The sequence below is a fragment of the Podarcis erhardii genome, assembly GCF_964252035.2.
Source record: "Podarcis erhardii genome assembly, chromosome: 3".
Classification (NCBI taxonomy): domain Eukaryota; kingdom Metazoa; phylum Chordata; class Lepidosauria; order Squamata; family Lacertidae; genus Podarcis; species Podarcis erhardii.
Window position 1 is genome coordinate 98,917,714 of NC_138507.1, and position 71,877 is coordinate 98,989,590.

General features: G+C 43.9%; 2 protein-coding genes and 1 long non-coding RNA gene across 3 annotated transcripts; 2 read left to right on the forward strand and 1 right to left on the reverse strand.

Moving 5' to 3' along the window:
* The first annotated feature begins 1,842 nt into the window (after positions 1 to 1,842).
* Positions 1,843 to 15,775, forward strand: NEK2 (NIMA related kinase 2). Its single transcript, XM_081854869.1, has 9 exons — positions 1,843 to 2,069; positions 3,866 to 4,083; positions 6,191 to 6,431; positions 7,464 to 7,546; positions 7,717 to 7,843; positions 8,136 to 8,358; positions 9,195 to 9,249; positions 9,326 to 9,396; positions 14,746 to 15,775. Exons 1-9 carry the CDS (start codon positions 1,974 to 1,976, stop codon positions 14,973 to 14,975), a joined length of 1,344 nt encoding a protein of 447 aa, XP_081710995.1. The 5' UTR covers positions 1,843 to 1,973; the 3' UTR covers positions 14,976 to 15,775.
* A 31,084-nt stretch (positions 15,776 to 46,859) lies between these two features.
* Positions 46,860 to 51,101, reverse strand: LOC309338147. Its single transcript, XR_014154760.1, has 2 exons — positions 48,829 to 51,101; positions 46,860 to 47,051 (listed from the first exon to the last, which is right to left on the reverse strand). It is a non-coding gene; the product is annotated as an uncharacterized lncRNA (long non-coding RNA).
* Positions 51,102 to 54,029: 2,928 nt separating this feature from the next.
* Positions 54,030 to 64,494, forward strand: SLC30A1 (solute carrier family 30 member 1). The gene is made up of 2 exons (XM_081855222.1): positions 54,030 to 54,910; positions 58,945 to 64,494. Exons 1-2 carry the CDS (start codon positions 54,307 to 54,309, stop codon positions 59,841 to 59,843), a joined length of 1,503 nt encoding a protein of 500 aa, XP_081711348.1. The 5' UTR covers positions 54,030 to 54,306; the 3' UTR covers positions 59,844 to 64,494.
* The last annotated feature ends 7,383 nt before the right edge of the window (positions 64,495 to 71,877 follow it).

Consider the following 71,877-nt stretch of genomic DNA (forward strand, 5'->3'; position numbering starts at 1 on the left):
CACTATGCATTCATCTTTTGTGCTTTTAGCTTTTCCATAGAATGTCACAGATCATCTGTGCCTTTTATATTTCATGTCATTCTGACCTCACTTTCCACTCTGTGTAGGTGAGATATTCGCACATGTGTAAGGGCACACAGTACATCTAACAAAATGAGTTCACAAAAATTCATGCCACAATAAATCTGTAAATCCTGCAAGTGCCAATTTTGCTGTTTTCCCTCAATATCAGAAGTGATGGCCAAGTGCCATCTAATGGAAATGTTGTAGCACAGCATCCAATATTAAACCAGAAAAGGTTTCATTAACATTATTTTTCAAGAGATCAGTTTTTCAGATTTTCACCTCAATTCACAATTAATTAAGTCCCAAAGTGATTGCATTTACCGTATTTACTCACATCTAATGCTCACTTTTTCTGGCCAAATTATGTTGTGAAAATTAAGGTGTGCATTAGATTCGATGGCCAGCAATATTTTTTGTTTTGTTTCAAAGTTCTGAAAGCTGAGATGCACATTAGATTTGATGGCACATTAGACTCAAGTAAATACAGTAAATCTGTTTGACTGAAGTCAGTATGACCGAACCACCTTACAGACTACTCCCAAATATTCCTCAATAAAACATTCTTGTGCCCCCTTTGCAGGATATATACCACAAGTTACTTTTGGGATATCAACTTGCAATGATTGAAAACCTACCATAGTATATTAGCAGCAATCCAAGGTTAAGTGGCTAAAATCCCATCCTCTGATAATTGCAATGATACCAAAAAGTGCAGAGTCTTCAGAGATGTAACCACTTAGAAGCAAACTGCCAAATTCTTGGTTTGTTTCCCAGTGCACTGTCTCTCTTCTTTCTGCAATTCTAAGCTTTGCATCTAAGCCAGGTCTGCTTAAATGCAAAACTTTAGTTGCTAATTTCTTATGAATTCCGTAAGAAATTAGGAGCTGAAATTGGGAATTAAAAGCCATTTTCAGTCTCATGAACGGTGTTGTGTCTGATTGTGGACAAATTGCAAAGCCGTGACACATAGCTCAGTTGGTGGAGCATGAGACTCTCTCCCAGCCTTCATTCTCCTATCTGGAAAATGGGAATATCTCTTTTGGCTAATGCAAGGAAGATCATAAACAATTTAAAAATGGAAAGGAAGTGTGATGGGAAGGAACAATAAACGACAGATCATTATAATTATTTAAGAGTTTATATTCACCCCAAAGGCAAATGTGGATGGTGGAGGGAGAGAAAGCAAGGGGTGGCAGAATATACAAAGATACAGTGATTCATAAACTCCCACTGTCCACTTTACCCTGACTCAGTTCTTATGTTCTGCTATATGCACTTGATTTTGCCTTTCCATGAGAGGCTAAGAGTGTCATTTAAAAATAAAAGGGTTTCTCCTTCCCTGGGTCTTTAGGGTCCTGCTCAGAGTAGCTCCACTGAAATTAGCAGACATTCTCATTCATTTCAGTGGGTCTACTCGGAGTATGATAAATATATAGTTATATTCCATCCTGTCCCGGGTAGCGACTAGGTCACCCGAAGAGCCGAATGCCTGCGATATGGAACCAGAAGTACTGTAATGACTTATGTGCAACTCTTGGGTTTGTGCGGTTTGGTAAAAATACATTCTCGTCGCCTGCCTGATGACGTCTTTTGACTGGCAGGGCACGATCAAAGCTCCGCCGCGTGTCCAAGCGGCGTACCCAAAAGACCTCAGCCCCAAGTTTTCTCGCGCCGCCCTCGAGCGCCAGCGGCAGATGCGGTTGCCTAGCGACCGGGCAGAGGAGCAGCCGTTGGGAGGCACGTGACCTCGGCAGCCCCGCGAGCCAATTGGAAAGAGGGCGGGCGGGCGTGGGCGGCGGCAGACCAATCGGCGGCAGGCGCGGCGTCTTTTAAACGTCTTTTGCGCTGGGGGACGGCTGCGTGTTCCGCTGTGTTTGGGTCGTTTGGCCGCCGCGGAGCGCGGAGCGATGCCGAGCCGCCCGGAGGACTACGAGGTGCTTCTCACTATCGGCGCCGGTTCCTACGGCAGGTGCCAGAAGGTGCGGCGGAGGTCGGACGGCAAGGTGACTAGAGGCTGCCAGCGGGGGGGGGGGGCGCCCCGGAGGATTGTGGGAAACCCGGAGGATTGTGGGAGCCCTTCTGAAGCCATGCGGAAGGGCAGGGCCCAGGCCAGGGGTGGGAACGCTGTGCTTCCCCAGATGTTGTTGTGTTACAATTCCCATGATTCTCTCTGAGCATGAGAAGAGCCCTACTGGATAAGGCCATATTAGTGTTATTATCAGTGCTTTTTCCTTAAAAAAATGTTTAGGGGTACTCTCATTTTGACTCCAGAAAATCACCATTTTATAGTTCAAATCGGGAAAAATAGATGCAGTAAATGGACAAAAGTACAAAGATTCACAAAATGTTTAGGGGTATGTGTAGCCCTGCGTCCCGTCCCCCCCAGAAAAAAACACTGATGATGATGATGACGAATTTATTTAGTTATATGTCATCAGATAGGTCTCTACTTACACCCAGAATTTCAGTGTCAAGGCCAGCTGCTGTAAATTAAAGCAGGGGTATCGTTTTCCAAGAATGGTCCAGCAGCTCTCTTATGCAAACATAGCAGTAGGAGCAGCAAATACAGTGCAGGAAGAAGTTTTATCTGCTCTGCAGTTCCTCCAACTACTCCTTTTTCTGCTGGGGGTTTCATCCAGCGTCCTTCTCTCATAGTGGCCAGTGGGATGCCTCAGGGAAGCCAGCAATCAAGCCCACTCCTGCTATTGTTCCCCAGTGACTGGTATTCAGAGATATGCTGTCTCTGGCCCTGAAGGTGGCATGCAGCCATTGTGATGAACTGATAGCCTTATCAATGGTCATGCAGCCTGGAGCTGAAGGCAGCTGGAGTCTAAGAAAAGCTGAAGGCCACAAATTCACTATCCCTGTCTTAAAACATATGCATAGGGATACCACCAAAGCAAGCTTGATGCAAAACAAAGCTTGGAATCAGAAACAGACTTCAGTGTTACAGCTCAGCCCTGGTGCAAAAAAAAATTCTCTGAGCTTCAGCCCCCCCTTTCCTGTTTTTACTACTGCACCACAACACAGGCCTTCTATGCAGGCTGTGTTCCTGGTATTTTTTTTCTTTCATGCCTCCCACCCCTAAAAGCCAAATGTGTGGCCCCAGTCTTTGTATTTGTGGGTGAGGTGAAGAGGGACAAGATCCTGCTTTCTAGGGGTGCTCCCTGAAGTAGAGGTGGCTCTATAGCTCACTACTTTATTTTCCTTGATTGTTAGTTGCTATTGTGGGGTTTCTGGATGTTTCCTTCTGCTGGAAGCAATGTGGTCTCTGATTTCTAATACTCTTGTGCAGGAACTGGACTAAGGTCTTAGTTGCTGCATCTCTGCTTCAGAAACAGTCTTTTTCTACCTGGACTTCTGGGCATGGGACCTGAGACACCATATACATATGCTAGCAAAAGTGGTTCTAGCACATGAAAGGATTCCCCAACCTCATTAGAACATTGTACTGTGTTGTGCTCTTAATTCTGCAGTTGTGCATTAGGTTGGCTAGATGTTTAGAAGGAAGTTGCAGCTTTTGTTTATTAGTATGTTTGGCATGGGAAGATTTACCATGAGCAAAATCTCAAATTACAAAGCCACCACAAGTGATCCTTGCACTAATAAAATGAGGTGTGACTCTCTTGCTGTGGAAGCAGTGGAGAGATGAGGTCAGGTTTGCTGCTGTTGGGTGCGGGGGTGAGATTTATATTGGTTTAAAGTAAGATGCTAGTCCACTGAGCTTTTAAAATCATTGTATTGTTGATAAGTTTTTTGTATGTTTATTGTCTAGAGATGGCTTGCTCCTTTTTTTCAGGTCTTGGTCTGGAAAGAACTTGACTATGGATCTATGACAGAATCTGAAAAACAAATGCTTGTTTCTGAAGTGAACTTGCTTCGTGAACTAAAACATCCAAATATTGTCCGGTATTATGACCGTATAATTGACAGGACAAATACAACACTTTATATTGTGATGGAATACTGTGAAGGTGGAGACCTGGCAACTCTGATTGCAAAATGTACAAAAGAAAGGTATGTAAAACTTCTGGATTATCATGACATTATTTTGTGCTGTAGGTTATTAAATTAGTTATGAGAGGTCACAGGTATTTTAAGCCAGCAACCAGAAATTTTGAGTTTTAATTTTGGAGCCAACTGTCATTGAGGGTGCAAGATTATTGCTGAGCAGAGATGCCAATTTTTACCACACTGATGAAATTTTATTTTCCACTTGGCAAGATGTTAACCCATACAGGCAACCAAGTAGTTTGCTTTAAAAAGGTAAAGGGACCCCTGACCGTTAGGTCCAGTCGTGGACAACTCTGGGGTTGCGGCGCACATCTCACTTTACTGGCCGAGGGAGCTGGCGTACAGCTTCTGGGTCATGTGGCCAGCATGACTAAGCCACTTCTGGCAAACCAAAGCAGCGCATGGAAACACTGTTTACCTTCCCGCTGGAGCGGTACCTATTTATCTATTTGCAATTTGACATGCTTTCAAACTGCTAGGTTGGCAGGAGCAGGGACTGAGCAACGGGAGCTCACCCCGTTGCGGGGATTCAAACTAAGATTATTCACTACACAAACTGCCTGCTTGTGGGAAAATGACAGTTTGCTTGGACATGCACACACACTTTCCTAAGTAATTACATACTTAGTAAATGTTGTCTTTATTCCCTGTAATCCTCTGGAGGAATATTCCTGTGGATTCTTTTATTTATTTTTTATTACTTCAGTTTGTTTTTTCCCCTTTAGAATAGGAAATCTACAAGAGAGTATCAAGGAAATGAGGACAATGTCCTGTGCATTTTAAAACATTAAATTGGCTGTTCTAGATAAATGACCTGGCAACTAAAGAAATATACAGTGAGAGAGGCCTTAGTCGTGGATATCACCCTTGTCAGTAGTGAACACTACAATACTGGTGTGATAATCGTACACAACATGATATACTAAATTTGAAATGCATCAAAATCTTTGACTTAATACTTAAAAAATACAATTTACAGTTTGCTCATAAGGAACCCATGTCCCTCTGTAAAATAGCCTAAAAGTTGGAATGTCTTACACTTGGCTTTATAAAATTAAATAAATAAAATGTCTAATGTCTTGAGCTGGAATCCTTCTGTTTTGGCGCTGCATTTTCCTGTGTTTAAAAAAAACTGGTGAAAAGTTTAGTCTGCTAGCAAGTAATGAAATGATTGTGGGGGCTTTCAAGTAGTTGCCCAGAGATAGAATATCCTTTATACTTAAACTCTTTGAGATAGCTACAGTTTGGCATTGGGAAAATAAAAACAAAACCTGCAGTTTTAACCGATCCATGCTTGGATGAGTAATATTAGAAAAAGCTGTCTCCCAAATTCTTTGTCAGAGGGCCTGGAGCAGCAGCCATGCCTCTCTTGGATGCAGGTTTGTAGAAGATAAACAGCAACTTTAGATTCTGATCTACTCTAAAATGCTGTGCAAGTGAGACAAGAGTCTGCCTCTTGGACTTGGGGAAAGAGGCGGGGATTTTTCTCACTTGTGTGGAAGTTTGAATAAGATAATGACTAGCAGGAGAGATTCCTTGTCTGGCATGCATGCAGATTTAGATAAGACTGTCTCTCTGTGTACTGGAGGTCTTCAGAGGTTCAGCAATGTGGCAATGAGAAACAAGAGTGTCTCCTGTTCTTTTCTTCACTGTTAGCATAATTGCCTCAGAAAGGACAAGGGAGCAGGGAGATAATACCAAGGACAAATGGGATTTAGATAATAAGACAAGGCAATTATTTGTGGGATTCTTTCAGGGAATTATAGTTAGCTTTCAGTTACTTTCATGTATGCTTGTGACCAAAACACATATATCCAAAACAAAACATATATCCAAACACATATATCCAAAACAAAGAAATGAATGGCAACCATTCACTTCTACAGTATGGGAAAATTGTTGTACTTGGGGAACACCTGTTGAATGGGGGTGCAGTTTAGGCCCCTGGGGACTCAAGCTACTTAGCTTCACCCCTATTCTATCTGCATAGTCCCAGGTTTTGAGTTTCTTTACTAAAGTAATGGAATATTTGAAAATGGGCTGAGAGAGAAAGAGAATGGATTTTGGCTTAAAGGTACTCAAAATAACCAGTTGTTTCCTCTTTCAAAAGACATTATGTGGAAGAAAACTTTGTCCTTCGCGTCCTCACCCAGCTGACCTTGGCTTTGAAGGAGTGTCACAGGCGGAGTGATGGAGGCCACACTGTGCTTCATCGGGACCTAAAGCCAGCAAATATCTTCCTTGATGGCAAGAAGAATGTGAAGCTTGGTGACTTTGGCCTGGCCAGGATACTGCACCATGATACCAGTTTTGCAAAAACATTTGTTGGCACACCATATTATATGTCTCCAGTAAGTGTCCCAAGATGAAAGCAACTGCTTTAGATTTTGAGCATTGTTACTTTGTGATTGCCAGATCTAACTTACCTTTCAGCAGCAGTTCTTTAAATTAATTGGTATCTAATATAGCATGTTTTGTTTTGCTTACTAAATACAAGTCAAAGTTTACCATGCTGTATGCTGTATAAAATATCTCCAAAATATCTTTCAGATAGCAGAAATAATAACTGAAATATTTAATAGAGAAGAATTAAATAAATTACACTGGTTTAAATGTTGTGTTTAGCTTGACACAATTGTTTTACAATATTTATATACAGCTTGATCATAAAAAACTGTGTAGTTTACAAATAATAGAACAACACTGGAATTGTCCATAAGAAAAGATAAAAGCAGGTAATTTAAAAAAATGCAAAACCTACTTAAAATCAACAGGGGGCTTAAAACATGTCAACTCATAAAGTCATGGAAATTTAATTGCACGTGCTTCCTTAGCAGATTTTGGAGCCTTCAATCTTTTCTTAATATTTAAATGTTAACATACTAATATATGCTTCCTAAGAGGAGTCTTAAGTGAATTGCAGCTTAGAAACTGCTCAGTTTAATTGGTTTCGTATCATTCATTGTTATTAATTTTATGAAAGAATGCATTTCTAGTAAAGGGGGGAAATAATGGTAATTTCACTAAGAAAAGCAAACCCCTCTTAACACCAACTGCTGGAGGCAGGTTTGAATTCCAATATGACTTTCCTCATATTATATGAGGATATAATGTTATATTGTTCAATGTTATATTGACACAGTCAAGTCAAAAGGTGGACAAGTTGACAGTCCTAAAATACAGTAAGCAGCAAGTAAGAGTTAGCACTAAAAGTGTTATTACCATCATGGAATGCTACTTACTATGTGTTTTTTAATGCTTAACACCTAAGTAATACTCCAGAATGCATACTGGTAACCAATTTTGTGGCCACATTTCATCTAATTTGCAAACTAATTATTAATATATTCTGTGCTAATATATTCTGTTTCCCCCCCTGTTAGGAACAAATAAATCGCATGTCCTACAATGAGAAATCTGACATCTGGTCTTTAGGATGTCTTCTCTACGAGTTGTGTGCGTTGTCGTAAGTATAGTACCAGCCAAAAGTTTCTAGGCAGGCATTTGGCAGCATTTAAACTCATTTCACAGTATAGCCATGCTCTTGAGAAGAAGCAACTAAATCAAAACATGGGCACCAAAACATTATAGAAAGAACAAAAAAATAAGAAGAGCTTGTTTGTTCACTCTTTCTAGGCCTCCATTCACAGCCTTTAACCAAAAAGAGTTGGCAGAAAAGATAAGGGAAGGGAAGTTCAGACGGATCCCATACCGTTATTCAGATCAGCTGAATGAACTCATCACAAAGATGCTGCACCTAAAGGTAAGGGTGATTTCTCAAGGGTACAACAGGTGGTGTCCAACGAGCTGCTGGTGGAAGCTTCTGCCCTTCTTCTTGGCCTATTGCCTATCATATCCCCAAAGAAGGAAGTGTTTATGACCCTTCCATATTAGTTTTTGATGCAGCAGAGGTGGCTGCAGTCAAACCCAATCCAGACAAGTACTGTATACATAATTTGATCCCCAGATGTGCTGCTGCCTGAAAAAAACTTGCAGTGGCTTGTTAGATGTAACATTTCTGCACAGTGACTATAATAAGTCTCCCTGATTTCAAGGATTACTGTCGGCCTTCAGTTGAAGAAATTCTGCAGAACCCCCTGATAGCCAACCTGGTATTGGAGGAGCAAGGGAGAAACTTGGAGAGAAGAGGGCGAAGATCAGGAGAGCAAGATAAAGTAGAAAGACTTTCCGGAACTCCAGTGAATGAGCTGAAACTGAAAGAGCAGCAGTTACAAGAGAGGGAGCGAGCCATAAAAGAGAGAGAACACCGGCTAGAACGTAAGAACTAATGCAGCAATGGGATGTGGGGGTTTGGATTCCTGCTCCAGAAGTGTCTTCAATGGGGAGTGGGACCCATTCTTTCGGTGACATGAAGGAAACATTAATACAGTTCTTGCAAGGTAAAGGACCCCTGGACGGTTAAGTCCAGTTGAATTCGACTGGGGTGCAGCGCTCATCTCCGCTTTCAGGCTGAGAGAGCCAGTGTCCACAGACAGCTTTCCGGGTTATGTGGCCAGCATGGCTAAACCACTTCTGGTGCAACAAGACACCACGACAGAAGCCAGGGCGCACGGAAACACTGTTTACCTTCCCAGTGCAGCAGTACCTATTTACTTGCACTGGTATGCTTTCGAACTGTTAGGTTGGCAGGAACTGTGATAGAGCAGCGGGAGCTCCCCCCGCCTTGCAAATTCGAACTGCTGACCTTGTAATTGGCAAGCCCAAGAGACTCAGTGGTTTAGAGTAGACCACAGCACCACCTGCAACCCCCCACATTTCTTGCATGCATGATGTGGCAGCACGTTTGGAGTGAATGAGGGTCAAGTCATATGTAACTTGGTATGCACCTGAATAGATGATATATTCAACTAATAGTTTCATGGTGTCTAAACATGGATGCAGTGACACTACTATACTTGCGTGTGTTTTCCCTTATGGATCTTGTTTATCCTTTTATAATAAGCGAAGGACACTGTTCATAGAAGAAGAGGGACTTCACATACTATGCAGGTTGCATGCTGCTTTCCCCATGGGCCATTTACTGGTCAGAATAAAAAGCTGTCATAGGTACACACTGTTTGCAATTGGATAACATGGCTTGTCTTTTGTTCCAGAGAGAGAGCGGGAACTGTGTGTTCGGGAGAGACTGGCAGAAGAAAAACTGGCTAGGTTGGTTTTAAAATGTCTAAAAGTGTCTTGTTTTGAAAAGGGCTTTTCTTTTATTAACCAGCTCCTTTCTAAACAGGGCTGAGAACATGGTGAAGAATTACAACTTATTCAAGGACCAGAAGCTATTGCAGCCAGTGACATGCCCAGGTAGGAGAAGATGTTGGAAGCTCTTAACGGACTGCTAAGCCCGGAATCCCCAGATGCTACCAGCCTTAGTACTAGTGACCTCTCTAGTAACGCTCCTTCTATGGTGGATATTAAGTCAGCTTTCCTGGCAGTTCCAGTATGTTTTAATACCGGTGGCAGCTTAGGATGGGCTTAATATGTGTATGAAGGGGCTAGATTGGATGCCCACTGTGGTGGTACTTCCCTTTGCCAGTAGTAAGTGCTGGATACTTGAACCTGTTGATGCTCCTCATCTGTATGGTAAACCATGACTTTAAGAGGAGGCTTCTGAAATGCTGTATACTGTGAATTCCTTGAAGGTTTGGTCAGAGGCAGAGGTGTTTGACATCTTTGCCACTCAGACAAATGAAGAGTTGGACAACCTGAATCTCTCTGCTTCTCTTTGCCTCTATTTAACTGCTAAGCCTAGTTTAGATACCACTGCTATCCAAGATGGGAGGCATCATGACTTCAGTGAATATTTTCTACAATTCAGCTGTCACTTTCTAGTGCCAGATCTATGTGTGTGCATTATACCTCTGTCTTCTTACATGTTTACGACTTGGAGCCAATTTTGGCTTACTTGAACTCTAAAATTAATCCTGAAATAAAATATATTTTAACTTACCATTTTGTAAATGGATGTGCAAAGAGGCTAATTTAGGCTAACTTGGGGTTTATATGATGGTGACTTACTAGTTAGTAGGTTTTTGTTCTTGGAGGCCATTTAGAATGGGCTGTACATCCTAATGCATATTCAAACTAGATGGGGATTTAAGCCTCATTCAAAAGCAGCCAAAATACAGGTAGCTTTTCTTTGAATGTAGCCTAGTCAATTTTTATATATCTTGCTTTAAAACACTGCAATTCTAGGTTCTATGCTGTTTTCTAGGAATATAGCCTGGGATACCATGAACTGATGCAGCTTGATTTTTTTTTCTTTAAACTTGACTTTTCTTTGGGACCCCACCTCTTCATTTCAAAAGCTGTTTGTCAGGCAGCATGAGTGGCCTCATTTATAATAAACAGAAGCCTAAAACCCCATGTAGCTAGCTGTGTGGACTTCCGGAAGCCTACCAGAGTAACTGCCAAGGGGTGTCTAGTCAATGCAAAACCCAAATTCTAGTATGTTGCTGTTTGAGCAATAGTCCTAGTAAAGAAATCCAACAAATAATGTAGCCTCTTTAAAATACTATTTTTCTTTGTGGATAATGGCTTTTGCTTCAAAATCACAGACAAGTCTTCGCTAATCACCACAAACTTAAATGATGATAGAATTCTTACTTATCTGACTTATCAAAAAGGAATGGTGTGATATTAAAGCATCCTCAGGAAGTGATCTTCTTTGTAGTCTTCGAATCAAAATGATCAAAATGAAGCTTCTGCAAAAAAAGCCACTGTGTTTGCAACTGATATTTTTCCACTCCAGCTCTCCAGCAGGTTCTAAGGGACCTGCTTCACTAGGCAAACCCACTTGACTTGAGTAATAATTTAACAATTGCATTATCTGGGTGATGCCCCTTTGAAACTAATGGACTTTAAGTAACCAAAGTCCATTGATTTCAGGGAGTACATTCAGAATATTACCTAGCTGGATGCTGTCCTGTAATAATACAGCTCTTGCATATAGTAGCCTTTTATTGTTCCATATGCAGGCTGTATTCTATGTTATGTATGGTTTTACTTATCATTAAAATATGTAATTTTTGGTTGGGGGTATTGAAAGTCCTTGAAAGGTGGGCTTTCTGAATTTGCCCAGTGTTTTCTGGGCCTTCACATCTCTTGTGGCCAAAGAAGTCTGAAAGCATTGCAGTTAAGCTGCATCAAAAAGGTAATCTACAGTGCCTTACAATGAGGTATTAAAGTCTATTCAAAACTATTGTAAAGGAGGCCTGACTAGTGGGCTCTTTTAAGATAAGAATCCCCCTTTACTTGCAAAAAATCTAATTCTGCATGCCCACTATTTACCTTTTTAATATACTTTTGATGTGAGAAATTGCTTGGCTAAATTACCACCATTCATGGTAAGCAAAGCTGTATACACAAGAGTCCCACTATCCAAACACAATGCGTATTCAGGAAATCATTTGTTAGGTGAGTGTTCATGTAATTGGTCAACGATTGCCATAGATTCTTGGGGGGGGGGGGAATTCTAAAGCGTTGCCAGCCATGGAATTCTGACCCTAAAGTGACAACAAAGCCCCCTGAAACCTTGCAAAAGGCTAATAAGGAAAGAAAAATGCTCTTATTTGTCTAATCTTACCCCCACCCTGCCCATGGTTTCTGGCAAATGGCTGCCACAGACTAGGAAAACACAAGCAGCCTTAAACAAGCCTTACCTTTTATTTGTTTACAGTTCAACACACAAGTCTGCCTGTTTGAATATCTACTTCTACATTCAGGCAATTCTTTGTGATAGTGGTCCAGCTTGTGAATCACAGTAAACCACAGTTAATGGTTTGCTATGAGCATGCTGCTCTCCACTTGCGCTTCCACAATCCCACGATTAGTGTTATGTTCACGTCAGTCATCATAGTTTGTTTCACTCCTAAGAAGTCAAGATCTGTAGTTTAGGTTTGTTCTTGGCTTACTAATCCTGTGTTTCTTGGAGCTAAGCAGACCAACATCTGTCTTAGCATAATGCTAAGCTAAAGAACATGATCTGTTTCTCCTGTTTTCTAGCATCAAGGAGCAAAGTGCCACGGAGCGAGAGCAGCATGCTCATGATAAACCATTAACTATGGTTTACTGTGATGTGCAAAGGAGGCCCAGTGACTCCTCAGAAAAAGAGGCATAGTAAAGACAGCTATATTATTGATCTTTAGCTATTGTCTAGAATATGTACCCAAAATCGAGATATGGTTCCATGACATATAGTGCAGGGATTACTTTGAGGTTTTAGATATATGCTGCAGTTGAAGTGGGCTAACGTACCACGGGTGAATGGGTTTTGAAGCTGAACATTTTGTGGGTATATATATATATATATATATATATATATATATATATATGGAAATCCCCACACTATCAATGTAAATGGTACATTGTCCAAGGTAGGTCAGAGAAGGGATGGATGAGTGGGAGAAAACAATACAATGGCATGCACTTGGGGTTTGGTTGGCTGGGGATAAAGACAAATACAATGGTGTAGCCACAGATTGGCAGTGTATTCCCAAGTTCTGGAACAGACATGAGAGCAAGTAGTATTCAGTATCTTCAGAGTTGGGACCTTCTCCTACCTGCTGTTCATTAGGAGTGTTGGACTATAACTTCATCATCTCTGACTATGCTGCTGGCAACTGATAAGTTGTTCAAAACATCTGGAGGGCAATAGATTGGAGAAGACTGCTTTTACCTAACTCAAGGAAAGTTGGGCTGTTTTTGATTTTTAGCTGTGTTGTGTTCTCGTTGCCCAATTTTCCTCAGTTCTCTCATGACTTGAACAAATAAAAATATTATTACTGCTGCTTCCAGTAGAATCTTAGGTTATGTCCATCAGTTGATAAGCAGGGTCAGTGCTACTTCCAGGGTCTAGACACTCCTTCAAAACTGCGAAATTACTGACCTCTCCCTCAGTTTCCCAGAAGAAGAGGATGAAGTCAGTGGATGTTGGCTCTCCTTGTTGCATCATTAATAGAAAATGACAGCTGAAGGTGGGCCTGAGGCTTCCACACATTGGCAGTGGGGTGCTCTCCTTAGACATGGGGCATTGGCAGCTGCCCATCATTGCTGACATCTGACACTTCCCTTGACCAGTGGAGAAGAAATCTGCTTCCAAATTGAAGACTGAGCTTGAGATACTTATACCATGATTAATCATTGCTCTTAGATAAGGATGGGGAACCTCCAGATGTTGCTAGACTTCTGGCTCTTAGAATAAGGAGACCTGCTTTCAAATCCCTCCTCAGCTACAAAATTTGCTAAGTAATCGTGGGCCAAATTCTCTTGGCATAAACTGTCTCCCAAGCTGGCTGTGACCATGTGGCTATGCAGTCTGAGACCATGTCTGCACCATACATTTAAAACACTATGATGCCACTTTAAAAGTCATGGCTTCCTCCAAGCAATATTAGAAGCTGTAGCTTGTTAAGGATGCTAAGAGTTGTTAGGAGACCCTCCCGCTCCCCTTCCATAGCTACAATTTTCAGAGTTCTGTGGGAGGAACAATTGATTGGTCAACCACTTTGAGAATTGGAGTTCTGGTAGAGGAATAGGGATCGCCTAACAACTCAGCATCCTAAACAAACTACAGTTCCCAGAATTCTTTGGGGGGAGCCATGACTGTTAAAGTGGTCTGATACTGCTTTAAATGTATTGGTGGATGTGGCCTGAGTTACTATGAAGAGCATAAACATGTAATAAAATCATTCAGTGAGACCACCCTTCTGTATGGAACATGTAGTCTCCTGTGCAGTGTAATATAATAAAAACACATAACACTAAAACTCAGTAAAGGAGCAGTGTTATATACTGTGGGTGTAAGGAGAATATATGCATGATGAAAAGTGCTCACTTGCCAATTTCCTGTGTATAAACAATTGCCACACATGAAATTTAGCTTCTTCAACTAAGCATGTTTATGCTGCACCCATTTGACATGGTTTTAAACTGGTTCATACTTGCAAATTGCTTCAGTTTTATAAAATAAAAGTGGATTGACCAATATTGTCCTTCAGAGGTGAATTAAAAGTAAGAAACAAGGCTTTTCATCCGTTGGCTCTTCTCCCCCCCCCCCCCCCGATCCTATTCTGACTTTCCTAAGGCAAACGAGATTTATTTCTGTCTTTCACACACAGAAGATCTCTATATGATAATCCTTCTATTCACAATAATATGTACACAGTCTAGAAGGCACATTTTCCCAGATAAGCCCTATAAGAGTACTGAACCCAGCCAGATGTGTGGGGTATAAATACTAGTAATTATTATCATTGTTACTACTACTGAACGCCTTTGCCCATGTAACTAGCATGGTACACACATTCCCCGCCCAAAAAGGCAGTGATATTGATGAATTTTTTTCCTACAAGGAGTGTGGCAACTGTGGAACCTTCAGTGTAATCAAAATTTCGCCTTGTAGAGGGGTATGAACACTTGCAACCTTTGCTGAAAACTCAAAATGGAAGGAAGTGAACTAGGAGTGGTTGATCTCTGGCTCACCAGACATTGTCAGACTCCAACTCTATGGAATGGCCATCACGGAATGGCGGGAGTTGGAAGTCCCAACAACATCAGAGAGCCAGAGGTTATCCACCCCCAGAGTAAAGAATAAACTAATATTCAGTGAGTCAGAGTTAAGTATTTGAAAAGCATCTTTCTGTTTTTTTAAAGATGACGAAGCTCTGCCAGTCTTTCCTACGAGAAAAAAGAAGGTTCAGTTTGGTGACGAAAGCAAAGAAAATGCTCAGTCTGAGGACAGCCTGGAGAATTTCCCCCTCTCGAAAGAAAAAGGTTGTAATCTGAAGAAGCGTCTCTACGCTGCCAACCTGCGGGCTCAAGCCCTTTGTGAGCTGGAGAAACACTATCAGCTCAAAAGCCGCCAGCTTCTTGGAATGCGCTGAATATTTGTGTGTATTGTGTACAGAACTGTGATGTTTTCAGTAGTGTCATTTAAGCTGATGTTTCTTGTGGCGTGTATGATGAAAAGCTGCGTAGGATGGTTTTAGAAAAGGTGCTAAAATAGTCTTTTAAACTCTATGTAAATAAATGTAAATAATTGTGTGGTTGTGTGCGAATAACTCTTTTCCTTAGAGTTTGCATTTTTATGCATTTGGCTTGCTAGTGTTGCATTACTAGGCCAGTTCTAAATATAAATATTCATGGCGTGGTTAGCTAGATTTTTTTTTAATGATTACGATGTGATTTTAACAAATAGCACAACACTGGATATAAGATTTAAGGAAGTGATTCTGCTGCATCGGAAGAAGAAAAAACCCTCACTTTGAGTCTCTAAATTTAGGTGTGTATAATAGTTGGATTTTTACAAGCATAATGTTGCACCTAGCACAATATCTGTTCCTTCTAATTAGCTGAATTACTCCCCCTGCAAAGTTTTCTGAAATGTTACATTGTTTAATGAAAAATGTTAAAAAAGAGGCAAGTATGTAATGTGTTCCAGGACATCCGCACAGAACGGAGTAGATATCAAAATTTGACTGGAGGAAAAGAATTTACAGGTAGCCTTTTGTTTAAAGACTCATTTCTCATGAGAGGTTTTATACATTAAATATGGTTGTACATGAGTTCTTACGTCCGAAGGAAGGTCATAAATCCCAGGCAGCAAGATCTATGGACTTCAGAGGTCAGGATGCATAAATACTCTTTGGATGAAGCAACATGTTATTAAAAGCAGAAGTGTAAATAGTCTTGTATGCCTCTTTGTCTTTTCCACACCTTGTGATGAATGTATGAAGCCACTTTTGATCTCTTTCGTTAATCCAAAACATTGGATAGAATTTAAATAGCTTAATTCTCCAATGGCCTGGAGGTGGTGCCCTTGCTCTGCTGATGTGGTGATCCAGACTTATGCCTCCGCTGCAAGTGCCTATATGTGAAATTAACGCCTGTCTGCTTCAGTAGAGCTTACTGTCAAATAAATTTGGCCCATGAGTTCAGCTTTAACCTATATTCACATGCCACATTCTTTTAGAAAAGCATGGCCACCCAGCTCCTCTGAAATACATGCATGTTCTGAAGTAATGGGATAGCTGTTGTCTTCATTGCAGCCTGGTCATATGCACATGGCACATGAGTTGCAGGCTTTCTGTCTCCTTAAAAATATCTCTCGCATGCGGACACACACACAATTTTGCATTACAGCCTAGAAATGGCTTATCTATCTTCAGTGAACAAGTGCTTGGTTTTCATTGGTTTGTGCCTCCCCTTTGCATACCAGTTTACAAACTACAAAATTAACTGGAAATGTGAATTTTAAGCTGCTATAGCAACATGTTCCACTGACACTTGAAAAGCTAGGTTTTCCAAACCCTTGCAGTACTCTTTACATCTAGTGCTGTTTTTCTAGGAAAAGAGGTGCTGGAACAGCTACCAATCCCACTCCTGAGCTGCAGTGACCCCAAAATCTGCTCCAGAGATTTCACCCCCACCCAATTGAGGGCAGATTTTGTGGAAGGGGCAGCTGCACTGGGCAGCAGAGGAAGCTGCCTTCTACTGCATCTGACCTTTAGTCCATCTAACTCAGTCTTGGGCCTATTGGCTAGCAGTGGCTTCCCAGGGTTTCAGACGTGTGTGTCACAGCCCTAGCAGGAGAAGGAGGGGACAGACCATGGGACCTTTTGCATGCAAATCACACAGTCCTGCTGTGAGGAGAAGCCACACTGCCCTAGCCAATGCACACTTGTGTTACGTTGGCTCACACCCATCTTGAAAGAGATTTACATCTGATTAAATTTCCACAGCACCCCTATGCAAATCCCATTCAATTGTTTTCCATGGGACTTGCATCCCACTGCTATGTATGCTTATGCAGGACCAAATCCTACTGCGTTCCTTTCCTAGATTAAGTGTGCATACAATTGTAGCCTCCATCACAGCAAAATCTTCCCACTTGTAGACTTAATGTGCAACTCTTTTTGCAGCAGTCAGAATGTCAGCAGGCACAAACCCAAGGAAATGCAGGGGGAGGCCCCAATGTTGACCATTAAAATGAAATGGTTACATTGGATCCTATTGTATTTTTAATCAAAAACAACAAATCATTTGCATAGGTATGCTTACTCCAGAGAAAGCCTCTGGGTGTTCAGTGGGGCTTACTTCCAGGTAAGGCTGCAATCCTATACCCACTTCCCTAGGAGAAAGTCAATGGGACTTACTTCTGAGCAGACATCTATAGGCTTGCCCTGTATGTATATGTACATATATAGCAGATGTAGGGAACCTTTGGCCCTCCAGATGCTGCTGAACTACAATGTCCATCAGCCCCAGCGAACATGGCCAATAGCTAGGAATGATGGGTGTTGTAGTTCTGCAACTTCTGGTGGGCTATCCCCCTACTGTCATAAACCATTGAAGGCAAGCAATGCAATCCTATACATGTGTACTTCAAATGCTGTGTTGAATGAGATTTATCCTTATATAAGTGCTTATAGGATGGATTATAGCTTTAATTCATTAAAGGTTATTTCAGATCACTGTTAGAATACAGCCAAAGATTAAATATTAATTTTTACGACTGCGGAACAGTTGATAGGCTGATATTAATACTGCATTAACACTGTGCGTCATTTACACTGCTTTTCCATTTAATCTTTTTGGCCAAACAAGGCTGGAAAGTTAGTATGATAACAGCAAAGATTTGCCTGTATCTGACACAGGATGGTGCAGAAGGATAAAGGCCACGCTTGGGAATTTCTTTGACTTAATCCTGCATATAATCTCTGGGAAGTTGTTTTCTGTGACCATCAGTAACAGGCCCATGTCACTAAATATTGATTCAGATTTGAAGCTGATGGAATTTAGAGTGCTTGTGATTTTGGGCTTGGTCCACTGTGTATACAGTATCTGCACAGATGCACATGAAGCATTTGTTTGGCTTCTTCAAACAAAATGGAACGAGACGGGATTTATGGGACCAGCACTTACAATCGTCTTCCCAGGTTGCTCGCTGTTCATTCGCATTAAATGATTAGCATGCAAAGTTAATTTGCAGCCCTCGAGCCATTTGGCAAATGGGAAACTTGAGATTTTCTTCCTTGTCATTGCTTGCAGGAAATTCATGTTGATGTCTGCTGTTTTATATGACCCCAAGTAATTGAAATGTTTGTCTGTTAGTTCGGACTTGATTGTTCAGTGTCCTTGATTAATTTGATGACCATATTTTCACTGCAAAGCATATCGGTGCCTAAGTGCTCATGTACTTGTAAATACTTAAAAAATAATAATACTTAATTTAAACAGACTTAAAGTGTGTCACATAACTAGTTTTACTTATTTATTTGCTTGGCTGCCTGCCTCATTCATTCTCTGTTGGTTAGGAATCCTGTTCTAGCTGCAGGAAATTTGGCCCTGCCTCATAAATCCCACCTTACCGCCTTACAGGAGCGGTGGTCAGAATTTGGTAGGGTTTGTATATGCACAACACATCTAGTTCCCCAAGCACAGGATAGCGGAGGTCACCTTTTAAAGACCTACAATTATCAGATTAAAATCCAGGCCACAAAAGAATGCCTAGATCTTCCCTACACCAATCCCAAAAGCACATTTCCCCTGAAAAAGTTTTTTAAAAAATCCTTCCCATTAAAGCAGCATTAGGGCTTTAAAAGAGGACTGGACAAACCCCGAAGGTGGGGAGGGACAGGGCCCCTGCTCTTGGTGTTCTGCCGCCCAAGGCGGCTGCCTCAGTCTGCCTCATGGAGCTGCATATTCCTGCATTGCAGGGGTTTGGACTAGAATAGATGATCCTCAGGGTCCCTTCCAGCTCTTCTATTCTATTATTATTCTATTATCTAACTGGTCACTGTGAGAATGGGAGGCTCTTCCAGCAGGGAGCATGTAATCTTCTTAATTGCAGGAACTGAACCTGGGACTTCTGCATGCAAGCATGTGCTCTACCACTGAACTACAGCCCTACGAGGAAAGTTTGAGAAACAGTGCCATAAAGAATGGACACACAAAGCTGTCTGAAAAGCCCAGGGCACAAATTTTCACAGCCGTCTAGTGGCTATGGTGGCTCATTTAAATAAGCATTATTGCATGCACACACAAAAGTCTGATCTTTTGGGGAAGATGGTTTGTGGCACAAGGGCTCACAATCCACTATAATCCTAATTTTGCCAATATGCAGTTGTATCCCACCTCAAAATAGCAACAATTAGCCTTAGGCTCACTGTGTCAAATGGGCCTTTCTCCCAATTGTTTTCCTCTCCAAACCATGGCCCACCTTTTGAACCCGAAGAGAATTTCAATGAATCACCAAAGTTAACTCCCTTGCCATTTTTAGTTACTACCAATAAACATAATCTGCTACTGTTCCTGTTCAGATCTGTGGACATGGTGCTTAACAGGTTAGCATAACAAAAGACAGCTCTTTGCCTCGAAGAACCTGGGATTTAAGGGAACTTCCAGCTTGATCGTTGATTGAGAGGTCTGATGCAACAGACTTGCTTCCGAAGAGAGGTCTGATGCAACAGACTTGCTTCCGAAAAGGATCAAACTTTTTGTGATAAGGAAGGTGATGGGAAAACACAGTAGAAAATGTGAGCTACCACTGGCTTTGATGCAACATCAGCTATCCTCCCTGCAAACAAATCCCAGTGAATGTTCATTAACTAGCCAGCATCTAATCTTCCTCCAAATAAATCAAGATGAATGCGCAATAAACAGGTAATCTGAAAGTGCCGGGAATTAAAAGCACAGAAACTCCTGCCAAGATCACAAGGGTGTCAATCCTATCACTCAGTAGGTTTTCCAGATGTGACCTAATCTTTACCTTTGCTGTAGTTTGATGCTTCCTATGACCACTTGGATATAGAGTGCCTGTCATCCATAGCTGCTCATCACCAGGGATGTAAAAGTCCAGGTGCACAGTGACCACTGATATCTAAAAAATTGGGCAGCAAACTTGAAGAGGCATCATTCAGAGGTAGAACATCTGTTTTGCATGTAGATGGTCTCATGTTCAATCCTTGGCATCTTCAGATAGAGCTGGCAGAGACCTCTGCCTGTCTTAAATCCCAGGGAACCTCAGTCAGGTCAGGAAAACCTGTGGTCCTCCAGTTATTCTTGGGACTCCATCAGTACCAGCCAGCACAGCAAGTAGGCAGGGCCAGGGCCTGCTGTACCATGAGGCAGAGCATCGGCATAGTCAGGATTTCTGTTGGGAGGGGCAAGACTTTGGGGGGGGGGGCAGAACGGATGTGTTTGGTTAGTTAGTTAGTTAAGTATTTCTATTGTTTTACTTGATTGGGTTTTACTTCTATTGTTTTACTTGATCAGCTACGCCCACGAGGCAGCTGCCTTAGGTACCAATTCTGAAGGGACCTGTATATGTGTGAGAATTTTCTGTCCCCTTTCCTTATTGCAAAAGGCCCAGGTTTTGTTTGTTTGGAAAGCAGGTTTGTTGTGCAAGAGTTCCAAATCGACTTGCATTGTGCAACCTGAATTTCCCTGTAAGTGACTGAATCACATCCAAAAGGAGTAAGCACCTGGAAGTGCCCTCAGGCCCACAAACTAGTTGCATGTTTAAAGATCAAATCCAGCACTTTGAATCACACCCAGGAGATCACAATCAACATCACAGAGTCATAGAATTGTAGAGTTGGAAGGGACCCCAAGGGTCATCTAGCCCAACCCCCTGAAATGCAGGAATCTCAGCTAAAGAAAGCATCCATGACAGATGACCATCCAACCTCTGCTTAAAAAGCTCCAAGGAAGGAGAGTGCACCACCTCCTGAGGGAGACCATTCCACTGTTGAACAGCTCTTACTGTCAGAAAGTTCTTCCTGAGTTTTAGTTGGAATCTCCTTTCTTGTGTAACTTCCTCGTAAGATCATTAAAATTAAAATTCCCATTCCTGACCCATGAGGCGGTTTCCTTTGAACTAAGACAGAGGTGATACTCTTAGAGGAGGGGTGTGGCCCTGAAAGTGCCTTCACTGCCTTCACTCAACACCTCCACCTGTCCCCTTTTAGCTAATTGACCTTAACACTAAGGAAAGTTAACCCTTAAGCTGCATGCAGAATGATCTCTGCTGTTGCACTTCCAACAGAGCTATGGTCAGTCCCCTTGGTTTTAATAGGCTATTTGAGTGCCTCAGAATAAGCAGGAGGCATAGCCCGGCCATGCGCCAACTGATGTTCCCATGAACTGTCATATAGTAAGTCACTAAACTGCACTGTTTGGAGAATCCAGACACGTTAAAGCTGGTAATATAAACAAGGCAATAAGAAGGGCAATAAATCATGACACAAGATCGTTTGAGATAATGACTTCCGGGGTGGTGGAACAAAGTCATGAAACAATGATACTTGTATAATGAGGTTGACTAGAAAGATGTCAAGTACTTTGTGCTCAACTGAATGCAGTGACATTATGGGAGTTGTCAAGATACACTACATCAGTCATGTTTTTGAGAAAGGATAAAGTGGTATCAGTTCATCAATCCTCTTCAATGAAGGTGAAAAGTTTATTTTCCTCTAACTAGCAGATTAAAATATTTTCACCTTTAATGCTGACTTAAACCAGGGTGGGAAACCTTTTAGCTTCCATAGGTCAGAACCTTCACAGGCTCAGCACGGCAGGCCAAATTTGACAGGTTATTCGGGATGGTGCCCCTCTGTCATCCCATGATGCCTGCAACATCAAAGGAGACTTGGGGCCTTCAGGGACAGAGATGACTTGGTCATGGCACTTTATGCTTTGAGAACTTCCAGACTAGATTATTTGCAATGTGCTTTATGTGGGGCTCTCCTTGAAGATTACTGAGGAACTTCAACCGGTTCAAAATGCAGTGGCCAGGTTGCCTTTCAAACCCCTGTTCTGAAACAACTGCATTGACTTTGTGGGCCTGATTTAAGGGGCTCGATTCAAGGGACTGTATTCATTTGTGGGCCCAATTCAAGGGGCTCACACTAGTTTTTAAAGCCCTAAATGACTTACACTCAAAATATCTGAGAGACCACCTATTTCTCTATAGACCCTCTCATGTGCTAGGTCAGCAAAGCAGACCCTCTTGGTAGTTCCTCCACTCTCAGAAATTCAGGTGTCACGGCCTGAATTTTCTGTGGCAGCCCCACGTTGTGGAATTCCCTCCCTACAGAGGTCCATCTGGCACCTCCCTGCCAATTTGGATACAATAAAGGAACTGGAGGCCCCTCGACTGCCCTCGGGTTCAGTATTGGACCACTTTGACTGGATATCCCCAGCCGATGTGGACAGACTCCTCCGAGCTGGAAAGCCCACCACATGTCCTCTCGACCCGTGCCCGTCCTGGCTGATTAGAGCGTGTCCAGACGAGGTGCGGGCCCCCCTGGGGGATATCATCAATCTGTCCCTTGGCACCGGGACATTCCCAGGGGAACTGAAGGAGGCAGTGGTGCGCCCGCTCTTAAAGAAAACATCATTAGATCCCTTAGATCTATCCAATTACCGCCCGGTTTCGAATCTTCCATTCCTGGGTAAGGTGATTGAGAGAGCGGTTGCTGAACAGCTTGGTAGGTTTCTGGATGAAACATCGGCTCTGGATCCATTCCAGTCCGGTTTCCGCGCTGGTCATGGGACTGAGACGGCTCTGGTCGCCCTAACAGATGATCTCCGTAGGCAGCTGGATCGAGGCGGGTCGGGGCTGCTGATTCTTCTAGACCTGTCAGCAGCCTTCGACATGGTCGATCACGAACTCCTGGACCACCGCCTTGCCGACGTGGGGATCCAGGGCACAGTCCTTCAATGGCTGCGCTCATTTCTCTCCGGTCGGGGACAGAGGGTGGCGCTTGGGGGGGAATTGTCATCCCGCCACTCCTTGGTGTGTGGTGTGCCCCAGGGTGCAATACTCTCCCCAATGCTTTTTAACATCTTTATGCGCCCCCTCGCCCAGCTTGTCCGGAGTTTTGGGCTGGGCTGCCATCAGTATGCTGATGACACCCAACTCTATCTGTTGATGGACGGCCACCCGGACTCTGCCCCAGACACACTGATCAGATGCTTGGAGGCTGTGGCTGGATGGTTACGTGGGAGCCGGCTGAAGTTAAATCCTTCGAAGACAGAGGTCCTCTGGCTGGGACGGGACGACAGGGGGCTGAGGGGGCAACTCCCATCTCTTGCGGGGGTGCAATTAGTGCCAGCACCGTCCGTTAAGAGTTTGGGTGTAATCTTCGATACCTCCCTCTCCATGGAGGCGCAGATTGCAGCTATAACAAAGGCGGCATTCTTTCATCTCCGCCAAGCTAAGCAGTTGGCTCCTTACCTCTCACGCTCTGACCTAGCCACTGTGATCCACGCGACGGTCACCTCCAGACTGGATTATTGTAACTCGCTCTACGTGGGGCTGCCCTTGAGACTGACCCAGAAACTCCAGCGGGTGCAAAATGCTGCAGCGAGACTCCTTACGGGGTCTTCGCTTAGAGATCACATTCATCCGGTGCTATACCAGCTGCACTGGCTCCCGGTGGAGTACAGGATCAGGTTTAAGGTGCTGGTTTTAACCTTCAAAGCCCTATACGGCCTAGGGCCCTCGTACCTACGGGACCGCCTCTCCTGGTATGCCCCACAGAGGAACTTACGATCTTCAAATAAAAACACCTTGAAGGTCCCAAGCCACAGAGAGGTTAGGCTGGCCTCAACTAGAGCCAGGGCTTTTTCGGCTGCGGCTCCAACCTGGTGGAACGCTCTCTCACAAGAGACAAGGGCCCTGCAGGACTTGACATCTTTCCGCAGGGCCTGCAAGACAGAGCTGTTCCACCTGGCCTTTGGTCAGGGCGCAGCCTGACTCCCTCCTCTGGCAATCTTTACAAAACTTTAGTTTATGGTTGCCATCAATTTTGATTTTAATTCATTTTTATAATGTTTTATAATGTTGTACTGTTTTAGTGTTGTTAGCCGCCCTGAGCCCGGCTTCGGCTGGGGAGGGCGGGATATAAATAAAATTTATTATTATTATTATTATTATAAAACCTCCAGCAGATACTGAGGATGTATGTTTTCAAGACCCATCCTATTCCCACGATTGCAAATTATTTTAACTGTTTTTAATTCTGAATTTTAAATTGTTAGGTTTTTTTTACCTTCCCTGTGACAGTCTCAGATTCTGTTTACAAAGTGTCTGGACTCCCACTGTGTTACCCTTTGAATAGTACACTATCCCTCCCCCTCTCAAGTTCCTGCCCCTACCTGAATTTTAGTACAAGCAAATCAGTCCCATGCAACAACTGGACCAGAGGAGGCAGTAGTCCTGGAATATTTGGTAGGGAGGGGTGTTTGAAGTGGCATTGATAGCATATTCCTCACAAGGATGCTGAGCTGAGTCATAGAATGAGAGAACCATAGTGGGAAAGGGTCATATAAGGGCCATCTAATTCGTCCCTTTGCTCTGGCAAGAAATCCAGAGCTAGAAGAGATAGCATAAGCCATTCCACCTTTTAATTCTAATAATTGTTTGTGAGTAACTTGTCTCTCTATAGATTTCATATAGTTAAGAAACAGGCCAATGGATGCGTTCTCAGGAGATAAGCAGAACTATGTTGCACAACAACCTCACAATAAACTTCTATTATTTCAACAAGTCCACCGAGACATATAATTTAGTTATGTACACTTGTTTTTCATATTTGGAAATTTAATCTATGTATTCAGTAATACTGTTTTATGGACACTACCGTACTTAAGAGAGGTTATAAAAATTTAAGCAGTTCCTAAATGTTTCTAAATTTATATTGAGGATTAATCCATGCTGTTCTTTGTTTGCTAAAGATTAGACTACCTAGAGAAGAAGAAAATAGATCTCTCAAAAGATTGTGACAATAGCCAGCACATCAAGCACTTTGTAACTAAAGCATCAGCAAACACACCTGTTCTGTATCTTCTGAGACATCTTCCTCTGTGAGTCATTTTTATAGGCCTTCTTCCTCATTTTTGATACTAAGGATATGGTGAAAGCCAAGGATACAATTAGAGGTAGGTTAACACTAATCTACGTTTTGAACATTTCCAGCCAATGGCAAAGTTGGGCTCTTGAGCCAAATCAGAACTCTGCTCTGTAGTTTGTCAACAAATCCATATAGTCTTCTCAAACCGCCAAGTCGCAGAGCAAGGCGAAGGTTTCGTGATACTGAAACTGGGTTACACCCAGTTCGAAATAAAAACATTGCATAATCTGGAGTTGTCAAATGAGTGGTTGTGAAAAGAGCGTATTGATTCAGCACTTCCTACTAGAAAGCAGGGAGGCTTGTGCTGCATCTGAATACCAGTTGCTGAAAATGGCAGGAGGGGAGAGTTCTCTGGTGCTCAAATCCTGCTTGCTGACTTCCAACAAGCACCTGCTTGGCCATTATGAGAGCAGGATGTTGCTAATAATAATAATAATAATAATTTATTATTTGTACCCCCTGGGCGGCTTCCAAAAAAGATTAAAAATACATTAAAATGTCACACATTAAAAACTTCCCTGAACAGGGCTGCCTTCAGATGTCTTCTAAAAGTCTGGTGGGTGTTTTTCTCTTTGAAATCTGGTGGGAGGGCATTCCACAGGGCGGGTGCCACTACTAAGAAGGCCCTCTGCCTGGTTCCCTGTAGCTTTGCTAAGGCCCTCGGCGCTGGACCTCAGCGTCCGGGCAGAACAATGGGGGTGGAGACACTCCTTCAGGTATAGTGGGCCAAGGCCGTTTAGGGCTTTAAACGTCAACACCAGCACTTTGAATTGTGCTCGGAAACGTACTGGGAGCCAATGTATGTCTTTCAAGACTGGTGTTATGTGGTCTTGGTCACTAGTCTAGCTGCCACATTCTGGATTAGTTGCAGTTTTCGGGTCACCTTCAACGGTAGTCCCATGTAGAGCACATTGCAGTAGTCCAAGCAGGAGATAACTAGAGCATGCATCACTCTGGTAGGCTCCAGCAGGCTCAGCTCATGTTTTTGCCAGACAGAAGTAAAGCACACAATTCTAGTGTTCTTTGGCCTGTTAGTTGCTGCTGCTGATTAGCTGTTGGACAAAGTGTTTGTTTACATTTCTTAGCTTGTCCTTTCATGTGTCAGGACAATCCGTTTTTGTTCAAATGTGCACTGGAGAGCCAGCATGAATGGGAGGCTGAGACAATGAAGAGAGCCACCTTTTCTATTGAATGGTATTCCTTGTTGTTTGTAGGTGTTGTCAAGGGTCGCCAGGATTGGGCACCTGCCATGAGCCCACAGTCCAGCATGGGGCCATTTGACAAGAAGCCCTTGTGGACTTGCTCCTACTCTTCACCACTGTAAACTCGCTTGTTCACCCACCTCTTTCTTCTGCCCTGCCAATGGTGGTGGTGGCCGAAGAGGATTTAGGGGAGCACAATTAGTTCAGTCGTGCTGGTCACATAGCCTCGGGGTCGCCACAACTATGATGTAGAATGAAAGATAAGAAAGGAGGGCACCAAATTTTGGCATTGCACAGAGTGCTGCTGAAATCTGAGACCCCAACGTACCCCACTGGTGGTGGTGAGGAGCAGTAGATGACTAAGCTTTTTGACTAAGCTTTTTGAATTATGCGGCAAATGGGTTGTGCAGTTTTGAAGATGTTGTTGTTGTTTAGTCGTTTAGTCGTTTAGTCATGTCCGACTCTTCATGACCCCATGGACCAGAGCACACCAGGCACTTCTGTCTTCCACTGTCTCCCGCAGTTTGGTCAGACTCATGTTTGTAGCTTCAAGAACACTGTCCAACCATCTCGTCCTCTGTCGTTCCCTTCTCCTTGCGCCCTCAATCTTTCCCAACATCAGGGTCTTTTCCAGGGAGTCTTCTCTTCTCATGAGGTGGCCAAAGTATTGGAGCCTCAGCTTCACGATCTGTCCTTCCAGTGAGCATTCAGGGCTGATTTCCTTAAGAATGGATGCGTTTGATCTTCTTGCAGTCCATGGGACTCTCAAGAGTCTCCTCCAGCACCATAATTCAAAAGCATCAATTCTTCGATCAGCCTTCTTTATGGTCCAGCTCTCACTTCCATACATCACTACTGGGAAAACCATGGCTTTAACTATACAGACCTTTGTTGGCAAGGTGATGTCTCTGCTTTTTAAGATGCTGTCTAGGTTTGCCATCGCCTTTCTCCCAAGGAGCAGGCGTCTTTTAATTTCATGACTGCTGTCACCATCTGCAGTGATCATGGAGCCCAAAAAAGTAAAATCTCTCACTGCCTCCATTTCTTCCCCTTCTATTTGCCAGGAAGTGATGGGACCAGTGGCCATGATCTTCGTTTTTTTGATGTTGAGCTTCAGACCATATTTTGCGCTCTCCTCTTTCACCCTCATTAAAAGGTTCTTTAATTCCTCCTCACTTTCTGCCATCAAGGTTGTGTCATCAGCATATCTGAGGTTGTTGATATTTCTTCCGGCGATCTTAATTCCGGCTAGGGATTCATCCAGCCCAGCCTTTCACATGATGAATTCTGCATATAAGTTAAATAAGCAGGGAGACAATATACAGCCTTGCCGTACTCCTTTCCCAATTTTGAACCAATCAGTTGTTCCATATCCAGTTCTAACTGTAGCTTCTTGTCCCACATAGAGATTTCTCAGGAGACAGATGAGGTGATCAGGCACCCCCATTTCTTTAAGAACTTGCCATAGTTTGCTGTGGTCGACACAGTCAAAGGCTTTTGCATAGTCAATGAAGCAGAAGTAGATGTCTTTCTGGAACTCTCTAGCTTTCTCCATAATCCAGCGCATGTTTGCAATTTGGTCTCTGTTTCCTCTGCCTCTTCTAAATCCAGCTTGCACTTCTGGGAGTTCTCAGTCTACATACTGCTTGAGCCTTCCTTGTAGAATTTTAAGCATAACCTTGCTAGCGTGTGAAATGAGTGCAATTATGCGGTAGTTGGAGCATTCTTTGGCACTGCCCTTCTTTGGGATTGGGATGTAGACTGATCTTCTCCAATCCTCTGGCCCCTGCTGAGTTTTCCAAACTTGCTGGCATATTGAGTGTAGCACCTTAACAGCATCATCTTTTAAAATTTTAAGTACAGTGGTGCCCCGCAAGACGAACGCCTCGCAAGACGGAAAACCCACTAGACGAAAGGGTTTTCTGTTTTGGAGGCGCTTCGCAAGACGAATTTCCCTATGGGCTTGCTTCGCAAGACGACAGCCCATAGGGAAATCTCCGGGACAGTGGGGAAGCGCAGCTCGTCTTCCCCGCTGTCCTCGGACCTCCTCCGAAGCCTGGCGGCGGGGCGGGGACACCTCCTCCCGCCGCCGGGCTTCGGAAGGATGCCCCGATGCCGGGCGGCGAGGCGGGAACGCCTCCCCCCGCCGCCCGGCATCGGAACGATGTCCCGAAGCCGGGCGGCGGGGCGGGAAAGTCTCCCCCCGCCGCCCGGCATCGGAACGATGCCCCGATGCCGGACGGCGAGGCGGGAACGCCTCCCCCCGCCGCCCGGCTTCGGGGCGGGAAAGCCTCCCCCCGCCGCCCGGCTTCGGGGCATCGTCCCGATGCCGGGCGGCGGGGCGAGAAAGCCTCCCCCCGCCGCCTGGCATCGGAACGATGTCCCGAAGCCGGGCGGCGGGGCGGGAACGCCTCCCCCCGCCGCCCGGCATCGGAACGATGTCCCGAAGCCGAGCGGCGGGGCGGGAAAGTCTCCCCCCGCCGCCCGGCATCGGAACGATGCCCCGATGCCAGGCGGCGAGGCGGGAACGCCTCCCCCCGCCGCCCGGCTTCGGGGCGGGAAAGCCTCCCCCCGCCGCCCGGCTTCGGGGCATCGTCCCGATGCCGGGCGGCGGGGCGAGAAAGCCTCCCCCCGCCGCCTGGCATCGGAACGATGTCCCGAAGCCGGGCGGCGGGGCCGCGAAGCCTGGGCGCGCTGGCAACTCTCCGCAAGGAGCGCTCCCGCTGCTTGCGGAGAGGTCCGCGAAGCCTGTCCTGGACCTCTTCTGAAGGCGGGGGGGGGGGGGCAAAAGTCTTTGTCCCCCCTGCTTGCCTTCCCAGGGGCTTTTAAATCGCCCGGACAGCGGAGAAGTCCTCCGCTGTCCCGGGCGATTTTAAAATGCCGCCCGCCAGAAGAGGTTGGGGGAAGGCGGTTTCCATAGGAACGCATTAATTGATTTTCAATGCATTCCTATGGAAAACCGTGCATCGCAAGACGAAAAACTCGCAAGACGAAGAGACTTGCGGAACGAATTAATTTCGTCTTGCGAGGCACCACTGTAGTTCAGCTGGAATACCATCACTTCCACTGGCCTTGTTATTTGCAGTGCTTTCTAAGGCCCATTTGACTTCACTCTCCAGGATGTCTGGCTCAAGGTCAGCAACCCCACTACCTGGGGTGTAGGAGACATCCATATCTTTCTGCTATAATTCCTCTGTGTATTCTTGCCACCTCTTCTTGATGTCTTCTGCTTCTGTTAGGTCCTTTGAATATATTATGCATAAAATAGTTGGCCACAACTCCTGTTCCTTGCGGCATGTTGCATAAGCAAGAAATAGTGTGGGTTCAATAGATTGGTGCCATAGTCCAGAAAGTGGGGATATGTTCCTAAACCCAGTTAAGTCAATTAGTTTGTAGGGGGCTGCCCACCTCAGTTTTTGGCTGTGGCCCAGAATGTTTGCCTTTTACCTGAGCTCAAGGCATCAAAGCACTGAGCAGTATTCCATTACCACTAGGCTTCCATCTGTAAAATGAGGAGTTGCATATAACACAATAGCCTTCTACTTCAGAACTTCCTCCTTCCCATCTCTGTGTCAGTTTGCATTTCTTAGTACAGAAAGTATTGATCTGATGTGTAGAGATCTTTCCTATTCTAACTAATTCAAGAGGGTTCTGGAAGCTTCTGTGTGAAAGACACAAGCAGAAGGTTCATGATATTTGGGTTACTCCTTCAGAGAAACTGAGTACAGCTGGCTTAAACTGGTTCTGTTATCTCTTCTGTCAAGATCATGCTGACTATAAAAGTAGGGCCAGAAGGAGCCAGGGCTTCACTTTCTCTTTCTATCTCTCTTCCTTCTGGTGTGGTGTTCTGTATATAGTGTTAAGGTTTAGACTTATTATAAGTTATTGTAAATTTAAGTCTGCTGCAACTGGATTTCTTATGGACGGTGCCAATCCTGAATGCATTGGATTTGTGACCATTATGCTCATTTGCCTTCAGTAGCAGTAAAGTTCTGCTGGATGTGATATTAATTGCCTCTAGTCTATTTTTTGGGAATCCTGCAACATGTTTTTAATCTGCTAACTATACGTCGGAGTTCTGCTCTGAATCAATATTGAGTAGAATTCAGTGACACTCTGCTTTCCAGTCCCCTCCCCACCCCTGCTTCCTCAAAATCCGCTCTGGAGAGGTGAGGAAGGGGAAGACTTGTTATCGGTACAGGTGGCACTTCTTTGTCACAGTCTACCTAGCCCGGCGCATGACGGGAAGTGTGTGCAGTCCACCAACCCACTAAGTGTGCTGTCCCTGCCAGTGTACCTAGGGACAGATCAGCCAATGACCACTTAATATGCATGCAACTTGCATGGTTGATTCCTAGTTAAATAAAGAAATTTCACAATTTCCATGCATGTTGGTGACAAGCGTAGGGACGCGGGTGGCACTGTGGGTTAAACCACAGAGCCTAGGACTTGCCGATCAGAAGGTCGGCGGTTCGAATCCCCACGACGGGGTGAGCTCCCGTTGCTCGGTCCCTGCTCCTGCCAACCTAGCAGTTCGAAAGCACGTCAAAGTGCAAGTAGATAAATAGGTACTGCTCCGGCGGGAAGGTAAACAGTGTTTCCGTGCACTGCTCTGGTTCGCCAGAAGCAGCTTAGTCATGCTGGCCACATGACCCGGAAGCTGTATGCCGGCTCCCTCGGCCAGTAAAGCGAGATGAGCGCTGCAACCCCAGAGTCGGTCACAACTGGACCTAATGGTCAGGGGTCCCTTTATCTTTACCTTTTTAGGTGACAATCAGGTGATCTATTCAGGTGGAAAAGTGCACTAGGTGGACTGAGAGAAACAGGTGCAGATTTGATCTTTTCATACATTTTTGCAGGGGGAGTGTGTGTGTGTGTGTGTGTGTGTGTGTAGGGAGACATGGCATTCAAACCGTCTCACTGTGCAGTTTTGGGGTTAGAAAGAAAGAAAGGGTAACTGCTTTGTCTGTTGAAAAACGTAGTCGAAATAATACTGTTCACATCTCTCCTGTGCCCAGATGTAACACCTCTCTTATGTGTCATCGCAATCATAGATTATAGTTATCAAGCATCAGGCTTGTGTCACAGCTTGGCAACGTAACCTTTGCTTAAGACAAAAGGCTCTGCTAATAGCATTATTGTTTCTGGGTTAATCAGTGGCTGGCAGTTCACCTTGTACAAAAGACGCATGAGGACATTTATTAAACGGGTGGCTGATACAGAAACCGGACGTGCTGCATCCGTTTTGGAAGACGAGATGAAAAATCAGAATTTTGAAAAGTCTTGACTTGATTCAGCATCTTAGCAGTGAAGCAGCAAGATTGTACGTAACTGGTTTGGGCTTTTTATCTTAGGATCTAATTATTGGTCATGTCCACAGAATGGAAGATGGCAGGATCCCCAAGGACATGCTCTATGGGGAGCTGGCTTCAGGCACCAGGCCAATTGGCAGCCCAATTCTGCATTACAAAGATGTCTGCAAACATGATACGAAGGCTGGCAACACCAAGCCAGCCACGTGGGAATCCCTGGCAGACAACCGCAGCGCCTAGAGACAATCAGTGAGGTTGTGTATCCACAGTAGTGACCAGAAGAAAAATGACTGCTGGGAGGAGCACAGAAAGAAGAGACGCCATGGTACCGGAAGCCTTCATCTGCCCCAGCTGCAACAGAACATGTCTCTCCCGTATCAGTCTCTACAGCCACAGCAGGCGCTGTAACTCTCCAACAGTTTGACTTCACCCCCAATGGCATGCTCCTCCATTGTCTCCTGAGACAGATGCCAACCAACTAATTACCGTATCCAGTCATTGGAGATTCCTTGGTTCCCATTGTATGTCTGCTTGGGCTTTAGAGTGGTACCTTACTTTTGAGTAGGCATTTAAAGGATCCGTCCCCCAAAGAATCCTGGGAATTGTTGTTTGTTAAAGGTGTTTAATTCAGAGTAGACTAATGAACATGACTAAGTTAGGTTCATTTATTTGAGTAGGTATGTTCTGAGTAAAACTTAATTGACTATCACCCCACATATCTTTCATACATACAGTATATAGGCTGATATATTAAAAGCATGATGAAGGGTTTGGGTGTGGTGCTATCTGCATACCTCCCTCCTTTACTTCCAGGTTCCTGCTGGCCTAGATGTGTGGCCTTACTCACTGGAAGTCAAGGGTGACTTCAATCCACTTGCTGACCTTCAGTTTCACCTACTTAGAGCTAGGGAGGTTAGACTTCAAAGCCTCCTGAGAAATGCAGGATCCATTTTTAATGAGCTGTTATCAGTTTCCCTGGCACTTAATCCGGATTCATTAGATCTACTTAAGAAAATATGTGTGGGCCTTTTAAAAAAATGACAGTTTTATTTAGGATGTCTAGTTTCAGCCGTTACGTGACTGGTATGCCTCTTAAATATGCAAATAAATAAACAGCTTACCAAAGGATTTCCTGATCTTCCATTCGTTTGAAGCAGAGATGGGGAACCTGTAGCCATCGAGAGGTTGCTGGACTTCAACTGCCATCTGCCTCACCCTCAACCAGCATGCCCAATGGTCAGGGACAAAGTAGTCCAGCAACATATGGAGGGCCAAAATTTCCCTGATTTAGAGTCACTGTGCATTAACATGTCCTTGAGGAACTCCTTGCAACCAGTATCTGAGCTCTGCATAATGATGTGTTGCTTATATTGCAGCTCTGTTCTTCCTGTATTCATTTTTTTATTTTATTTCAGAATGGATCAATCCTTGGGATTATCTACATCTCTACTAACTCACTGGTCCTACACCAGTCCGAGGGTCATATTTCTTCTGGATCTGCATGCCAGCGGGCAGGCAAGGCCAAGGCAGACGTGGTGTGTGACCACTCCAAACACAAACCACAAACCTGCACAAGCTGCAGCCTAGACCTTTGGGTTTGCATTTTCCTAGTGCAGAAAGTATTGATCTGATGTGTAGAGATCTTTCCTATTCTAATTAATTCCAGAGGGTTCTGGAAGCTTGCCTATGTGAAAGAAACAAGCAAAAGGTTCATGATGTTTGGGTTAAACTGGTTCTGTTATCTCTTCTATCAAGGTCATACATAAAAGTAAGGCTAGAAGGAGCCTGGGTTTCACATTTTCTTTCTGTCTCTCTTCCTTCTGGTGTGGTGTTCTGTACATAATATGCTTAGTCAAAGCTTAAAGTTTCTCTTCACACTGTCGATTGATTTCCAGTAAGGCAGCATACCATTTAAAGGATATATATCGAGAGCTACTTTAGTGCTTTGTAGGATCAGGTCCCTACTTTCACTTTTGTTATTTTTACTATTTGTTGTCTCTCGGTTATCAAGTCCAGACTGGTTACACCCCTGTACACGATGGTCTTGGGGGAGGGCAACACTGTGGCAGTGGTGTAACGTGGGTTGTCAGCACCCGGGGCAAGGCAAGTAATTTGCGCCCCCTAACCCGTGGATTTGCGCCCCCTAACCCGTGGATTTGCCCTAACCCCAGATGTTGCGCCCGGTGCGGCCGGCCCCCCCCGCACCCCCCACGCTACGCCACTGCACTGTGGTTGGCCTCTTTAGTATTGAGGGAGCTACCGTATTTTTCGCCCTATAGGACGCACCGTCCCATAAGGCGCACCTAGTTTTTTTGGGGGGGAAATAAAGGGGAAAAATTATTTCCCCCCCAGGCACAGGGCTGGGGCGGGGGAGGCCCGCCCGAGCTTCCCCCGACCCCAGCCCCCAAACAGGCAGCTCTCTGCAAGCTGTGGGAGCCCAGCGCTGGCTCCCGCTGCTTGCTGAGAGGTCCGCGAAGCCTGGACGCGCTGATCTCAGCGCGCGCAGGCTTCAGCACGCAGGCAACTCTCCGCAAGCAGCGGGAGCGCTCCCGCTGCTTGTGGAGAGGTCCGCGAAGCCTGGAGAGCGAGAGGGGTCGGTGTGCACCGACCCTCTCGCTCTCCAGGCTTCACTGAAAGCCTGCATTCGCCCCATAGGACGCACACACATTTCCCCTTCATTTTTGGAGGGGAAAAAGTGCATCCTATAGGGCGAAAAATACAGTATTTCTGGCAGCACCAACTCTGTCAGAAGAGACGTTACCTTTTCTAATTTGATGCTAATTTCCTCCACTGTTCTTGCAGTCAGCAGACAGTGGTCCACAAGTATTTCCACATAGAGCAGTGCCCCCTAAGATAGTAGTTCATGGGATAGTTCATGAGCACTCATCTCAGCATTCTCCCCTGGGTGATCTGCACCCATTAAAGTATCCCCACCTACCTGGGAATGAGTTCTATTTGATGTAGTAGGTTCTGAATTCTGTGCTCTTACAAAATCATGCATTTTACTCTGCTTGCTCTTCTGCTGTGGGCTCACTTGTGGAGATGATGCCGGTCGCTTCTTTTTCCTAGACATTTTCCCGGAGATAGATACAGCCGCTACTAATTTCTAATGTAAATCAGGAAGCTCGGTGTCCTCCCAAGATAGGGTGTTTAATCTCCACTCCTGCTGATAAGTAGTTGGTAGGTTGGTAGAATCCAGCAACGTGTTTTAAGTTTTCACTATGCTAACTATACGCTGGAATCTGCTCTGGATGAATTTTGAGTAGAATTCCATGACCAAGACCTCTTTTGGTCTCGCACCTACAGAGCAGCATGTGGAGCAGCCCCATGGAAGCTATTGCACCTCTGCTCCCTGGGTTACCTCTGGGACAGGTTCCAATGGGTGTCTCTCTCAGCCATTGCCAGTTCCTGGGGGGAACATAGGTGAGAAGAGTGACTATGAGCTCCTGCTTGGGGACATTCCATGTGGTGCAGTGGGTCAGTGCATCTGGCTGTTAACCAGAAGGTTGGTGGTTCAAGCCCACCCAGGGGCAGCTGTGGGCAAAAGATTCCTGCCTTGCAGGGGGTTGGACCAGATCACCCTTGGGGTCCCTTCCAGCTCTGCAGTTCTATGAGTCTATTATCATTTGGTTGGCCAGAGGATGCTGGACTTGGTGGATCTTTGGCCTGATCTAGCGGGGCTCTTCCTATGTACCACAGGTAATGGAGATTGTAGAAACAAACATCCCAGCAAATGCTCATCTCTCTCTCTGCATTAGCCTTTTCCTGCTAAAGTTTGTTTTGTTGTGCCAGGTCTCATTGTAACCAGTGGAACAAGTTTGCCAAATTGTCGTTTCCAGTAGACTGAAGTTCATCAGCTTCTGTGCACTAAAGATTTCCATGCTATTAACTGCAGTCGTCATTATTATTATTATTTTAAATCATTACTTCTTTTCCATTTTCCATTTTCTGCAAGCCACCTTCATCACCGTTGTTATAGTACAATGACCCTTAATGTGCCCAAGAATGTCACTATTTACTAATGTTTTTAATGGTATCCCAATGTATCATATTTATATTTAACTGGGAATTACGTAGAAACTCGCTCTCCTCAATTCAAATATATACCACCACCATATGGCCTGCTGTGCCCCTTTTATTCCAGACCACCAGTTTTTCTGACATGAGGCCCATTGTTTGAGACTTGCCATCTGCCAAGTTGCATATGCCTGTAGATCACATGCAAATTCTTGGACTATTGTTATCTAAAATCCAGCCCCAACATAACAGCGGCCTCTCTCTCTCTCTCTCCCTCTCTCTCTCTCTCTCTCTCTCTCTCTCTCTCTCTCTCTCCCTCTCTCTCTCTCTCTCCCTCTCTCTCTTTGTGTGTGTGTGTGTGTGTGACTGAACAAACCTTTCCACATGACATGTACACTAACCAGTATTTCCTAAACATTACTGGAAGAATTTCAGCTTCATCGATCCACGCCCATTAGCATTTAAAGTTTAATTTTCTTCGTTGAGTCGACGATCTATGGGGTGGTGTCGCTGACCACTATATGACAGGGGACAAAGGTCGAGTAAGGATTATAGATCTGCCTGTGTGTTGAATGTTTCACGCTAAGGTCTTCTGATTCCTTTGATACTGGAAATGTTTGATAGACTTGCCATGAAAATTGGCCCACCACCACTCTGAAACAAAACAACACAAGCTCCCCTATCTCAATATCAAGGGAGCACCTTTTGAGAGACTTTGAAGCAGCCTCAAAGAGCTACTACTGCTTTTGATGCACCAGCTTCATATTTAGGTCAATAATTTCAGCCAGTTATTCTGGGATTCAGTAGTAATTACTTCAGATTAAGGTAATTTATTGACCACGGTTGCTGCGACTTCAGCCACAATGTGCAGACTGAAGTGGTGCTGACCAGAACGCTGCCTCATTTCATGTAATTTACATGCTCCACCCAAATTATGTGTGTTATATAATATTTATTTGTTTGAAATATTTCTCTCCCCATGCTTTTTCAAAACTGCTATTATAGTACACGGGTGTTTACATGCGTATGCGGAACTATCTTTTTCTCTAGGCAGCAGTGCTCCTGCTCAGGTTTCCAGCCAGCCATGACCTCCCTGGGATACTCCATTCCATCCAGCCCTGGGTTTCTTTTCCAAGTGATTCAACATTCCACGGCTACTGAGCACACCCAGTTTTCACTGCACTGTTGTGCCTCCTTAGTAGTTACTGTGTTTTTTAAAAATGTTTTGTACTTCTGCAGACTTCGGGGTTCCTTCCTTCTTGTTCCCCACCCAGCCCTCTTTTGGCTGCCATCCTATTGGTACTCACTGCTCATTATTTGAGTGATGAAAATATCAAACCTCCTCCAACATTTTTCTGATGATAATAGGGACATTCTGGTTCTCAAACTGAATCCGTTCTGGAGGTCTGTTCCAAAACCAAAACGTTCCAAAACCAAGGCACACTTTCCCGTAGAAACTAATGCAAAACGGATTAATCCATTCCAGACTTTTAAAAGCAATCCCTAAAACAGCCATTTAACATGAATTTTACTGTCTAACAAGACCATTGATCCATAAAATGAAAGCAATAATCAATGTACTGCACTATAAAACAAATAAGACGGTAATGTAGATGATTAAAATTAAAATTAATTTTTTCCCCTTACCTGCACTGATAAAAGCCATTGTTTGGATGGGGGGGGGGCTTTTATCCATTTCCGCAGTCACACAATCAACCTTTTAGTAGCTGAACTGGGTTCCACACAGTCACAAAAACAAATTAACCGAAAAAGCCTCAAAAAGAAAAACGCAAAATAAATAGCAAAAACAAAAGCGCCAAACTCAATCCATTCCGGAAGTCTGTTCGACTTATGAAATGTTTGAAAACCAAGGCACAGCTTCTGATTGGTGTAGGCACCCTGGAAACAATAGCCAACATCGGACGTTTGGCTTCTGAAAAACGTTCGAAAACCGGAACACTTCCAGGTTTTTGGTGTTTGGGAACCAAGGTGTTTGAGAACCAAGGTACCACTTTATACCCCACCCATCTGACTGCGTTGCCCCAGCCACATTGGGCAGCTTCCAACGTATATAAAAACATAATAAAATATATACAGGGCTGCCTTCAGATGGATCGGGGTCAGCTAACTTTATACCTTGCAACTTTTCTCTAATGAAAATAGAGGCATCCTAAGGAAAAGCAGGACATTCTGGGATCAAATCTGAAACCGAGATGGCTTCTGTAAACCCGGGACTGTCCCTGGAAAACAGGGACACTTGGAGGCTCTGAAATATTCCATCCCCTGACCTTTATGTCTTAACTGAATGCTTGAATAAAGTCCTCACACTTGTGCGTGGTGTAGGTTTGTGTGTGAGCTCTGCTCAGATGTACAAATGCGTATCTGTAGCCCACAAGGGGCCAAAGCCCCCATCTCTGCATGTTCCCCAAACATCCTTTGAATGACAGGCTTCACATAAAAGAGAATTCGAGAATGGATGCATAATATCTGAAAGGAAGAACAGATGCCAGCTGTGGAATGAGTCTATAATCTGTTCTATTTTTAAAAAGGGAGACACACTAGAATGCAGCAGCGAAAATGCCACCTTGTTGCTTTTGCTAATAAACAAGATGTTGTTTTGAGGCAGTTCCAGGTTAGGGACAACAAGCCCTCAGACAACACACACAGCACTCTCCACATCCATCTCCCTGCTCTCTTTTTAGTTTTGCCCCAAAGTTGTTGAGCTTTTCTTGGCAAAATCTAAAGAATAAGAATAAGAATAAATTTTTCAGCTATTTTTAAGAAAATTCACCAAAATCTACATGGGTTGCCATACATCTGGATTTTACTGGACATTTCAGAAATTTCCACTGATGCTGCTTCTGACTGCCATATTTTGTCTATTTCCAGGCAGGAGGTAGGCAGCAAGAGTAAACAGGAGGGGAACCAGGGCCAAACTGTTGGACAAAACTTTCAATTTTGGTTTCTCTCTATTTCTCATCCCTCCCCCCAACTTTCATTCTCCTTATTCTGCAATAAATTGTTATTTATTTATTTTAATTCCACAGGAAAAAATACCGGCATTCTAGCACACATTTCTCGTAAAATGCCGATGTTTCTGCAAGCAGCTTCTCTAATACCATGCCTTCTTGTAAGCTATTTATTCTTATGCACACTTTCTCCTAATATACACATTTTTGCACACATTTTATCACACAAAATTTGGAGAGTATATATTTCTAAAGGGAGCGATGTCAGGTCCTATATTCCATATCCCGCGCCCCGCCCCTGCCCAGTAACAGTTCAGGTTTGATTGATAATCTTATTATTTTTTTCCACCCAGAAACAATCTCTCTCCATTCTGCTGTTTATGCCATTATTTGTAAGAGCAAATGAAGTTTAATGAAGATCGTGCAAATTCAGAAATTATTCCGGGCATTTGCCTGAAGCTACATGTCACAATGACAGGATGAGAAAAGTCTCATGGACTGAAATCTCTCTTTCTACACAACTAGTAAGGATGAAGGATCCCTTTGTCTCTGGTCACCTTTGCAGAAGTTCAGCGAGAGGCGCCTTGGGAATGAGAGACAGTGACGTGTAATTAGAAATACCGGGATCAGCCACACATAGAGGTGGCCCAGTACTGTTCAGAGTATCTACTTCCTGGCTGGGAGCTAAAAGACAACACTACACCAACGTCAGTGGTGAGTTACTGTGGCTGCAAGTAGCTGTCAACATAGGCCCAATTGCTAGATTGGGATGATACTTCACTTTAGAGGCCTGTTATTAAGAGGTGTGCTAATGACATTGAAAAGGATTAACAGTGCAAACTGTGCTACTACCCACAGTGACGTTAGAGACAGAGGTGGCTGAACTCACATTGCAGGCGTGGTTAAGGAGGGCTCAGTTTTTTGAAGATCTATTCAAAGAACAAGCAAACTGCCTGCTCATAATTAAACATCAGGGAGAAGGCAATGCTAAAACTTTCTTCTTTATGCACACCACCTCTGTGTCCCTGCTAAATTTCTCTCTCTCTCCCTCCCTCCCCCCCTCTCTCTCTCTCTCTCTCTCTCTCTCTGAATCACTCCTTGAATGACTATATGCAGAAATGACAGTTTGGGACACAGTTGCTTTTTAACACTGGGATTTCTGCACATATGATTATCTCTTCTCGTAGTACCTCTAAGTCAGTGATAGAGCAACCAGCTGTCCCAGCAACAATAGAGCAGAATGCTTTAGGTCAGTTGGCTTCCACCTTTCTAGACCCAAAAACCACCCTGAAGCCCAAACATGCATTTAGAGACCCACCTCTTAATTCTTGCATTGTGCTACTGCAGTTGCAGGTAGTATTTACAGTGATACCTCGGGTTAAGAACTTAATTCGTTCTGGAGGTCCATTCTTAACCTGAAACTGTTCTTAACCTGAGGTACCACTTTAGCTAGTGGGGCCTTCCACTGCTGCCATGCAATTTCTGTTCTCATCCTGAAGCAAAGTTCTTAACCCGAGGTACTATTTCTGGGTTATCGGAGTCTGTAACCTGAAACATCTGTAACCTGAAGCGTCTGTAACCTGAGATACCACTGTACTTATTTAAGATGTTTATGAACCACCTTTTATCATAGATCTCCAATTGATTGTCAACACCGTAAGATCCATAATTATATACCAAACAAATGAAGCAGGAAAGTATTAAACATGACCGGATAAAATCAACATTTCAGAAATGCTTGCTGAAATAAAGATGTTTTCACAGTGCATCAAGATTCATGCAATAGTAGGAGGATTTTGACCCAAGGAAAAGAATATAGGGTTATGAAGACATGTGCTGGAGTAGCACTTAAAGTTGCCCTTGGTTACTCAGATAAATAGTAAAGACCTGACCAAAAACAATATTAAGCAGCCAGTGTTGTGTAGGATCTGGGAGCTCGGGGTTCAAATTCTCTCTTGGGCATGAAGTTCACTGGGTGACCTTGTGCCAGTCACTGTCTCTCAACCTAACCTACCCCACAGGATATTTGTGAGGCTAAAACAAGGAGGAGGAGATAGTTCAGTTGGTAGAGCATGGGACTCTTAATCTCAGGGTTGTGGGTTCGAGCCCCACATTGGGTGAACTATTCATGCATTGAAGGGGGTGGACTAGATCAGTGTTTCCCAACCTTGGGCCTCCAGCTGTTTTTGGACTACAAATCCCATCATCCCTTGCCACTGGTCTTGCTAGTCAGGGATGATGGGAGTTGTAGTTCAAAAACAGCTGGAGGCCCAAGGTTGGGAAACACTGGACTAGATGACCATTGTGGTCCCTTCCAGCTGTACAATTCTATGATTCTTTCTTGAGAACCTTGGAGGAAAGGTGGGATATAAATATAGTCGATAAATATATGCTAAACTTTAGTGTGTAAAAAGTGTATTTTCCCCCTATTTGCTATTTATTTGAGCAGCAGTACTTAAAATCTCAGGTTTAATTATTAGCTGCCCTGATGTCACTAAGGGTTCAACATGCTGTTCATGGACTCTTCGAGATAGTGTTGGCCTGGCACGCCCAACAACCTGCATAGAAAGATATCCGCTACAATGGAAAAACTTCATTGAAGGACATGTCTAAAGGAGATAAACAGCTGGGGGAAAGGGCACTGCAGCCGTGTTTTCTTTTCCCACTTTAGCAACTGCGTTGTTTATCCGTTGTTGTTATTATCCTTTATGCTGGAAGTAGCTTTCCTTCAGCATGCTAGCCAAGGTTTGATAGGGGGTCTATAACGTGTCCCATATATTGGCTTGAAATCAAATGGGATATGTGAATGCCAGACAACACAGACTAAGCACTTTCGGCAGGCAAGGCCAGAATTGAGATGCCAGCATTATTATGGTAGGTGTGTGAGTTTCATGAAATCAGCCGGTCAGAAGGTCTGGTATGTATGTGTTGCCTTATTAGACAGAAAGAACCCAACCTAAGTATATAACCCTTAATAATAGATGCAGTGTTGTGTTACTTAAGCACGGGGAAGGTCAAGGAACCTTAATGAGTTGTCATCTCAGTCCTATTAAAATGTACTCTCAATAGCAGTGACTTGCTCTATTTAATTGAACAAAGGAAGAGCTGTGCTGGATCAGGCCATAAAGGCTAATCTAATTCAGCACCCTTCTCTCACAGTGGCCAGTCAGATACCCATGGGAAGCCTACAAGTAGGTCTTGAGCTGTTGCTGAATTGGACTGCAAGGAACTGGAGAAGTAGTTTATTAGAGAATTACTACCTGGATTGTCCTAAGCAGGTATGAGAGCTTAGTTCCCTACAGTGATTTGTAGGGAACATTATGGGCCAGGAGGAAAGAGTCAAAGGCAGGGGAAGCGTCAGAGCTGGAGGGTGGAGCACAGGATGGATGGGAAGAAGACGAGGAAGAGGCAGGTCAGTGGTGCACTCCTGGCATCACTGTCTCGCAGAACCAGGAGGGGACCAAAAAGGGATGAGCAGAGGATGTTTCCACACAGGCATAGCCTGCTGGGCAAAGGTATATAAACTGGTGGAGGAGGAGTGGTCCCCTGTTGCAGCATAGCACACAGAGCTGTAAAAGCTGCTGCATTATCTTTGACAATAAAGAGTTCACTATCATCCCTGTGCATTCCTTTGGCTCTGAAGCGCGCTTGACACCCTTGCACATCCTGCCAGCCTAAGCATCCCTGGCATGCTGGTGCCAAGGGCCAATTAGCCATTCTACTATCCTCCTCACTGTTTACGCAAACTACAAGACTGCAGATCCTGAACTCACCAACAACCACTTGGTAATTTAAACAGACTCTCCTTCCTTGGAGGTTTATAAGCAGAGGTTGGATGGCCACCTGTCATGGATGCTTTAGCTGAGATTCCTGCATTGCAGCGGGTTGGACTAGATGACCCTCATGGTCTCTGCCAACTCTATAGCTTTATGAGTCTATGAATGGGTGAGAGGCTGATACACCAGTGGGGAAGAGAGGGCCTTTTCATTGTTGGGTCCCTAACTGTGGAAAGATCTATTCAGAGAGACTTGCCTGGTATCTATAGTGGTTGTCATTTCAGCACCAGATGAAGATCTTTTGATTTGCTCAGGCCTTTTCACCATCCCTCTGAGCTTTATGCCGTTTTCGCTCCCTGTGACTTGTGGTTTGCATGCTGCATTATCCTTGCATTGCTGTTAATAATGTTAGGTAAAGGTAAAGGGACCCCTGACCATTAGGTCCAGTCATGACCGACTCTCATCTTGCTTAATTGGCCAAGGGAGCCGGCGTACAGCTTCCGGGTCATGGACTAAGCTGCTTCTGGCGAACCAGAGCAGCGCACAGAAACGCAGTTTACTTTCCCGCCGGAGTGGTACCTATTTATCTACTTGCACTTTGTGCTTTCGAACTGCTAGGTTGGCAGGAGCAGGGACCGAGCAACGGGAGCTCACTCGGTCGCGGGGATTCGAACCGCCGACCTTCTGATCGGCAAGTCCTAGGCTCTGTGGTTTAACCCACAGTGCCACCCACATCCCACGTTAATAATGTTAGCGAGTCATAAAAGGGACGAGCATAAATCAGGGCAGGCACGGATATACCCAAGCAAAGTTAACTGCCCAGCCATTTAATACAAAGCATCAGGGTGAGAACAGGGTGACAAGGAAGTCAATGGGAGGCTGAAACAGGAGCAAAGTCCACATTCCAGGGCCTGTTTCAGCAGAAAGATTAATAGCTATGGCATTGCTCGGACACTTCCAGCTTCTTGCTGTGTCCTTAAAAGTGCTCAAATACATCCAACAATGAGAGCCACAGGGTGTAGTTTGGGGGCTAGGAGAGATTCCCTAGGTATAGCAACCTAAGGGTTGGGAGCAGTTTTGGCACAACAGGAAGTAGCCAGAAGCATAGTCGGCATGAAACTGATGCCTGCTGCATAATCCTTGCTTAAACATCAATCCTAAGCATTTATTTATTTATAAATAAAGTATTTAGGTTGGCAGAAGCTGGCACAGAGCAACGGGAGCTCATCCTGTCGAGCAGATTTGAACCACCGACCTTCCGATCGGCAAGCCCAAGAGGCTCAGTGGTTTAGACCACAGCGCCACACATGCACATATACATCCCTTTTCCAAGGGAACTGAGTAGAAGTCAGATATAGTAGAATGAATCCGAGTCTTGAAAATCACATAGAGCTGATAGAAAAGAAATGGGGGCAGCGGACATGTGATTATTCCAGCTTTCTCTCTAAACTGTACAAGAGAGAGAGAAAGATAACAGCTGACTGGAGCTGATGGGAACTGTAGTCCAACAATATTTGGAAGACACCAGGTTGCGGAAGGCTGCTCTACAGCTTTCCGAGTTCATGAGGTTCCCCATGAAAAACTTGAGCTAAGCCAATTCATCCCATCCCTACTGCTTCAGTTGTGATCCAAAAACTGAGACATGTTTCTGGGAGAGTGCCTTTTAATATTTCAAAACTATCCATAATTATAGTTCGTTTCCCCAAGGGACTCTTACAACTGGTTGAAAACATAAGATAATAAATCTTTTCATGCTCACAAACATTCTCCTGATGTTCTATTATTTTAATTGCCATTTTATAACTGGAGGCTACAATTAACATGGATTTCATAGTCAGAGAAGAAACAGAACCATCTTAATAATATGCAGTAACGTCTCCTTGCAATTCAGCTAATGGTAATTGTCATTTATAGTAGAAGAAGTTTGTTGAGATGAAAGCAGGCGGATATATTCAAAACTGTGCAAGTGGCTCCTAATGGCATGTGAAGCTTCAAGAGAAGTTATAATATGGTTATGCCATCGCAACAGATGTATTAATATGTGGAAAAAAAATACTTCTGATGCCTTGCTGCTTGAAAATCAGGAGGAGGGGATGGAATGTTGGGATCCTAACCCCACTTACCTGGGAGTAAGTCACCTTTAATTCAATAGGACTTACCATTGAGAAGACATTGGTTGTTATCAGCTAGCCTGCTTTCTAATGGAAATTACTATTAACAAGTGGGATCTGCAACAAAAAAGTTGCTGTGTGTCAGGGAACCAGCCAGCAATAAATCACACAGAGTAAGTGAAGTTAACTATTTATTAGAAGAAATATGGCTGCTCAGTAATGCCAGGCCTAACGAGCACAACAACTATTCCTGGGACTCAGGTATACGGCTGCAAATAAAATGTTCCAAGTGTGTTGTAATGTGCAGTAAACAAATGTGACACTAGATGGCGACAGTGAGCTACGGCAAATTCAATGTATTTTTTCAAAGCTTTTTTTAAATATGTGTGTAGATTCCACCCCTATGATAGATATAGCCCCTATGAGGCTGTTGTGGGGACTATAGGACTCTGCCTTCCCATAGCTGTCTAAACCTCCTGCTCTCTCGGGTCCTTCCCAAGCAATCTGAGACTCTGCTGGTGAACATTTCTCTATTTCTTCCTCTTCATACCTCTTCTGATTCTGGGAGACCAGGAAGGTGGGCGTTCATCAGAGCAGGAGCGGGAGACACCTTGGCTTCTTCACCAGCCTGTCTCATCTCTTGTCAGGCTGCTGCCAGCGACTCCCAGCTGGTTGCTCAGGAACGTACAAAGACAAGGAAATGTTTCTTACTGTCTGCCTTTTTATTCAGTATTTACAGAGAGAGGCTATAGAACCCAGACTCTTGGATAATGGTGTTGTCCTGAGTGAATCTCCACTTCCCCCGTCTCTCCCACTTCCTCATTGGTCATTCTCATCGTCTCTCCTACAAGTGCTGTTATGTGCCCTGTGCCTTTGAGCTCTTTGCTCTCCTACTTTCAAGGTTTGCCGGGTTCTGGGAGGGGGGGTCTGGAATGTTTTCTAAAGACACTGTGTCCATCAGCTGTCACCCCCCTGGTGATTCCTCCTCCTCCTCTCCCATTATCTCCCAGCTTTTCCCCTCATCTGCCTCTGAGCTGTGACCTCCCTCCAACCCCTGTTGTAATTCTAAACTGTATTTCTCTTCCTCCGTCCAGGAAGGGTCAAGCTGGGGAGGCGGTCTCCACCACTTCTCCTCTGCCCAGTCCCTGACATCTCTGCCTCTTGGCCTCCCTCCTTCCCTGTTTCTAGACTTCCCTCTGCCACAGACTCTTCCTGCTCACTAAACCCTGTTGCCTCTTCAGCTTCTGATGCTTCCTCCTCCCATTCTTCTCCCTCTACTCCCGCTTGTCATCATCCCACCACCAATCCCCAGGCTCTGAGCCTCCTTCCCTTGGGGGTTCCCTGGCTGGTACCTCCCACCACTCCTCAGCATCCAGCCAGTTCATGCTGGTCAGGTTTCCAGCTTCTCCTCCACCCTGGATTTCCAACTGTCAGGCAATATTCCATTCCATCAAGTATGCTTCACCCCGGTATGGCTCCCCTTTATCTCACACACAGAGCCCAACAAGACAATGACAATAATCCACCAACAGCATACAAATCAATATGGCTGGCCTGATCCAAAACACCCACCCACCCCACTCACGCATGAAAACAAACACCACCACGGCCAACCACAAATGAACAGCCACACCCTAGGCCAACCCCAACCTCTCTCACCACCAAAGGAACACAAGTGAACAGCAGAGAACCTGCACAAGCAACACTGACACCAAACCCTACATACAGTAAATAAAATAGAAACATCGCCACCCGACCCCACCCCCACCCACCTTTCCCTCCCTCCACCTCTTTCCCCCTTTTCTTCCTTATGTCTCAACAAATAAAATTGATTTATAAAAATGTTACATGGGGGAAAAATATGAGAGAGAGACATTGCACACACTTTTGTAAATCAAGAAAACCTTTAATAATAATAATAATAATAATAATAATAATAATAATAATAATTTATTTATATCCCACCCTCCCCAGCCGAAGCATGCTTAGCCCCCATTGAAATGGGTGTTTGGGGGCTGGGCTGGGGGTTCCCCTTAGATATTTTCTTGGAAGTATTTTCATACTTCTGCAAATCTCGCCCCCCCAAAAGAAACTTGCTGGTGGCCCCCCTCCTGTGTGTGGATGGTCGTGTTTTGGCTACGTAAGCATTCACACTTGGAGAATTTGGTTCACTACTACTGTGAATGATTAATTTGCTATTATTTATTGCCCTCCTATCCCACCTTGCCTCCAGGAACCTCAAGGCAACATACCTTTATCCTAACAACAACCCTATGAGGTAGGCTAGGCCCAGATAAATAGTGAACTTCACAGCCGAGTGGAAAATGGATCTGGGTGCTACTAATCCTACAGCCTCAGGACCAAACCAGCAGTGAAGCTAGATGTGTCTTTGCATTTAATGTCCAGGGTTGGGTTTTTTTAAAAAAAAGAAGGAAAGAAAGAAGGAAGGAAAGAGCATTAGCTGGGGTGGTTGGTTTTTTTAAATTAACCCTTTCCTTCTCTTCCTTTGGACTTGATGAAAATCCTGGCATTTGTATTAGGAGAAAATCTCTCATTACCACTAATGATGACAAGACAATGATGTTGTGTCCTGATACGTGCTTCAGCCTGACACCATTTTGAAACAGATAGATTGCTGTTCATATTCTTCCTTCCTAGATTTTACAAAAAAAAATTACACCTATATCAGAGTATACCTGAAGCTTTCCCTGCTGATATCATAGACTTCTGCCCTTCAAACATCATCAGACCAATATATAGTTTAATTTGCAAAGTGTTTAAATTACCAATTTTGTTATGGTTAATGGCCGAAACAAACAGAAATGGAAACAGATAATTAAATATCTGATCACCAAAGTACTTGTGTCTGCACTGCTGACTGAGACTGTCTGTAAACCACCTCCCAGAAATATATTCTTAGCAAGAAAAATACCTCAAATGTACAGTTTACTAATTTACCCCTCACAGGGAAATTCCTGCAATTACAGGAGAGGAAAATATTTACTGTTTTTTTTTCCCTTTCTCTTTTGCTTCCACAAATTTATTGTTTTTAGAATTTTTCCTTCTGCTGAATCATTATCACTTGCTTTCCACAGAACAGATGATTATGTGGAAAGAGCAAAAATAAATACACCTTTTGGATGATTGCCAAAGCCATTTCTTTTTCCTTCCACAAATATATTTTTATTTTATATGCTGAAGCTGCTATGCTCGTCAGTTATGGTCTGCATAAAACAAAGAAGGTCACCCAGGATATCAGAACAAGGTCAAAGGAACCTCCCAAAGTGGAAATGGTGTAAAAGGTTATTTATGAACAGAAAAGCAAGACTACATGTAAGATGGATAGAGAGAGATGGCTATATCTATATTTACAAACATACATATGCATTATAAATAGCCACAGCTTTGTGACAATGAATATTATGAAGCCACTCTTCCCTCCAGTATCAGGAATCCCAGATTTTAAAGTTTTTCTTTTTAAAAAACCAATTATTTTTGAAACCAAGACCAACACTTTCCCCTCTCCTTTCTTCAAAACAGTTTTAAATCTGATATTTGTCCTTGCCATGTACTGTTTTGCACCAACTTGCAGATGCCAGAATGCAACACCTACAGGCCATCTGCCATTCTTAAGAACAAAGTAAGGGGGGGTTCTAATTGGAACTGTAAATTCTTTTGAACTTCTCAATGCTTTCCTGTCTCAGTGGGTTCCTATTAGTTGCAATCATATATTTTTTTAAATGAAAATCTGCAGTTGGTCCCATTTAGTTCAACGGAGCTTACTCCCAGAAAGGTGGGGATAAAGATTGGATTCTGATTATACCAAACCATTCAGGACATTATGGCATGAAACAAGGATTGTAAATTGAAGGTGTGCACTACAGCTATGAGTGATTCCATTTGTTACTGGAGTGAAGACTAAAAGAATTTCTAGGGGTGTGTGTGTGTGTGTGTGTGTGTGTGTGTGTGTGTGTATAAATGGCAGGCTATTTCCCTACCTCCATATGCTAGGGATTGAACCTCAGACCGTCTGCATTTAAAAGATGTGCTCTAGCACTAAGCCATGGACCCTGTATGCCTTTGTGATTTGTTTTCTGTCAAGGCTGAAGGCCTCTACTGGACAGGAATGCTTGTTGAATGGTGCCCAAGGGGGAAAAAAATCTTCTGTACCAGACGGTACTGGCAGACCACTTAATACTTTTTCCCCCTGCTGTGCTAGATCCTGCATGATTTTTAATTGCATTTTTACAGACATGCCACAGATCAACTGAATGAAGCTCAATGACCTTTGGTGGTGTACAGACTAATTTGGGAAGCCCTGTTTTAAATAAAAGTAACTAACTAAATATAACTTGTTTACTATGAGTTTTTTCCCCTTTTAGAAAAAAGAATCAGATGAAGGAACAGCAAAATATCTCATGTGGAGCTCACTTTTATGGGTGGTGAGGGGCAAACAAGCCTTGCTGAGGTCTGCAGAGAAAACAGAAAAACTTTCTGTATTAAATCCCCAGTGAAATACTTCAGTAAGGAGCAGTAATCATGAGTCAGCCCTCCTTCATTCTTCCTCTTCCTTTACTGGCCTCCTAGAGTAATTCAACTACACAGTACTCTGTTCCTCTTCTTAATAAATGTTCTCCCCACCACCACCTTCACAATCCCCAGCAGTGAAAGGATTTGTAAGGAGCCAGATGTTTTGACTAATTTGCCATTCATTTCCATAATTGGGTAATACACTGGCTTATTAACTCATACTGAAGACGTAGTGGGTGGATACTGCTGAAGAAATATGACACTGCAGTCGGCAACTCACTGATTATGTGTTGTACCATAACTTGATACAGGTGGAGTTCAAGGGAGAAGCTGTACAGCAGTATGATACTTTTTTTGTCTTGATGCATTGATACTGTAATTCTGTAACGCTCACCCAGGAGTAAGCCCCACTGAGAGCAGTGGATGTGTGTAATTTAACATCTGGGTAGACATGTACTGCTAAACGGATAAATCCATATACTGTTAATGGATAGCTGTAGCTTCCACATGCTATTAAACTGGAGAAGACTGCATCCCTTAAGATAGAAATAAACATCATAATGATGTTCCTCATAATGAGGAAAAGTGGTTGTCGGTGCCTAGACATGCATTGGGAAGCAGTCTGCCCTTTCATATCTGTGTATAAATAGGCTGTGTTTTTTCCTCATTCGGGCAATACTGGAAGCAATATTTCAGACTGCAAATTTTAGGTGGCAATTTCAGTCTTTTGAGAACCAGCCTTCCACAGAGCTGTAGAATATGGAACTGGCCATCTCTATAACCTAGATCACACCTTTACAAGTTAACCAGAAGCCTTTGGACAAAAAAGTCCTATTGCTTTGACGCAAGGTATGTTGACATCATGACCAAACATTATTTATGGTTACTGGAAGGTAGTTCTACTTCGTTGTTGTACCTGACTGAATCATACTTAGTTTGGGCATATTGAAATCAATGGACACAACTGACTTAATCCCATTGATTTCAGTGGTTCTACTCTAAGTAGGGATGGAAGAAAGTTCTGATTCATTATGCATTTAAAGCCAAATCCATCAAATTCACACTTTCCAAAACAGTAAGCAAACCAAAACACAGCCATCCTTTGACATTCATAATCATCTGTAATTATTTGTAATTATCCAAAGTATTACAGCCTTAAAAGAAATCAATTTCATTGAAAATCCACAACTTACCAATTGTCAGAGAATTAAATTCACATCTGATGATATGGTGGAACTTAATTCCTTGGCAGAGGAGCAGGATACACATGTTTAACTGCAGAATAACAGCATCAGCAATTGCACATGATGCACATGTAAGAATGTGATATATTTTTATATGAACCTAAGGTTGTTGTTTTTTTAAAAAAAGATTGTTCAGGTACACTTGGCTGGAGGGTTGGATTAACAAGCGCATACATCTAGCAAGTGCTTACTCAGTAGCAAAACAATAATAAAATTTGCCCCTTTGTATTTGTGAAGAGGCTTTCAGCAGCATGTTTGAACCTGAAGTTCCCACAGCCAAACAAAAACTTTGCAACAGCCACATCATGCTGGCTCCAAGTGTAAAATCTTGACATTTTGATTCAATAGGCAACACAATCAAACCAGCAGAAGATAGAATTAGCTAGTGTGTCCTTAAATCTAAAGTAACCACAAGCAATTGTGTTGCTACATAGATAGCAGCCTCAGTAGCAAGAAATATCACAGAGCAGTTGGCTAAGAATCTGTGCACAAAGGGAAGCCCTGCTGCAGCAGTCTCCAAACAATTTATCCTCTCATTAAGATACATTGGACTACTCAAGAGTAAACTGCTCTAATAGTTCTAACCATTGCAATGTCTCTTCTCAACTGCTGCTTTTTGGAATAGTAATGGCAAAAGTTGGTTTGAGGGACCTTCCATTCCATTATAAAAATAATGGTTGGAATAACTGAATCAGCAGGTTCCACTGCCAGACGACCTTGGAATTAACTGCCACAATTCAAATGTGGACTATTCACTGAGGAGATTTAATCTACTGAGACTGTCTGAGAAGAATGGCATTTGGGAAACAGGCAACTTTTAATATCCTTAAAATGAAATGATGCAAGACGTTGAAGCACTGGCAGTGTAAACAGGCAGTTAATTTTGGAATTTGATTATTGGCTATGCTGAAATATATTCTCAAGACATCCCTCTTGCATGGCAAGTTCCCGCCCCCGACCAGAGTAAATAAAGACACGAGACACCATAATTTAAGGTTAATTGGGCGAATTAGGCCACAACTTTATTGAGTTCAGGAATGAGAGGCATTGGCTTAGGCATTGGTCCTAACGACTATCCGGCTCCAGCCCATTTGCTGGAGACACGGGGAAGGGTTAACCTTATATCGGGGAGTCTCGTCCCCCCCCCCCCCCCCCGGTCACCGCTCTGGGGCGTGCCTTCAGCCCTCACCTCCATAGGCTTTGGACAGGGCCACGCCCCCGGAGTCCTTTAACAGACCACCCTTCGGTCGCTGGGGGGAGGTGATGGCATTCCTCCCCCCCCCATCCTCTTAACCCCTTCTTACCAATGCCTACCGCCACACGAGCAATTGCTCGCCGCCAATACTCTAATGCCTGAAACCAATAGCTAACGCCTTAGCTATACCCCCCAGCCAAATATCATTTCCAGCATCAGAAAGATGCACGCCATCAAACCGGTAGAGGGCCTCACAGTTGAAACGAATGTCCGGGTGTTCAATGACCTTCCCCCCCAGGGCCGCCACTCTACGCGCTCGGCCCCACGTTTTGGTTGGTATTCTGGTAGGTTAGTTCCTGGTTTCTCTCCGGCTTACCTCCTTCTCTTAGTTATTTTGCAGGTTCACTTTGCAGCGTCGACAGCCTCTTCCGCGGTGCCTTCCACGGGCTTGCTACGTTCTTGTGGAGGAACCACAGATCACTAAACAATTGCCAGTTGTCAATCCTTCATAAACCCCCAAATTCATGAACGTTACCTCTAAAGTTATGAAAGAAAGGAAGTAGTAATAAAATGAAAATGATAAAGTATTGGCGATTCTTGAAAGCATGCTGCAGCAATGCCAACAGTGGTGAGCCAATATAGCATAAAGCTATATTAGGTGTTATGTCAGCTGTGATACTTGGCTTTCATTAAAACAACAAGTATGACCAAATAAGATTTCACCCATCCCATATGCCTTCCAGAGGAGATACCCAAAATGGAAAAGAAATGCTTTTTCTGGGCATCACAAGCCCCCAGGCAGAATCACACATCCCAAGGGCCAAATTCCAATAACAGCCTTATGCTGGGGATGGTTTGATTTCTGTTGAGACTTATGGTTAAGATAAAAATGGTCGGCTGGCTGGTTGATTAAATTCTGGTAGAACAATTATTGTATAATCTAGACTGTTCAGAGCAATCTGAATGGTGACTGAATAAATCAGTTTAATACCTAAGCTATAAGTAGTGGCTGTGAAATCTGCGAGTCCTACCAGATTCATGGACACTTTACAGATAGCTCCATGTGGAATATAGGATTTCCAGACCTTCACAAACATGTTTCAGAGGAAGATTTTACAGCTGTCACAATATCCAGCACAAGATGGGGTGCCTCATCAGGGCCTGTTAGACTGAGATGGGAGGGCTGGTGTATTTGTTTTAGCGTCTGTATTGTCAAAGCCTGGATGTCATGAACCACTTGTGCATCATAAGGCAAGCTGGCCAGAGATGGATGGGCATTGACTGTGTGTACAACGCAAACCGATATTAATACCTTTCGACTCAAGTAGGTGTGGTAGGTGGTGTCCATACGGTTAGGAGAACACGCATTGCTTTGCCAGGAGAGGTGACAACATGGAAATGTGTGGGCATTTGGGATTCTTAGTAGCTTTGGCATTGTTTGTTATTTGGAGGATTCGCCTTATCAACCAAGAGAAGAAAAGGAGGACCCTCAATGCTTTGGGCAGGCTGCTATCTAGGGAGGCCTGAGCACAGGAGAACACAAGCCAAGATCTTTTGTAAGGTCCCAAAGTGGTAAATATGACTAGGAATGGTTTGCCCGTCCACCCTGTCATATCCCTTATGGTGTGGGCGAGTCTTGCTCACTTATTTGGATGTTGTGGAGAGGCTGTGAGCGGGTTAAATAACACGAGTGTTTTGTGGCCACCCTAAAGGGCGAGCAAGATCTATTGTTATATAAGGAGCCACAATACTCTTTGGGCGATCTTGGGCCAGTCGTGTTTTTTCCCCCGGCACGACCTACATTGCAAGAGGATGATGAGGCAAGAGATATGTAGGCACCCCCGAGGCAGGGGAGCCTAGAAATGTATGGAAATGTGTTGTTGTTGCTGTTGTTATTCCTTTTGACGCACACCCGGGACATCGCTACACGTGAGGCGTTGCCCTTGGGTGTTGCGAAGGGGAAGAGTGCGGTGTATCGCGTGCGCACTGACAGGTTCACACATGCCCCAGCGCCCTCCTCACACTCGTCCCGTGTCCGGGCGCGGCTGCCAAGAGTGGGAGGGTGAACCTGTCAGTATCGCCGAGGCGGAAAGGGGAAGCTCGGGCCGGGTGTAAAAGAGCCGCTGTGAGGTAAATGCCGCGTTCCACTGGTGGGCCGTGTGGAAAACCGGGGCGATGCGCGCGGGTGGGGGGGAGGGAGGGGCGGGGCGAAGGAGGAAGAAGGCTCTTCTGTTCCTTCAGCGCAACCACGTTTTGCACCAGTCCCGAAAAAAATGACTCTTTCGGAGGCGGAGGCAGAACGAAGCGAGGAGCGGAAAGCGAAGGCTGATAGGCTGGCGCACACCGCGGCTGACCGCGTCCCCCCAATCGAAACCAGCGCCACGCCCCCCGAGGCCGCGCCCCCGCCCCCCCAGACGAAGCCGGAGGTTCGGCGGGCGAATCGCAAAGCCGCCTGCAGGCGTGGCGGTTGGGACTGGTCGCGAGGCCGTCTGGGTGCCAATCAGCTCGCGGGGAGGCGTGACCGGTCCCCGCCCGGTTGCCGGGGCCGCCGCCAATGAGCGAGCCGGCGGTGGGCGGGCCCTGGCGGCGGGCGGCGCGGTTGCCGGGAGCCGTCGCCAATGAGGAGGCCCCGAGTGGGCGGGCCCGCGCGGCGGGCGGCTCTGGGGTTCCGTGTGGAAAGGAGTGCGAGGGGGTTCGGGTGCAAAGTTTAGTTTCAAACCGTCTGCAAAGAACGGCGGTGCCTCTGCTGCTGCTGCTGGTTCTCCTTCGAACAGACGGCGGCGGCGGCCGAGGAGAGCGGAAGCAAAGGAGCCGAAGCGTCGACAGCCTGAGGCGCAGTCGAAGAGCCGCCGGCCGCCGCTCCCCCACCTCCCTCGGCGACAGCGGCCGCTTCGTGGGCGCCGCCTGGGTCCCGCCGGGTCCGCTCCGTCTCGGGCGAAGATGGGCGCGGAGGCTCCGGTCCGGCGCCGGCACGGGTGCCGCCGGGCGCGCCTGATGTGCATGCTGGCGCTGACCTTCCTCTTCTTCGTGGTGGAGGTGGCGGTGAGCCGCGTGACGGATTCGCTGGCCATGCTGTCGGACTCCTTCCACATGCTGTCGGACGTGATGGCGCTGGTGGTGGCGCTGGTGGCCGTGCGCTTCGCCGAGCGCACCCGCGCCACCAAGAAGAACACCTTCGGCTGGGTGCGCGCCGAGGTGATGGGCGCGCTGGTCAACGCCGTCTTCCTGACGGCGCTCTGCTTCACCATCCTGCTCGAGGCCATCGAGCGCTTCACCGAGCCCAACGAGATCAAGCAGCCCTGGGTGGTCATCGGCGTCGGCGCCGCGGGGCTCCTGGTCAACGTCCTGGGGCTCTGTCTCTTCCACCAGCACGGCGGCGGCGGAGGAGGCCACGGCCACTCGCACGGAGGAGGAGGAGGAGGAGGGGGCCACCGGCGCCGGGGCAAGGCAGAGCAGCCTCCCGGAGAGCAGCAGAAAGAGGAGGAGACCAACACCCTGGTGGACAATTTCAGCAGCTTCAATGGAGTCAGCTTGGAGAAGCTAGGTGAGCTGGGGTGTGTGTGGGGGGGGGGGCGAGCAGGCCTCCCCTCTGCCCGGGGATGCCTGGCGTCTCCCAGGCACAGCCCCAAATATGAGGGGTACCCGGAAGCGGTCGGAGCCTCCATCAGAATCAGGTTATTGGGCTGAACAGGTCTTTAATCTTCCCACTAAGCTGATGGCCTGGCAATATTTCTAGTCTGCACAAGAGCTTGTAAGCAGCACTTCTAAGCAGACATTTGCATTCTGTAGGTTCAAAGATATAATGAAACTGCCCTTTCATAAGGATTTGCACACTTCAGATCTTGTAGTCCTGGTGGTGGTAGTTGTCATCGGTGCATAATCTGCTTCCTATTGTAACTTGGTTCCATTTAAAGACCTGGCAAAAGAGGAAGTGCTTCTAGCTACTGGAAACCAATACCATGCAAAGGCTTTGGGTGTAGATCAAGGAATGTCAAGGAGCTCATTCTGCCCATCAGGAATGTTGGGAAGGCAGTTAACAGAAGCTGCTGCAGCACCCATTCGTTCTGTTTTATGAAAGGACCCCTTTGTGCAGAACAGCAACACACCTTACTTTATAGAATAAGTACCTTGAATTCCCTACATGACAGCCACCAACATTTCCCAGTCTTTGCTACCACCACCAGGACTACAAGATCTGAAGTGTGCAAATCCTTATGAAAGGGCAGTTTCATTATATTTCGCAGAACGCAAGGAAAGGGACTACTGCAGTGCCTTTTAAATTTCTTACCTTTAGAGTCCCCTTCTCAAGATGTCTGCTGAGACAACCCAGCATGTCTACCTTTGAACCTTGCAGAGGAGTCTGATGCAAATCTTAAAGCACATAAGTCAGGTCAGGTATGCCTTCCATCCTACGTTAATTAAAAGTATGACTTTAGGGACCATAAGGTCCTGTGACCATGCATTGCAGAGGAAATTCAGTAGTGTTGGACAAGCTGCTACAGAGGAAGTTACTGCTGTTAATGTTCTTGCCACTGAGAAACCCTTGGGCTTCCCAGAACAGTTTTGACAACTGAGGTACTGCATTTAGTCTTCTTTCTTTTACAGCTTGATGAAGGAAACTTTATATCCTATAGCACAATTTGGGCTCATGGGGAAATCTGCAGAACCCACTATGTAAGGGTTAACACGTTGCATTAAAGTAGACAGAGTGGCAAAGCTCACAGGAAGCTGCAGCTTCTGTTAACTGCCTTCCCAACATTCCTGATGAGCAGAATGAACTCTACTGACATTCCTGATCTACACCCAAAGCCTTTGCATGGTATTGGTTCCAGTAACTAGAAGCACTTCCTCTTTTGCCAGGTCTTTAAATGGAGCAAAATTGCAGTAGGAAGCATATTATCCATAGATGACAATGATCATGACTATAGATGTGGAATGTAAAATTCCTTATGAAAAAGCAGTTTTGTTTTATTTCTGATCATACAGAATACAGTATCTGTTTATAAGTGTTGCTTACAGCTCTTCTACATACTTGAAATATTGCAAAACCATCAGTGTAGTCAGAATATTAAAGACCTATTCAGCCCAATATAATTTCCTGGGATAGTACCAAAATAAAAGTGGAGTGGTACAAATGTTTACATTGTTGCTCATTGCTATGTCAGCTGAACTACTTCACTCTGCTTTGGTATTCTTGCTTAATTTTGTTTTCATTAAAGCTTTTATCATTAGTAATTTGGTTTTTGTAAAAAAATGAAAATAAAGGCCCTATGTATTTGGACAGTCATCTCTTAATTTCAGGCCACTGGAACTCATAATTGATCCCAGAAACATCTCAGATGAAAGAATTTGTTATCTACTGTAGAAATAAATGGGAATATATGGCAGTGCACTACATTTAATATAATTTTAGTTTATGCCAGTAAATTATTTTACATCTCTGTTTCATGTTTTAATAGGGAGTCAGTGCTAGGATAATAGTCAGGCGGCATATTATGACACCTGGTAGGATCTGGCCAAGTAGTTGTATGGCAAAGTTCCCTTTCATAGAGAAGTGGACTGACTTCTCTCTTTTTGTCTCTAGAGGGTGCATGTCTTATTTCTATAGCCCACCAGTCATCCTCAGTATTGACACCTAGGTAGCACATTGTTGTTCCTCTAGGGCTGTATGTGGCCCGGAGTTTTCCACTGAAGCTAGTCCATACAGTTGAAGGATGATTAGCTGTCAACAGACTACACAGCTATATTTTCTTTACTGAACTGCAGGTGAATGGAATTAAATATATTTTAAAAAAGTTATTCCAAGCATGGCAAACCTTGTACGTCCTGCCCCATGTATAGTAAGGATTTTAAGTTGAATGTAAGTTTTGCAAAATTCTAGTGGGGCATAAACTTAGTCTGGCAATAGTTGGAGGTGATAAATGTTAGGCCTGGCAGGGCTAGACTGTCACAATTAGTCAATATGCTGGCTTATTCACTGAGCTTTATTTCTTGGTGCAAAACAGGAAGGAGGATTTCTTGAGTAGTTCCTATAGTTGCAGGTCATGAAGCCTAAAAGTGTTATATCAGTGTGCTTAGTTCATATCTTAAGCATATACCTGTTAGCAGGCCTTGACTTTCTGCTACTTTTAAAAGCTGTCTTTTTTTAGTATGCATTAACATAACTCTTGAACTCACTTGAGGATGCTACTTCTGGGACTTGTAAAGTACATTATATAGGTGGAGTTTACCTGGTGAAACAAGTGTGGGAGTTGTGATGGTTTCCAGTTCTACCGGTTATATTGGTGAAATCACCAGGCAAAATTTTGCTCACAGTCGGTATCCATGCGTGAATATCTCAAAAACCTTTTTGCAGTTCACAAAAAGAAACATCTCCTTTGATGTAATGGCTGGTTTGTATTGGCAAACCCATTTGTGTGATATTCTAGTGTGAGAACAATTGCTTGTGTCAAAAAGCTGCAGAGAGGTTTCTCAAAACTACTAGTATCTGGGACAGTCTCTTTTATTTGAATCAGAATTGAGGGCACACTCATAAAGGAGGATGGGTGCATGTTTGTTTCAATAAAATTCAAAGTTGGAATAAATTCCAGTGCAAAATAATGCATAACAAAGGCTGCAGTAATTGCATTTGACTTCATACAGTCTTGACAGATGCCACTCTTTTTTGATAGACACCACCTGCCATTGTAGTGACATGGCTTCTCTGCCATTTCATTGTGGACATGTAGGCATGTATAAGCTGCTTTATATCTGTGAGATGATTTTTCATGGTAGTGACATATTTCAACTGATGGTACCTGTTGTGCAGACTGGAGCTTTATTTTTTGTAAAATATGAAATGTCTCACTTCTCTCCCCATTCCTTGCTGCACACAGACTGCATGCTCCTTTAACCTTCCCTCCCTTTCCACCCAATCTTACTGAATCATTACCTAATTTAATAAAACAATACATAAGAGCTAGTGTAGTGGTGTGATTCTGAACTTAGAAGCCTCCATTCAATTCTTAGCTCTGCCACCATCAAGCCACCCTATCTCAGCTGGCTCCCTTGTAATACAGATATAATAGTGACCTACTTTAGTGTTATAATAAGGAATACTGAGAATACATGGAATCCTTTGAATGCTCTGAATCAGTGTTTCTAGATTGCAAGTCAGAACCTATAGCTGGGGCATGCACCCAATCTAGACTAGCAGTAATACCACCATTTTGTTGTTTTTATCCTCGTGGGTTAGGATATTACCCCCCCCCCCAATGAGAAGAGCAGAAAGGTGGTTATATTATTAAAATATTAATATTGGGATTCCTTATTACAGGTTGCTGTTAAAAGTGGGTCTGTGATCTGAAAAGACGACTTATCTCTATAGTGTTTGAAACACCACTGACTTGGTTGCTGTAACAAGTCATTATTCTGTAATGCGGTGTGTGTATTCTAGTGGTTCCAAAACTCTACAAAGAGAACTGCCTTCTATAACTCCCCTCCTCCAAATATTATATTGTCCCCAATATTGCTAGCAGTCTGTTAATCCACCCCACAAGGCTTCCTATCCATGTAACAATGTTTCTCTTGTGTTTGCAGGTGATGGGGCAAAAGAGAACCAAATGGAACTTCAGCCAAATGGGAATATTGATAATGACACCTCTCTGGACATAGAACCTGACGAAGACACTAGTGGTCAACTCAATATGCGTGGAGTATTTCTTCATGTTCTTGGAGATGCCCTGGGCTCCGTTATTGTTGTGGTGAATGCTTTGGTATTTTACGCTTACTGGACTCCTTGCCCTAAGGATGGGCCTTGTATTAACCCATGTATCAATGACGATTGTGCAGAAAACATTACTCAGTTGTCTAGTAGAATGAATGCAACTGAGTTATGGAAAATTCCTGTAGCTGGTCCCTGCTGGGTTCTATATTTAGATCCTGCATTGTGTCTCATAATGGTTTGCATTCTGCTCTATACAACTTACCCACTTCTTAAAGAATCCGCCCTTATCCTTTTGCAAACTGTTCCGAAACAAATTGATATTCGTTCTTTAAATGCGAAGCTCCGCAAACTGGAAGAAGTTGAAGCTGTCCATGAATTGCATGTTTGGCAGCTGGCAGGAAGCAGGATCATTGGCACTGCTCACATTAAATTTAAGGACCCAGAAACATACCTGAAAGTTGCGAAGGATATTAAAGAGATATTTCATGATGAAGGGATACACGCAACAACCATACAGCCTGAGTTTACTATTGGGGAGGCTGTAACCAAATGTGAACTTCCCTGCAGAACCCAGTGTGCTCTGAAGCAGTGTTGTGGAACTACAGAAAAGACTACTGCAAAGAAGACCGATAAGTCCCCTTCCGTTTCTATTTCTTTCTCTGAAATAGCCATTGACTCTTCACAACACAAAACCAGGAGGACTAAATCAGAGTGTATACCTGCTGTAAAGCTTGGGGAAGATCCTAACAAACAATTTGAATCGTCTTTGTAATTCCCAAAGTTGTGCTGAGTGAAGTCTGCATTCAACCACAGGTTGATTTTGAGAAGAAAGACTAGCATTAAAGAGACAAGTTGCAAAGTATTGTAATTGTTGAAATCCCTGTTCTGGTCACAATACTTAAATCTAAGCTGCCTGTTTGAAAGGATATAATTGTGCCGTCCCAACACAATATGTGCTTGTGTTAACTTTTAGTTGAATTGCACCGAAAAGTTTACAGATGCTTCAACAACTCTGGAGAACCAGTATCAACATTTCTGCCAAGATGCTTTTTTTATTATTAAAAATTAAAATTGAGTTCTTCAGCAACCCATTTCTCCATTTGGAAATCAGTATGTGTTAGAGAAATCCAGGAAGAAGCCTTTCTACTTATTGTGTGTGTGAATGTGAATGTTTTACAAACCATAAAGAAAGGAAGCCAAAGTTGGCAGAATTATTTTTTTAAGGTAGACTATTTGAGGAATTTTTTCCCTTATACATGAAAAAGTGAACCCAGTTTCATGTAGGTTATACTCCATAATATTAGTAGTAGCATCTTAAAACATATCTAGTACTGGTTTATTAAAACACACACCCTGTTTTTGTGTTGTACTGGGGGCCTAATGAAAAATGGCTGCTTTGAAAATAGGATTTGTAAAAGATATGCATATCCACATGACTGTAAGGATAACTTTTAAGACAGAAATTGACCAGTCCTTTTAAAGGCATCTCAGTTTGTGCATTCCTCAATTGTATAGGTTTAAGAATTTGTTAAGAACACCTTACTTTCAAGTAAATTTATGCCAGAACTAGAAACAGCTGATATTTGCCATTGCGGTGTCATCTATGGCTTGCCGAAATGGAAGGGTAAATATTGTCTGGATTACATCTAGTTTTGAGTTAAAAGAATGTTTTTTACTTTTTTAAAAAAAACATGGAATTTAGCAGTGTATAAACATTAATATATTCTCATTTGATTTATTTCATGATGAGCCGTGATGAGCCATTTTACCCAATGTGCAGCTGAAATGCATTCTTTTTAACACAATACAGGCAAGCTGCTTCATGAAGCAACTGTTACGACTTACTAAGCTGTTTCAAATCAACCTCCTCAACCTGGTGCCTTCCAGATGCTTTGAACCGCAACTCCCCTCTGCTCCAATCAACATGGCAGTGGCCAGGGGTGATGAGTTTTAGTCCAAAACCACCAGGAGGGCATCAGGTTGGAGAAGGATGTAGCACACCTTGGCTTATTGTGACATGAGTGAGCTTTGAGATTCAGCTGTGAAGAGACCAGAAGCTTTCGCATCCACTTTTGATCAATTGCAGCTGTTCAGTTCATTCAAACTCAATAATAATTATTAAATAAGATGTTGAAACAAATCAACTTCAAACTATGGGTTATGAAGCAGGCTTTTTTCAACAAATCATAGTTTATCCACAGTTTAGGTTTTGGATATAATGGTGAATTGTGCTCAATTGAAGCTAATAAAACAAAAACAAAACCAGAAGTGAAAGCTTTTGACCTCCTTGTAGCCACACAGAGGAGCAGCAGGAGCTTGAGACTATTTGGGCCTTCTTCCTATCAATAAACCATGGCTTATTGTGACATCTGAACTCCTCCACCAGTCAATTCTCATAACCTGGAACACATTTTGTGTAGTGAAGGCATGTGTTGGAGCAAATTCTAGCCTACTTCAAACTTTTCTGCTCTTTGGTTTTGAGGAGCAGTTAGTGCTACCTGCAGAAATGGAATTGCTGTACAAATTTGTGGATTGCAGTCAAGCCACTTGGCTAATCCTCTTAAAATCAGCCACCTTAGTTCTATTGAAGTTGCAGAGGCTAATCTTATGTTGAATGCAAGGGTGCTAGCCAATAGGTTTCTGGATCTCAACTAGCCTTTACCTGTTCTTGATCAATTAAAAATAGAGCTAATTCTTAAATCAGAGGTGGCATTAATGCTGACTATTTCTAAAGCATTTTTAAGAGCCCTTATTGGAAGTCTTTATGGGACTGCAAAATTTCCTTATATATTTTAGTTATTCCAACAGTTGATTTATGTACAATTGCTGTAGAACCAGGAAAGAGGACTGTTGAGGTCTTCCTTATGCATTGCTACTTTACCTTTTTTTGGGGGGGGGTTGTAATTTGCATTGTTTAAATGCAGGCTCTTTTATTATATGGCTATTTAGGTTTGTTCCCCAACTTCAAAATGGAAAGTCACTAATTTGTCATTCTTGACATGGAATTGCTAACAAAGCAAGTGATCAGTGGCTTCCACTCTGCACCTCCTGCTCAGCAGTGTTGCAGTCAAACCTCATTTTGTCAGAACAAAATTATTCTGTTAACAAGCTGTAAAGTGTTGGAAAGGTGTATTTGTGAAATGATCAAATACATCTACCTTTGCCTTCTGGGCTCTTTGTTATAAAGGCCACTTGTTTGTTAATACTCCGAGTTTGTCCCCCACATATTATTGCACGCATGTAAAAACTGCTGTACAATTCTCATGGAGCTGTATTTTAATAAGATTTTTTCAGCTGCTTTTCTTTCACATTGACATGGCTAGATTGGTATAGCTGGGAACGGGCAGGCATATATTGATGGACAGGCAGAAAAGCTACAATAATACCGTAAATTCTAGATCTTGAAGCCAAGGTTTCCTATCTTTTTAGTGCTAGAAGTATGAGCTTGCTCACACTCTGTCTCTCCCTCCCTCCCTCCCTCTTTTTAAAATGTGTGTGGCCTATATCCCACATAGTAAACATTCTAGTTCAATAGAGTCTCACTTTTAACCTCATCTGTCCCCTGATGGGCCAATTTTCTTTTTTAAAAAATTTTTTGGGTTAGTATACTTTGCAATATGGTAATAGCTTTTTTCAAAGACTGCTGCGTCTCTCTAAAGCACATACTTTGACTCTCATATTGAGTTTGCACTGCAGTGGTAAGGGAGAAAAGCAGCTAATTGTGTACCAGGTGTGATCCTGATTATTATTATTATCACTATTATTATTATTATGCAATAGCTTGGCTTTTACAACAGAATATGTTGTGTTCATCTCTGCTTTTGCAGGTAAGGTTTCCGGTATGTCAGCTGTCTTAGGTACGTTTGGAAAAAATGGAACAGCTGGAGTACCTCCAAACTACAGGAGACATTTTTTGTACTTGATTGTATAGGAAAATATTGAAGCCAGTTTTGCAAATTCTTGTATAAGGTAGTATTTTTCTCCTGAATGCTAGTGGTGTTGAAGGCTGTTCCATGTAGATAAAAGTAATTAACACACTGTGCTCAGGACATGCATTTGTGGTGAAGTGGCTATGCCAGTTTATTCTGCTGACGTTTTGCAGCGAAAACTAACCATAGCTTTCTGGGATATTGCAATGAACAGAGTGCTAAGCCACCTCACATTACAAGTTTCATTGTGAAAACACACTGTTGTATTCACTGACTGTTAATATATGAAGCTGCTCAAAGAGATCTGAAATGATTGAACACTTAGGGTCTGTTTGCTGCATCACGAAATATTTGTAGAACCAGCCTCTAATACAAAGGGTGGTATTCAGCCTTTTACTCAAGAGCAGCCCTGTGGAAATTAAAGGGCATAGCTTAGTAATGCCCACTAATTTCAGTGGGACTATTCTGAGCAAAATGATGAATACTACCCAAATAAATTACCTTTACAAAACAAAACAGTGTTTAACAGTGGTACCTAAAGTTCTGGAGAATGTTTCAAAACCACTTAAAGTGCTGGAAGCAAGTAGTGCTGAAGATGTATTTGTTATGTTATAAAATCTGCTCCCCCCCCCACTCTCCCAGCCTCTGAGCACCTCTAACTCTTGCTGTATGCAAATGAAGTTTCTGTTCAGAGACTCTTTAAGAGCACTGAGAGCAGCTCTGGCACTGACTCCACTGAGATAATGGGAAACTGTTTAGACTAGAATGCACTTTCTGACTTTTCTCATTGATGGGGCGGGGAACGATCTTTAACACTACATCCTCTGCTTTTTTTACTTTTTAAGTTTCTCGTGAAAGGAGTATTATGTATTTAAGGGTATTAAGTACAATATTTAAATATGCTGCTTTAATTTCATAACAGCATCAGTGTAGCCTTCTGGGAGTCTGGCTTATGTTTACAAAACAATTATTGAATATTACAGTAAATATTCTATTTTGGTTCTATCTTGCACCATTGCTTCACCTCTTGGTGGACTGAAAGGTACTATAATGCTTCATGTGCCTGAAATAAGAACATATGTGACAGATTTTTTTTTTTTTGGTAAGCCAAATGCAGCCTTACTTATAACAGGAGCTTTCATACCTCTGTGATCCTGGGTTTGTCATTAAAATGCCTGTGTGAAGAACACTTCCACGTCTTACAAATGTGTGAGCCTGATTTTTCCCCCCTCCCCCACTTGCGCTCTCTCTGTGTTAAGTGTTCTTGGGCTTAGTCTCCAAACCCTTATGCTCAGTGGTAGCTACAGAGGCATCTCTCAAATTCTATGGGTCGTATTCGAAACCAATGCTTCGGAGACATAATTGGCATATCTGTATCTCGCGACATCATGCCAGTGACAACGGGCTTCTGCTAAACCAGTTATGACTCTGTGTTTCCTTGCATAAAACCTGAAAACTGAAAAGGAAATAAATGTTGCTGTATAAAACATGAAACTTGGCAGGGTCCTTTGTTTCTCCTCTTTTAAACATCCCTTCACTTACTGAAATTGATTTGGTAACATCAAAAACATTTCTAACTGGAGGTTTGGCTAAATGAATTTGTTCACAGTGGGTGTGTGGGTGTGTCATGCAAGGTTAGTTTAAGTGGCTAACAAGGGCCCAGTTTTTCACCAAATCTCAAGCTCCAGGCCAGTTAGGGAGCATAGGTCTAGAAATGCTTTCACACCCCACAACATAATCTGGCTGCTAGGGCTGTGCACATGTTGCTACAGTCAGAAAATCAAGAAGCAGCAGAATCTAGATCAAATCTTCACCTCCCTGATTCTGAACAGCTTATCCAGTCTACCCACCATGCAATTAGTTCTGTGCATAGTTTTATCAGGGGTGCACTAGCTAGAAAGTCCATAAAAGAAAATTGCGTAGCAATAATATGTAGTTGCTGACATCTTTAGTAGTTGCAGTGCCTATATGCAAATTTCTGCTGGCTCAAAGGTTGCACCAAGCAGCCTTTTGTTACAGAAGAACTAAAAGGAAAAGCAAGTACTTGTTGTCTGTCACAAAGCCTGTTAAGAGAGAAGCCCATAAACATTTTGTTGAAGTCCTAATTTTGCCAAGGCTAAAATGGGAGGAAGACTTGGGCAGATCAAAGGCAGAAGAGATTAAACACTGCCACACAGGTCTTCAGCGTGTCTTTAAAGTGTCCATAAAGGAAACTATCCAGGGAAGCAAAAACTTAAAAAAATCTAATGGATCACACAGCTGGGTATATGAAAGAGCAATGAAGACATAAACTGCTTTGGGAAAATCTTGTTCTTCCCCTTGGAATTAGACATGTTTTTCGCTTGTGATGCAAGAGGTCTAACATTCTTGCTTCAACTTTAAAGCACCTGCTGTTCTTGTTTCTGGAAAATGCAACTACTTTGGTTGATACAAATATAGGCTGGGGTGGGTTTCTTTGTTTAGACCCCAAGCGCTTTGTTTTCGAATGTCTGTAGTCGGACACTAGAAAACCTCTACAAACATTTTATAGACTGACCTCCGGAGCAGAGCATTCATTTGCATATAGGTGGCTAGTAAAAACCTTGACTTGATCCCGCCTTGACGAGTTCAGTGACATGCTTCAGTGCATTCTTCATAGATCCTTCCCTTGTATAGAATTGGCACCTGCATCTTGGAGCAGCTGTCCGGGCAGCATGCATTGTGCACTCCTTCCGAAATGTAGATGCATAAATTAAGTTAAATCCATATGGATTCGATGTCTACACATTGGCTTAAAGCCTCTGTGTCATTTCGCCACAGTGCTCCCTGCTTCTGAAGATTATCCGGGTGGGAGAATCATTTGGTGGGAAATGTGCTATTATTACTAGTTTGGCTGCGGGAGAACTGGGGCCAGCTCTGCCATTAGGCAGAACGAGATTGCTACCTTAGCTCAATTTTTGAGTGCTACGAAAGTGCAGAAAGTTGTATTTTGACTGTGAGGGTGGGGTAAGAGGCACTAGGGATTTTCTGCCTCGGGTGCTAAAATAACTTAGCTGGTTTTGGGCACTCTGCACCTTGACTGGGGGAGGGATGTCATTTATTGCAGTGCCTCAGGCAGCAAAATATATTGGGCTAGCCACGAAGGAAACAGAAAAGCCTATGAAGTGAATACCAGTTTAACAGTTGGCTTTTACAATGTGCTGTGTGATACAACTAGACCAGGGGAGCCGAAACTTTTTTCAAAGGGGGGCAGATTTGAAGTGAACATGTGTGAGGGCTGACCTAAGTTGTTGAGTTTTTTTTAAGGATTGAAGTTGCTGAGCTTTTTTACCCCATGACATATACTGCCACGGGCGACGGATTTAATTGGCTGGCGGGCCGAATTAGGCCCCCCAAACAGACTTTGGGCATGCCTGAACTAGACTCATGGGCTGAAGGTGCTTTTGCCTCTTGTTTTGGCAGCAGCCCTTCATGCTGTAAGGGAAAACATTTTTCAAAAGGAAAGCAGCCTCTGGTTTAGCACTAAGATCCAATCTTAATTTTTTTTTAAATAAGAAAGCTCAGAAATCCATTGGCTACCACAGACCGTTTGGTTTGCCTGAACTGGCCGCATGTATCTCAGCCCATGTGTTCAATATGAGCTGCTGTGTGTCCCAATAAGTGAGGACCGGATATTCTTTTCTCACAGTTTATGAAACGCCACTGGGTGAAACTGAGGCCTGGTCTGCTCATGAGGCAGAGGAGCTCGGAGGTGGGAGAACAGAAGGCTCCACTAGATTGCTAGTGCAGAATTCCATATTTGCATGCTCTCTTGTTGTAGCACCCTGCTTGTGGTTAACGCTTAGCTGGAATGAAATATTCAACGCAGCAATAGAGAAATTAAAATAGTAATTTATTTGTCAGACAAATAAATAAGAGGCTCAGTGGTACGTGGTTACCAAGCTCTGGCCTGCCTCCTGCCATTCTGGCCAGCACTTATATTCCCTTAATCCAGCCCCCTTTGCTCCTCCTGTGGCTGCCTCTGTCCAATCAGCCTGGTTGAAATTCCTATTGGCTGTTTGCTAGAGCCAATCACAAAAGATACACCCACAAAAGATACACCCACTTCCTTGCCCTTATATGGGAGACAAAGAGCTATATATAAATGACAAATAAGTAATAATATATCTTACATGGAATCTTAATTACCAGCTCACCTCTTGCCCTTCTTGCCCTATTGCCTTCTAAAACAAATGGTTTAATCTTACATTTTATGTTCAACAGATGTCAAGGATCTTGAGTTTCACATAAACATTGAAAGATTTCCTTCATTTAATGTTTCTAAACAAAATGCCTGACAACTATATGTCAAGACTGCCCGGATGGCGTCTTCTGTCTGGCAAGGGGGGGGCTGGTGGCTGACTTAATTTCAGGATAAATACAACTCTTACAACCATATGAAATAAGAATCTAGCATTCCTTAAATCCTTTGCATAATTACATTTAAGCCAATATATTTAAGCTAATATATTTCATACATTTATCATAGGTAGCTTCTTAAAAGAATAAAGCTTCTCAAAGTGAAAAGGAAGGAACTCAATAAAACACAGCTTTTAAAAGAAGCCTCTTCAAAAATGTTCTCTTTTTCTGTCAGCTAAATGTTTTTCCCTTTTGCTCCTGGCCTTTGAACCTTAGAAAGAAGATCTGGCTCATTTTACTGGGAGGCACATTGGTATTATCTTTCCCCATTCCTAATGGTGTTTTCTCAGCCTTGGGGCAGCATATGTAATTCTCCCTTTTTATGACTTTGAGAATTGTTTTTCTACTATAAATCAATGGGGCCCTTCTTGTCTTAGGAGGAAAAACATCTTGCCAAGGTTCTTTTAGGCAGCTGGTCTTTTGCCTGGCATGAAACATTTGAAAATCCTTTTTTAAGCTCATTTTTAAAATGCAAGCCCTGATTAAACATATAGAAGCTTTGATAAAAATGCAGGCTTATGATTAGATGCCTCATTCCCCCCTTTCAAGCTCAAGGACCTTCATCCCAAGTGTCCTTGATAGCTTGACCTTCATCATATTCCTGAGGTAAAGCTCTGTATAGGGCCATGATATGAGGTAGAGTTTCATTTGAAACCATCTTGCTAATTGTACTTCTAAAACATGAAATGATACATGGCATCATACATAAAACCAATACTACTACTGTCAAGAAAAACAAGCAAGACAATAGTATCCCTTTGAGTCCTGTGACATTAGGTAACCAATTGGTGAGCCATCCCATATCCCATCCTTCCCATGTTTGTACTGGGACATGTGCTATATTCTCCATCTTTGTGGCCAACACACGGATTGCCTCACCATTATCAGAAATGTTAAAGCAACAGGCATTCCCTGTCAAGTTCAAGACTCCACATAGGCCTCCCTGCCTGGCAAGTACATAATCCATTCCCATTTTCAGCTGCAAAATGGCGGCTCTACTTTCATCCAACTGTTGTGCAATAAGTCTCAAACTCTGGGCCGTTGCATTGGTTACAAGTTCCACTACTGCTTGCAATCGAATTATTCTGTTTAGATTATAAATAGGATCCCGTGCCCCTTGTATGAGCTCACCAGGATTCCAGGAGGCAGGATCATAATAGGCTATAATGCGCTCTGGCGGCCAATCATCAGTACCGCTCCAACTTTGGGTACTTCCTCCTGCTATATGAGAAATATCAGCATTCCTTCGTGTTCGCCTGGCCGAACTAGTGGGCATAATCCACATTGGTGGTAATACCCAACCCAAGAAACAAGTCCCACTCCATTTGGAAGGGAGTTTCTTGTATGCCCATTCTCCACATATCCACCACAACCATCGGGTCTGAGGTTTTTGGTACGGGGAATACAGAAGGCGAAATACCAAAAGGGGTAGAGAGTTCACAGTGCAGTATGTTAGATTGCCTTTTTCTGTCACAGTTATGTTCCACACCACTTTCCATGCATGAATAAAAGGAGGTGCACAGGGCAAGGCATTCCGAGTTCGATAGGTAGTACCGTGTGCCCAGGTATGACTATTCTTCTTATAATCCCAAGTATAGTGACAATGAGAAGAGCCTATCATGGGAGAATCAGCTGCATCTGATGATTTATGTACACAGAATTCCCCTTGTACAGGTATAACTCGTAATGGTTTAGTTGAGTTCCATCCGGGGAAATTCTGTATTTCAGTTTGGTGTGGCATTTCGCTTACCATACCAATAGCATCTAATGGTATCGGTAATAAGGGCATACCTCCCTCTGAATCATCTGGCCCAAGAGAGCAAACAAGGCAATTGGTCCTATTTGCAACATTAGCTACCATTTCAGCTAAACCTACCCACATATTGTGGTCATGGCTGAATCCATATTTAGCCAATTTGGTCAGATTCAAGGACCCTTCCCCTTCCCAAGGGATCAGGATTAATAAAATCATGTTGATGTCTAGTATATGCATTCCTTCCACAAAAGATTACCTTATTGTGATAGCAAATAATTATTAGCCCCAATATAATTCCCCCAGTGACAGAAATGGGGAACCACCAAGACCAAAACATATATCCCGAGGATCCCCAATGAGTAATATCTCTGATAATTGTTCCACAAGGGGGGGGCAGTCAATCAATTGTATTAGAGAATCTTTCCGTTCACAGTCGCTGGTTCAGACGCTCCTCAAGCTTCAGGCGTGCGCAGGTCAGCCAGCTTCCAGGTTGTGGCTGCAGCAGGCCGGTCGTCAAATGTTGCCCGTGACCTAGCCCGTTCCCGGTAGGGCTAGATACAGGGGTTTTTGGAGAGAGTTAGTTTTAAAGGATTAGAGGGGTCACCTTTGCACGTCCAACTGCCTTCAGACTTCTTCAAACGAGAGTGATGAATCCAGGGGGTCACCTCAGCTACCTTCACCGCTGTTGGAGTAGAGAGCAAGACGGTGTAAGGTCCACGCCACTTAGGTGCAAGTGGATCACGTTTCCACTCTTTCACCCATACGCTATCGCCAGCCTGGAACTGATGAATCGGCTCGGCAATGCTGCACGGCGTGCGCTCGAGGGCCCACCTGTTAAGAGAAACAAAAACACGGGAGAGAGATTGCACTTGTTCCTGTGTCACATGGTCTCCTATTTGTTTAAGGTCAGCTGGAATATCCTGAACAAAGGAGGGCGGTCTCCCATACAGGAGCTCAAAAGGTGACAACTTAAGTCTTTTTGTGGGTGCACACCGAACACGAAACAGTGTTATGGGTAACACATCTACCCATCCCAATCCCGTTTCCTGGGTTAATTTTGCCAATTGGGTTTTCAGAGTCCGATTCATTCTTTCAGTTTTCCCTGAACTCTGAGGCCTATATGCTGTATGCAGTCTCCATTTTACTTGTAGGACTCGACATACATCTTGTACTACTTGATCAATGAACGCTGGCCCATTATCACTTCCAATGCATCTAGGTAATCCAAACCTTGGGATCAATTCAGTGAGGAGTCTTTTAGTTACCTCTCGTGCCTTTTCAGTTCGGGTGGGAAAAGCTTCAACCCATCCGGTAAAAGTATCTACAAACACAAGGAGATACTTGAATCCCTTAGAAGGGACCAGCTCTGTGAAGTCCACAATTAGGCTTTCCATGGGGACGTATCCCACATGCTGAATTCCAGGAGGTTGTACCGGTCCCTGCCTGGGATTGTTTTTAGCACAAAGAACACATTTCTGTGAAATGCAAGTTGCTAATTGTGATAGATTAATAATATACAACTTCCGACTGAGACTCTCTCTAGTTGCAGTACCGCCAAGGTGAGTAGATTCATGATAATTTCTTACAATTGTACCTGCTAGATGATGAGGTACATAAATCCTATTGTCCGGCAGGATCATCCAACCGTCCTTCACAACTGCTCTTTCCTGTTCAGCCCACTTCCTCTCTTCTGGGGTATAGTGAGGTTTAACATCTTCTGGAACTACCTCTGGTATGAGGGCTGCTATAAATCCTCCCACAGGCTTTTGGGCTGCCTCTCGGGCTGCTTTGTCAGCAGCATGATTTCCTCTGGTTATTGGATCCCTTCCTCGTCCATGACCTTTGCAGTGCATTACAGCAATCTGTTCTGGAGCCCATACTGCTTCTAACAGGATTTCTACTTCAGGTCCATATTTCAAAGCCTTCCCGTGGGCTCCGATTAGACCTCTTTCTTTCCATAGAGCTCCATGTACATGCAGGGTTAAGAAGGCATATTTTGAATCAGTATAGATGTTTGCCTTACATCCGGCTGCCAATTGCAGAGCTCTAGTTAAACCTATAAGTTCAGCCTTTTGTGCTGAGGTGCCAGCAGGCAAAGCTTCAGCTTCCACAACTTCCTCATTGGTGACCACAGCATATCCTGCTCGTCTGGCACCTTCATGCAGGTAACTGCTACCATCCGTATAATATACAACATCTGGATTTTTCAATGGCTCATCTTTCAGATCAGGTCTACTGGAATAAACTTCATCCATTACTTGGAGACAATCATGTGATTCCTCATCATCTACCTCTGGTAGGGGCAGCAAAGTCGCTGGATTGAGCATATTCACTACTCGTAGATGAATCCTGGGATTTTCACACAATAGGCCTTGGTATCTAGCCATCCTTGGGTTCGTTAGCCAATAACTACCCTTATATTCCATGAGTGTCAGAACAGCATGAGGTACATTCACATACATCGTCTGGCCAAAGGTAAATTTATCAGCTTCTTTGACAAGGCTCGCAGTGGCCGCTACTGCCCTTAGGCATGGAGGCCATCCTTTTGCTACTGAGTCCAATTGTTTAGACAAATAAGCTACTGGACGGTTCCAACTTCCTAATCTCTGGGTCAGGACTGCCGCTGCAATCCCATTCTGTTCATGTACATACAGCTGAAAGGGTTTTTCCGAATTAGGCAATCC

Coding starts and splice junctions, on each gene's coding strand:
- NEK2 (XM_081854869.1), top strand. CDS start 1,974: ATGCCGAGCCGCCCGGAGGACTACGAGGTGCTTCTCACTATCGGCGCC. Junction 6,432..7,463: donor CACCATATTATATGTCTCCA/GTAAGTGTCCCA, acceptor CCCCCCTGTTAG/GAACAAATAAATCGCATGTC. Junction 9,397..14,745: donor GCAGCCAGTGACATGCCCAG/GTAGGAGAAGAT, acceptor GTTTTTTTAAAG/ATGACGAAGCTCTGCCAGTC.
- SLC30A1 (XM_081855222.1), top strand. CDS start 54,307: ATGGGCGCGGAGGCTCCGGTCCGGCGCCGGCACGGGTGCCGCCGGGCG. Junction 54,911..58,944: donor AGTCAGCTTGGAGAAGCTAG/GTGAGCTGGGGT, acceptor TTGTGTTTGCAG/GTGATGGGGCAAAAGAGAAC.